This window comes from Eleutherodactylus coqui, chromosome 2, assembly GCF_035609145.1.
Source record: "Eleutherodactylus coqui strain aEleCoq1 chromosome 2, aEleCoq1.hap1, whole genome shotgun sequence".
Taxonomy (NCBI): Eukaryota; Metazoa; Chordata; class Amphibia; order Anura; family Eleutherodactylidae; genus Eleutherodactylus; species Eleutherodactylus coqui.
The window spans coordinates 36,288,247-36,345,902 of record NC_089838.1 but is presented as its reverse complement, the minus strand read 5'-3'; the positions used below and the strand labels follow the sequence as shown (position 1 = coordinate 36,345,902).

The 57,656-nt window shown below is 46.1% G+C and overlaps 1 protein-coding gene across 1 annotated transcript; it reads right to left on the bottom strand.

Moving 5' to 3' along the window:
* Positions 1–364: 364 nt before the first annotated feature.
* Positions 365–31,649, bottom strand: DELE1 (DAP3 binding cell death enhancer 1). Its single transcript, XM_066590569.1, has 12 exons — positions 31,542–31,649; positions 24,305–24,413; positions 18,274–18,397; positions 13,976–14,117; positions 11,169–11,324; positions 10,998–11,086; positions 10,277–10,379; positions 8,080–8,225; positions 6,635–6,781; positions 5,447–5,539; positions 5,085–5,244; positions 365–2,729 (listed from the first exon to the last, which is right to left on the bottom strand). Exons 1-12 carry the CDS (start codon positions 31,570–31,572, stop codon positions 2,470–2,472), a joined length of 1,560 nt encoding a protein of 519 aa, XP_066446666.1. The 5' UTR covers positions 31,573–31,649; the 3' UTR covers positions 365–2,469.
* Positions 31,650–57,656: the final 26,007 nt, after the last annotated feature.

Here is a 57,656-nt window from a genome sequence, read left to right as displayed (position 1 = left end):
CTGATTATTCAACCAGCACGAGCGGCTCTAACTGTTTGTTATCCGCCATCCAAAGACAGGTGGCACTATTGTTACAGGCCCTCTGAACCATTTTCAGGCGTCGGGTTAAGGACTGCCTTTGACACACACACAGTTGCCTACAGAGTGGAACAGAGTTGTCTTCGGTGACCATTCCAGGTGTAGTTTGGGTGCAGAAGACGACAGTGTTCGTGTCTGGAGACCTCGTGGTGAGCGCCTCAACCCTGTCTCTGCTGCGGAGCGGCACACTGCCCCCTGCTTGTATGATGGTCTGGGAGGCCATCGTATACAACAGTTGTCACCCCTAGTAGTGGTACGAGGGATACAGAAATCCTATAAACCAAAATTCATTTATTCAGAAATTTATTTTAGTAAGACATTACATTATAAAGGTTCAAAAATTAACAATTCAATAAAATAAATTTTTATTATATTATATTTTTCCCACACTGTTACGCAGTTCTTTGAACACTGGACATAAGGGTGCCGAGAGCAATCCATCCCAAGATTGCCAAGAGCAATCCATCCCAAGCCATTCAGTATATGGAAGCAGTGGTACAATAACGGTTCCTGCTTCTCTTCTCTGCTGGTAAGTAAAGAGATACTTTCCAAGGATGAGTTTCATCAGCTTCATTTACCGACATTGGTTCCAATGGATTACTGCAGTAAGTGCTATTAAAGCTTCATATCATAGGTATGAATAGTAGCGTAATTACATTTGTGCGTTTTATTTTTGCCGTTTTGCATGAACAACATTTCAGCAGTCTATGGTAACATTTTAGCTCTGTTCACATTTGTGCTGGGTTCGGTTTCATCAGTGATTTGGCATCAGATAACAAGACTACGGTACTCAGCAGCTTCAAAAACTATTGGCACCTCAGGGGAAACTTGACAGACTCTAATAAAAGTCTGTGGGACCCCTCAGGAAGCCATAAGGGTAGTATGACCTTTCTTTTGACATGCCGGTCAGAACAGCTGACAAGCACTATGTAAGGCAGGAGTTAAAACGTTTGTCCGTACCCATACACATTACATAGCCATTGGCCAACCCCAGCCCCTCACATACACTCGGCCGACCATGATTTTGTATGTAGTGGGGTAAGTAAACTATTGCCAAACAATTCTGGCAGCAGCTTATGTCACAAAAGGATTGGGTAGTTGAAATCCATCTGCTGTTGAGGGAAAGCCGGTAGGCCGCCACATACAGATGATTGGCATGTCTGGCCAATCTATAGCTAATGTGCATGGCCAGCCTAAGGATTTCTGATGAAGTTGTAGAATAAAATAAACTACCATTCCCTCCGACTCGGCTTAGCCCAATGGCTACTGCAGTACAGAGGCCCAGTGGTTAGCATTGCTGCCTTGTACCCCAAGTGAGTGTTGTGCGCCCGGTCATCTGCAGCAGCAAGAATGGCACCAAATGGTGAGGATCTGCTGCAGATTTTACCCTTTGCATTGCAAAGGCCAAGATCTGCAGTGAAAGTCTGCAGCATAAATGGAGGTGCAGCAGGTATAAAATCAGCACTGCATGTCAATTTCCATGTGAATTCCTTGAAAATTGTATAAGCAGCATGGGGAAGAGACAACTGCAAATGCTGCGGATTTACCCCACAGAAAATCCACAGCAGACCCGTCCTGTGTGGACATAGGCCATACAAATTATATAAAAACGGGCCTAAATAACTGATTAAATCTGTCATAGTTTCATAATTACACAGAACGATGGTTCACCAGGGCCGATGACCAACTAATGTCTGCCAAAAAGGTCAGTTACAGTTTTTTCTGCCAGTCGAACTTTGGTATATAGGGTGGTGGACTGATGGCTTTGTGCAAGAGCCTTTTGTTCTTCTAATCTATGCCCCTTGCGGTATCTGCCAGGATAGTCTGGCATTGATGAGTGATCAGCCGCAAGGAAGTCAGATGGAAGTTATAGTCTGTGGGGCGGTTTTCAGACTATCTTAATAAATACTAGGCACAAGTGCAGTCTTCTAGTAGAAGCAAGTGATGCCATTCCCCATCAGATGTCTGCCCGCAATGTTTAGAAGCACGTAAAGCCATGCTCTACTTGCCAAATAAAAGCAGGTGAACAGGGTTCTGCTTAAACCCTTTCACTGTCAAGGATGTATGCTATGCATTATTTTACACAATTGCCCCATCAGTAATGAAGGCAGGAGCGGTCAGCGTTCTTATTAGACACTTTCGATAAATGAAGCCCATCACTCAAATTTATTGCTGGTCATCGACAACCTGAATTAAGGCACATGAATCATACGGTGTGGTACAGGACCAGCAACCACATATCCCAATACCAGTATACCATTTCAGGTATATGCTGTAAGGGTCAGACATGTGGCACCACCTGATGTCACTAGGAGAATTCATATGGATAAATATATTTAATAGATCCTGGCAAACAGTAATGTAGCTTATCCATCCGGTAAAAAAAAACACTTATCCAACTCCAATAGCTCTTAGAGAGGCCATCGGAGGTGCCAAGCCGGTCACATGAACAGGAGCCAAGAGGTAGCTGCCGCTGTTTGCCGAAGACCTGATTAAGTCCCCGGTGCTCAGTGAATGAAGGAGGCCCAGGTTGCTTGTGCTGTTTGCAGAAAAGTTGCTTTTGGCCTCCAACCGGATGTTCATTCGCTCCAAAACAGGAAGACAGGGGCTGGAAGTTGTTGTTCGAAGACTGGCTAGAGGAGAAGCGATTCCTGCGGAGGAAACACAATAACTTCAATCTACAGCAGACAACAATGTCTCTGAAAGGAAAGCAAACATTGTGGAATGCAGGAGCAACAGGAAAAGCCTGGAAAGCAAGAGAGGCCAAGACCCAAATATCACTTCTTCAAAGTGCAAGTTCACTTTTGGGGAAGCTTCATACACATACACCAAAGAATCGCATAAAGAGCAATTGCTCCATAAGACGACTGGATTGCAGCCTACATGAAACAGTCTTACAGACTTTAAAGGCGGTTTCCAGGTCACTGCTATTGATTACCTATTCTTAGGATAGGTCAACCAGTGTTGATCGGTTGAGGTCCACCTCAGGGGCCGCAGCGGATCATTGCCCCAACATACAGAGGTACAGCGGAGAGGCAGTTAGCTTCGACCCCTGTGTAGCCATTGTCGCAGGTAATCGCAGGCACAGCTCTCACTAATACCAATGACAGCTATAACTGCAATTACCAGCGTCGGCTACTATACAGGGGTCGATGCTAAATGCTACCAACTTCCTACCCGTGTGTTGTGGCAGTGATCGGCTGAGGCCTGATCATCCAGGGTCCTGAATGGCAGATCCCTATTGATGAACTATACTGAGGATAGGTCATCAGCAGTAATTGCCTGGAAAACTGCTTTTAAAATAATAGAGGACATTCTAGTTGTCTGCAGCCACGCATAGAGGGAGCTTACTGGGTATTGTTTTCATACAGAGTGTAGTGTATAACAATATGGTCCTGAGCCCCCCTTAGTGACAGCTGCAAATAGCCACCATGTTATCTTGTTAATGCAATGGATTTGCAGATGTGATCATAAAAAAACAAAGCGTTGCATATTTGACTTGATTGTGTACAGCCAGGGTAAAGACAAAGACTACTGATCTCCCCAGAATAACAGCTGCAGCAATATTACTGAAACTGGCAACGTAGGTGGGCACTGCTGACACTATATCTAAAGAGCAAGCCTCACTGAACTTCAAAACTGGGCATTACATTTTGATCACTCTCCCGACCATATGGATAAGACAATATATGGTGGAATTCAGTCCTAGAGCTCTTCCTAAAATCGCTGATGAACATGAATATTTGAAATTAGTTTAGATGTGGAAATGCCATTGAACAGAATTGCAAACTTATGGACTACACAAGGGGCACTCATCTAGTTCTAGTAAAGATGCATCTAGGTCAGAGGATGTTCGGGCTGAACACCAGCACTAAAGAGGTGGTCTTGTTAACATTTTGAAAACTTTGTAGAACCATTAATATCACGATTTATTGTTTTATTACTAGGAAATTCCAGACCCCAAAATTAATTCAGACCCAAGACCAGAACCCTAAACTCATACAGGCTGCAAATGACACCTCTAAAAACTTAATTCAAACTCCAAATGGGACCCCCAAAACTAATTCAGACCCTAGAATAGTAGCCCTAAGAGGAATCAGACTCCAGACTAAGCCCTTAAAATTAATTCAAACCTCAAAGCAGACCGTGAAATTTAATTTAGACGCTAGTTGAGAAACGCTGCAGTAATTTAATATTTAGCGACAACTGAGCAGTTCCAATACAATTATGGTTGCATTAGTTGTAACCACAGCAAGGTCCCCAAGACTGGGGGACCGAAAGACTGTTCCTGCCGAGCCAATACTGGGTCATGCTGAAGCAAGATTATGCTTATTACATAACGACAGGGAGCGATGGCTTTACATATGAATGCCTTATTATTGTAATGTATGTAGATAATGTTACCAATTATATCATATCCCAAAGGGAATGTTTCTGCACCCGTTTTATAGAATAGTAAGGCCTCATGTCCATGGGTGAGTCAGATTCTATGGGTGGGAGTTGGCAGTGGAATCACACCCTGCCCACGGTAAGAGGACATTACTTACCCATCTGGATCCTCTGCGTGGCTGTGTGGGGTCTTCCATCTTCTCCACTGAGCCATCAGCCAAACAGGCGTTCAGCTCACAACTACTGAAGACGTATGGACACCTTAAGTGACCCACCTCCGGATCAGGGTCTCTATCATTACTCTATGCTGCCCTCCTATAGCACAGCATACAACTGGTGACAATTTGCCTTATAGCATACATTTGGCAAGGGTAATGGGATAGGAAAGTGGGGGTCTTAATTATAATCCAATATTTCCATTTCTGCTAATCCAGCATAAAGCAATATAGTCACAGTGGAAGGAAATTACCCAATAGTCCAGACACTTTAGTTTGCAAGCCTGGGATATAATCCAGAAGCGTTGAATTTGAGTCACAGTTATGCGACTAGTTATGTAGTGAGGTGGGTCTACTGTGGACAGAGAGAAGGCAGCTCTTCTACTTACTGTATACACTTACCTTCAGTTACATGAAGCTGCAACTCTCGGAGTTTCTGCCGAGATCCCACATGTCCTGATTTTGCAGCTCTTTCAAAATGTCTCAGAGCTTCCTGTCTGCTGGTTGGAACCCCAAATCCTTGTTCATAACACACCCCGAGATGGTAGCGACTCTGTACATCCTGATAAGTGGAGACAACGATGATGAATTAAAGGGAAAACGTGCTAAATAATATAACTGTACAGCTATGGGATGTCATAATGGGGTTATGAAGTTCAAAAAGCCCATTTATAATTATGTTGTAACTGATATTGCTTTAGATATCTCCTTTTGTTGCATTATGAACAATATATAAATATTATTTTGCACGGACCGATACGTACCCCATTTTCAGCTGCCATCCAAAAATACCTTGCTGCTTTCTGAGAATCAAGGTGTGACGCTTTACTATAGAAGACCCCCAGATAGGCTTGTGCCTGCAAAGCAAGAGTGTACAGCATGAGGATATTCTTCCAGCTCCGTTTGCCGAACACTCTCACTCAAAGCTTACAAATGGCCAGACATTGGTAGAGTGGAGATTAGTTATGGATTAGTTTGTCATTGCTTCAATATCTTTTTTTCTTATTCACAACACCAAATTATCACTTATTGAGAACTTCTTGAAATCATCGGTAGGCACTAAGAAACCAATCAAGAGATGACAACCAATATGGCGTCAGAGAAAGTAAAAAAATCCAATCGTGATCAGTTAGATTTACTAATAAATGTAATTGTTTCTGTTTCGATACTCTTTCTGAGTAAAGCAACTGCATTAGCACCCCACAACATGATCGAAGGGTGCCAATGGGTTGCCATGGCAGTCAGGCCTAAAACAACATCCTCAAGTTTTGTCATGTGAGTCTATTAGTCCTTGCCAATATAATAAAATGTAAATCAACAAGTTGTATCCAAAGTGGTACGAATGAAAACTACAAGTCAACCAGCAAAGAACAAACTCAGCTACATCTACAATAGGAAAATAAAAGTTATGGCCCTCAGAATCCAGTGAGACAAAAGCAGAGTGAAGTTAAGAGGGTGGCCCCATTTTGGCGAAATATGGCCAAAATGGAGATACTGCAGATTACGCAATAGCCAGGACGATAGAAATAGACAAACTTGGCTATGGGAGTTAAGTGAACAGCATAGCGCAGGGAGCTATACGGTTTATGTTGCTCCGAGTTCTGAAGAAAGCATAGCTCACCGTGCTTTAACATCTACGGGAGTTACGGAAACTGCGCAGCACATGGTGTTCAGCTAAAAACAAAACCCAAAACAGAATGGTGTAATAGCTGTCCCCCCCCCCATCCTTTGCAAAAAAAAAAAGTTTTTCAAGACTTTATATGTAGCTTAATATTGTGCCATTAGAAAATCTTATTCTGAAAACAAACCCAAGCGGCCATACAGCAACGCTGAGGGAAAAATCAAGAAGTTATGGCTCTCAGAATGTGGCTATGAGAGATACACAAAACTAAAATACGTTTTGCCTGAACCTTTAGGCCCTTAGTGTGAGATCATGCTCCTGGATCGCCCACCTCTTTCACTCCAGCCTCAGCAGCTTCTTGCAGCATTTCTACTGCTGACTTGGTGTCCTCAGGTTTGGCAGTCAGGAGATACCGGGCATAGCGAAATTTGGCTTGCTGATGCCCTCCTCTGGCAGCCAAGAGATATAACTCTGCAGCCTGTAGGAGTAACAATAGGAGAATAAGCACAACGCAAAGAATGTAATACTGGCCGCAGCTTCCCAGAGAACGGCTACATTATACAACTGCAACATTTACATGATACTGATATATTTATCTGGCTTATATAGCCATAACGATTTCCACCACATTGTATACATTTTTCATCACTCACGTCGGTCCATGCCCCTTGGAGACTCACAACCTAAATTCTCTATCTCAAATGTAAAGGGAACCGGAGCACCAATAAGAAACCCAAGCAAATACAGGGAGAACATACAAACTCCGTGCAGATGTTTCCCCTGGTTAAATATGAACCCAGGACTCAAGCGCTGCAAGGAAAGGAATTCATTTCGTGAACAGTGGTGTGCATATCCCTGTGTACATACCCTACTGACAGCCACTAGGAGTAGTGAAACAGTAGCAAAGGTAATACCTGCCATTAACCCTTTCCAATCCACTGACAGACGTCTGAAGACATTCTGATTGAAGCCTGTACAACTCTGATGTCGGAAGACGTCCGGCAGGGTATTCTTACTGTATATTACCGGCCGCTCTGTTGTTGGGGCCTCTCCAGCATGTCCCATATGCAGTACTGGCTCTAGCCAGCAGACGGTGTCATTATATAATGGCAGAAAGAGAAAGCCCCCTAGGAAACCCTGAATCCAAAATTGGATTGCAAAGGGTTAGGTCAAGAAGCAGAGACAGTGTGCATGAAGCGGTAATGTCCGAGGGGTCCTGGCACTGAAAGCTGCCCCATTAGATAATGTCTAACGCTCCATAGAAAGCATCAGAGCAGTATAACACAATGTAAAACCCTTTAATAAACTAGAATGTCTACTTTTGGGCAACCTTGCAGCACTGGAACTCTAGATTCAACATCTGCGACTGATTTCCAAGTGTTTGTGGAAATTTCCTCTGGCTGCTCAGGTTTCCTCCACATTCCAAAATTATACTGATAGGTCAACTTCAAAGAGACCTTTTACCCTGAATGGAAAGGAGGTTGAATGCGACCTCCGCAGGAAGAGATGTCCGTACAGTCGCTGTACAGCGCTGCAGCATATGCTAGCACTATATAAAGGAACTACAGCTATGCTAGTACTCTTTAGAGGGCAGTATGAAGTTTGCAGGTGTAAGGTAAGTCCCAGCGGCCGTGGTATAGTTTTAGAGGAGAGAAGTGTGCTACCATGAGCTCAGATTAACTAAATGCACTAAAAACGACTCCCCGGGAATATCAACAACCCATAATAGTTTATTAGCGCCATAAGCTGTGATCGCAGGTACATAATAGCACGTACTTTTGCCATGTCTTTGCCGACACCTCTCCCTTTCTCATAGCATACAGCTGTGTTGTACTGAGCCTTGCTGTATCCGGCCTCTGCCGACTCCTGGAAGAAGTGGAAGGCAGTCCTGTAGTCTCCGCTGTCCCTTGCACTGATGATGCCTGCAGGAAAAGGTTTCAAAATAGAGATTTTCAGAAATAAGTGACTGCAAAACATAAGGATGATTTACAGATGAGAAGCAGAACAACTATCAGGAAAAGAACAGTTCTGGATTTAGAACCGGGTCCCTAGAGGTCCAGTTTCATTGTTCACAACACTACAAACGGAGGAGACGGTGGGTGCCAGAGGCCGTACATGTAATGAGGGCCAGGAGGCCAAATGTCCTTCAGCAAAGTGCCCAGAAATGGTTCCAACAGACACAGGAGTCTGTAAGGATGACGCCAAGCGTGTCTGGATGGAAGACAATGAAACAATTGCAGCTGCTGCTGCTTGTTGGGCGATGAGCACTCCTCTCTACTGGTGGTCTGTAGGGGGCGTCTTGAGCCCAGTCACCTTGTGTGTCCTCAGACATCTACCATTCCCAACACCCCCTAGCAGTCTGGTAAGACGGTCCTCTTTACTGGTGGTCTGTAGTGGGTCCTGAGCCCAGTCACCTTGTGTGCCCTCCCACATCCACTGGTCCCAACAACTCCTAACAATCTGGTCAGACGCTCCTCTCTACTCGTGGTCTGTAGGGGGTCCTGAGCCCAGTCACCTTGTGTGCCCTCATTCACTGGTCCCAACACCCCCTAAAAGTCTGGTCAGACGCTCCTCTCTACTGGTGGTCTGTCGGGGAATGTCCTGAGCCCAGTCACCTTGTGTGCCCCATCCACTGGTCCCAACAACTCCTAACAGTCTGGTTAGATGCTCATTTCTACTGGTGGTCTGTAGGGGGAATATCCTGAGCCCGATCAACTTGTGTGCCCTCACACATTCACTGGTCCCAACACCTCCTAACAGTCTGGTCAGATGCTCCTCTCTACTGGTGATCAGTAGGGGGTCCTGAGCCCAGTCACCTTGTGTGCCCTCACACATTCACTGGTCCCAACACCTCCTAACAGTCTGGTCAGGGGCTCCTCTCTACTGATGATCTGTCGGGGGTTCTGAGCCCAGTCACCTTGTGTGCCTTCACACATTTACTGGTCCCAACACCTCCTAACAGTCTGGTCAGACACTCGTCTCTACTGGTGGTCTGTCAGGGGAATGTCCTGAGCCCAGTCACCTTGTGTTCCCCCCCATTCACTGGTCCCAACACCCCCTAAAAGTCTGGTCAGACGCTCCTCTCTACTGGTGGTCAGTCGGGGGTCCTGAGCCCAGTCACCTTGTGTGCCCTCACACATTCACTGGTCCCAACACCTCCTAACAGTTTGGTCAGATGCTCCTCTCTACTGGTGGTCTGTAGGGGGAATGTCCTGAGCCCAGTTACCTTGTGTGCCCCCATCCACTGGTCCCAACACCTAACAGTCTGGTCAGACGCTCCTCTCTACTGGTGGTCTGTAGGGGGTCCTGAGCCCGGTCACCTTGTGTGCCCTCAAACATTCACTGGTTCCAACAACCCATAACAGTCTGGGCAGACGCTCCTCTCTACTGGTGGTCTGTAGGGGGCATCCTGAGCCCGGTCAACTTGTGTTCCCCTACACATCCATTGGTCCCAACACCTCCTAACAGTATGGTCAGACGCTCCTCTTTACTGGTGGTCTGTTGGGGGGTCCTGAGCCCAGTCACCCCTGTGTGTCCCCATCTACTGGTCCCAACACCCCCTAACACTCTAGTTAGAACACCTGGCAGGGAACAAATTCATTGATACGACCATCCAGCTTCTCACATCCCAATAATGCACTCCTCTCAGACTCTGGTAACAGGGTGTAATCTCTTCTCTGCATCATAGAGGCGTCTAGTGGTCAACAAGCTCTACACAAGCGGAATAAGAGGTCACTACACACAAGGGGCTTCCGAGAGCCTTTTATAGGCCAAGGGGGGGAACCACTTTCAGGGTCTCAGGGGACAAGACCGATCATCCAATCACCACAACTCTCATTTGTATGTCTGCATGAGATGGAACTGCAGGACGAGTTTTGCAGCAAAATGACAACTCCTTCTAGGGGCCTGGTATTTTTGTCAAAAAGTGTACATTATTATGATTCTTGCCCAAACTATAATGGCTGATATTTACCAAAGATATTCAGCACCGTAGGCACGCTGGTCTCCGTTATGTCCAACAGCCGCGATGCAGCAACTTGAAGAGATTCTCCAATTTCTTCTTTTGGTTCTAAAAGCTAAAATTCAAAGGGAGTACATTTCTTTTATTACAGCAGGTCTTGTAGCGGGCACCAACCCGCTCATCTGAGGCTTGCACACATACATATCACCCGTTTTCTCCTTTTGAAAAACACAAGGATGTAGGGAGTCCCCTGGGAAAAAAGCTATGCAAATGAGTGATGGAATAATTCTCCACAGTGCCACCTATTTGAAGGTAGCTATTCTTGTGGTGGTCTTCACAAGGACAATCCCCACCCTCCTGGACTCCCGTTGATGGTCCTTCACGTAGCCAACCAGAATCCTACTGTACACTAATGAGTAGCAAAAAACCCAAAACAGCTGACTTTACAGGGATACTTTGGTTTGGCTCACATCCCCAGTCATGTTTCAAGACCCGTTAAAAGGTCAGATATTTACTTGTAGAATAGTTATTATTCCAATAGGTGGCACTGTGAAGGATTATTCATCACTCATTTGCATAGTGTTTTCCCAGGAAGCATTGCATGGCCTATAAGATTCTACATCCTTGTGGTACGCTCTACTATGGTGTTCTCCACAATGAGAAACATTACCCCTCTCCCAAATAACCTGTTGTAATATGCATGTTACATGGCATGATAAAATTGCACACTTACCTCTTGAGCAGACTTTGATGTACTAGTCTCTCTAGTACCTGGTCCACATGAGGAGCGGACATCAAGGAAGCCTTCAGTCAGTGATTCTCCTGGAGCAGGAAATACATCATTACGAATCACAGAGAGGGGAAGATCAATTATCCCAATAGACCCATGAGGTAGTTACCTTACCATGCTCAGACACATGATGAAGTGCACCACTAGGGGGTGCTGGAGAGGAGTTCTCAGGAGAAGCATCTGCAGCTTGAAGATTAGCTTCATCTTGCAAACGTAGATCATTCCAGGTACAAGGCTGGACTACGTTTGGCACAATGTGACTTTTCACAGCTTTAAATACACACAAAAGATATCAGCAAACAGTTTATAGGGGTTGTGTGGTTCCAAATGTAAAAGTTTACCATCTGAGTGTGGGTTAAAATAAACAAAAGCATACTCACCCGTTTTTATGCCCCCCGCCTCGTCCTCTGTCACCGGAAGTCAAGTGATTGCTGTGGCCAATCAGAGGCTGCAACGTCACCTTCCTAACTCCTGGCATCAGAACTCACATCCTGGACACCATGATGCCAGGACTTTAAGAAGGTGATGCTGCGGGCTTTGATTGGCGGCAGTGGTCACCTGACTTCTGGAAGGAACATTTTCTATTTCATTTAAAAAAATAAATAAATCACTCATTTAGAATTGATGGCAGCGGCACATCTCAAAAACGTTGGGACAGTTTACAAAAGGTTGGAAAAGTAACGGTACTAATTAAAACAGCTGGAAGGTCAATTCTCCACTAAGAGTCACATGACTGTATAAAAACAGCATGATAGGCCTCCTGCACACGGCCGGGTGGGATTCAGCATAAGGGATCCTGCAGCGGAATCCAACCCTGTGCCCGGCCGGTGACCCCGCGTACCTGTCCGGATGGTTCTTTTTCTGTGCTGCGGAGGTGCTGAGCCGTCCCTAGGCGATTCCGCGGCCCGCCCGCAGTGGCAGCTATATAGAGCAGGGGTGTCAAACTAATTTTTACAGAGGGCCATATTAACCTTACTGTAGCCTTCAAAGGGCCGATTGTAATTTTATAGTAATGGCCCGTTCCCATATTCCTGTTGCGTATTACACACCACAATTGGCCACTGAAGTGAATAGGCACCATTTCAATGAGCCTAGCTGCACGCTATTTTGCATATGCAAACATGCAGTGTATTGGGGCACATAAAAACATGCCGGAGTGCTAAAAAAACACAGGAATAAATGTTTTTTTAGTTGCGTAAATACACAGCATCCCCAGTAGTAATAGTGACCCCCAATGCGGCCCCAGTCGTAACAGTGACCCCCATAGTAGTCCCAGAGAAGGTGCCAATAGCAGCCCCTGTTTTAGCCTCTTGTCAGGCAGCATCCCTATGGGCTTTACACTCACCCTGCCCACAGCTCCAGTTGGGCAGAGTCTTGTTACGGCTGACCTCTTACCTTGGCACAGACTCTGCACTGTGCAGCCGGACGGAGCTGCAGGTGGGTTGTGTAAAATTCCTTTGAAAGGGGTTATTAGTGCCCACTGGGATATACCGTTCGTAATTGCAAGCGCTGCTCCAACTGATTTCAATAAGAGCTGCGCCTGCAATTACAAGCGCCGGCCACTACACAGGGGTTGGAGCAGTGCTTCCTCTCCAACCCCGAAGTATCCCGGTGGGCGCTGACTGGATAACCCCTCATAGGTTTAATGCACAGCCGGCGGGCAACACAAAATGAGGCGGAAAGCCTTGTGTTCGACATGTGCAATATAGAGGTTTTAGAACATCTGCTCCCAACCAGACGTGTCTTTCAGGGAAGGCCTTGCATATTTCACATACACAGTATGCTAACCCACATACTGCATCCATCACAACTCCAAAACTCATCAATTGGTCTCCTCACTTCCCAGACATCTACAGGCTGTTGTAAACAGAATAGGGGATGCTACACAATGGTAGTCATGGCCCCGCCCTACTTTTGTGAGATGTGTTGCTGCCATCAATTTCTAAAAGAGTTAATTTTTTAAAAATGAAAATGGAAAAAATGTCTCCTTTCCCCTTCTGATCTTTTATTCATACCAGAACATAGACCACGTATGGTTATATGAGATTTCATAACCATTGTATTTTTCTTTTTACATTTATTTACATTATACACAGTGTCCCAACATTTTTGGAATTGGGGTTGTAGATTTGTATCTTACTCACCACTACTATAAAACACAAATCCGTTTCCTTTTAATAGGGCTTGTGGCCCTCTATAATTGGAGGGTACTAGTGGGGGGAGCCCAGCATCCAGCCAACTTATAGAGATACACTTATTAAAAAAAAAAAGCTTTATGGTAAAGCATCCTGGGAAAAAAAAGTATGCAAATGGCTCCCCTCCAAAAAGGACAAAAACATTCTCTCTAGGTCTACTATTTCCTACTGGAATCCATTGTCTGACTGTAGACTTCAATAGAGGTCAGAAGCAAAAGCTTTCAATGTAATGGTTTTCTACACTGGCTAATAGAGAAGGGACCCAATCAGGGAACCCCATTTGAACCTGAACCTGGTTACCATTTTAAACATCATCATTGAAAGCTTATAAGTCTATTCACACCACAGAAAGTAATCCCCTATGCATATGATAGAGAATAAGTTTGGGAGATTTTCCCCCCCGGAGCTTCCCGAAGGGTGGGCAACTTCGGCTGTGGATGCATGCCTCTACTGCATTAATTTCGATAGGACTGCCAAGTTCTAGCTATCCCGGGTTCTTTCATTAAAGTGAATGGAGTGGAGACATGAGCGTGTGGCATCTGCTGCCCATACTTCATTAAACGACAGGTCTGAAAGCTCGGGATTGGTTGTGGATCCCAGTGGTCGGACTCTCACCAATCAGCAAGTTATCCCCTTACCCTGTCAATAGGAAATAAGTCGCTATGATGGGAATACCCTTTAGGTAACATAAGATTACCAAGAAAAAAAAAAAATACCAGCACTTACATAGATTGTTGCACTGGGGGAGAGAAGCGAGGATCTGTTCCAGATAAGTGCGCTGTGGGGCCCTTTCTTCCCGGGAACTACTGTTGGTGCAGTGGAATGATATCTGCCGAGCCAAATGCAGGAAGAATACCGCTACAGCCCCCTAAATCAGCAAGAAAAGATAACAATGTACATGATAAATATCTTATATGAAGGAAGTGGCTTCCAACACCGGCTATGTCTTGTGTTCAGCAAAGACACGGTGGTCCCACATATGAATGCCAACCCTCCTAAAATAGAGGAAATTGACAATATGTTCCCATGTCAGTAAGGTAAATTAAGAGCAAATTATAATTTCTTCCCTATTTAGCTCTGAAATTCATAGTATCTTGGAAAAGAAAGGTCCGTGCAGGAGGCCGCCATGGCAGAGACCGCAAGTGACATGACCGGGGAAGGGAAAATGACTGCAGCGAGTGCGGCGTCCCGTCAGCGATGGGTAATACTAATGATCAGCAGCAATCCAATTATCTGCTCCTCCGTTTATCACTCCGCCAGCTGTTACACTATCCTCCATCATGTATGACACCGAGAACACGGCATTGGGAGAGAACCTACAATTACCTAAAATAGATATTCACTGCCAGAGTATCAGGGCTGTAACGGAGGCGTAACCAGTAGGCCGGTGCTGAAATCTGGTATGGTAAAGATGTTGGTTATCTCATGAACACGGCTCCTCCTGGGGGGCTCGTAGCAGACATTTATATGTGATCATGTAGTATTACATGGCACTCAGGTTGCCCATATAATGTGGGCATATGTAAAAGGGAAAATTTCTGCATTGGACTCATCACATTGCAGAAATCACAAGCTGCGGTGGATCTGCATGTGGACTGACACGGGTTTTGCGCGGAATGCAAGTCAAGCAGCAAGACGCCACTTCTTTTCCGCGTGTTGTATAAATTATGGCATTCATTTCCAATCTAATGGGGCAGGGAATCCATGCAAAAAAATGTAATCAAGTTGACTGCCAGATCTGCTATTAGTGATGCACTGCTATGGCATATACATATACCTCCATATGCCCTAAATGCACATATGGGAAGGGGCGGTGTGTGACAACAATTAGAAAGGGGGCAATTTGTAAGCACAAAACTGTAAACTGTGGGATTACAATACTGCCACATCTTGCCATCTAGCACCGACTATGTACTGCCAGTAACAGTCTGTAGTCCGCTTATAGCTACCCGACTAGAGACGGTCATACATATCCGTGGTCAGTTTGTGGATGTACAAATGAAGATTGCTAGAAGGTAAGCAGTTGCTAACTCTCCAGCTGCCCCTTCCTTCCAGTGTGTAAGGCTTATTGAATTATAAAGCATCATTTAGGTTTTCTGAGAAGCATGGAATCAGCCACAGATCTATATTAAAAAGGGGTTTTAGTAAGACATACAGATAAAGTTTTGTGTTTAATTGCCCCCCAGGAGGTAAACAGATTCTGCACAAGAATTTATTAAAAATCTGATTGATAATGCAGATTAGGCTGGGGAATCACAGGCTCTGACTACCAGGGGCTTCAACCCTTCTCTGATGCCCACATGGTGCCCATGTAGCTACACTTTTCAAAAACCTTTGACATGCCAGAGAGATGTCAAAAGTTTTGATCAGTGGAGGTCCCGCTGAGACCGCCACTGGTCGCTAGAAAAAGGGGCTCACTCATGTGCTATTTCCCCCTTGGCTGTCTTCACGATTTTTTGGCTCCTCCAGCGGCTGAAGATGGCCCGCACAGAGGTCTATCAAAATACCAACAACGACCTGACTGTGTGTGCGTGAGTAGGTTTGTGAGTGACTTACATGTTCCACCCCTGATCACATGATGGTGATGTCATCACAGGTCCTTCATCCCCAGTGAGAGTTACATACTCTGCCACTGATCACATGACAGTGACATCACAGGTCCTGTATGCACACAGCTACTATCTGGATAGATGTTCGTTAGTACTCCATAACAACTGAGGCCGCAGGGGGTCTGTAGTCCTCCCGTAATGTGCACAAGGATGAAGGACCTGTGATGACGTCACTGTCATGTGATGAGGGGTGGAGCATGTAAGTCATTTACTTGGGATGAGTGTCACCGTCATGTGATCAGAGGCAGAGCATGACGGTGACGTCATCAGAGGTCTGTCATCTCCACTGCTGTGCTGCTTCTGATTCCTGTTGTATAGGATGAACAATGTATGTAGCAGCACTGTGTGTGTGACGTGCATGTAGCAGAGCTATGTGGCGCATTGTGCCCCCAGAAACCCTGGTGCTATAATTTCCTAATAATTACTAGTAGAAGTGCTGTAGATCTCTATGCAAGCCATCTTCAGCTGCCGGGAGGAGCTGAAAAACAGTGAAGACAGCCAAGGGGGGTGGGGGGCTGCACTTGAGTGTGTACTGCAGCCCCCTCTTTCTACCAATGAACAGCAGGACCCCCACTGATCAACACTTTTGACATGTCTCTCTGACATTTCAAAAGTTTCAGCTTCTTTAAATGCATGTATTTTGGCATGAAAATCATTTTTGCAATAGGGTTTATTTACAAATTTTGCACAGTTTGCCTTCTGCAGCTTCTACATATCACTGTATATAGTAATTGTAGTCAAATAAGACATCTTACAATGAGTGACTATATCACCAAGATATTTTATTAATACCAGATAAGAACATAAACACAGATTAGAAAAGGGTGATATGTTTCTCTATTGTAGATTTTTTTTATTCTGTTGTCTATACATGAATATGGGGGGCGGCCATCTTTCGTGAGTTGCATTAACAGCATTTAGAAGATCTGCTTTACAGCACAATGGACAAGAGGGGACCCATTGACTTGTAGAGGAGACTGTTCTAGACTCGCTTGGTGACCCGTGAAGAGGTCAGTGTGCAGGTAAGGGGAGTAGATCCTCACAGCTGATCACCTATTGTGTAATCCAGCCTGTGAGGATAAAGAGAGGACTGCTGATAAGACAGTGCCAGACTAGTATTATATGGTCCGTGTGGACAATGCAGGGTTTGTTCACAGAAACGTGTTTCATAGTCATTTTCTGATGTCACACTCCCTTTTATTTCTCCTCTCCTGAATCTTACCACAAGCCAATTTATGACAACATAGTAGATCATAAACCAGCAGATAGGAAGGTTCAGGAGAGAAGAGATAAGGGCTGACAACCAAGCTGTCAGTCCAACTTTAGGCCGGTGGAACATGACCGGGTTTAGAATCTGCGATCATCACCCACACAGACGATCCTAGATGTTCCGCACCCACTGACAGAACAGAACATTTGCGTGTCTGCTCACACAAGCGGACAGCGATTGCAATTTCCGCAAGCGGATTTAAAAGAAAAAAAAAAAAAAAAAGAACGCTGCATATTTTGTTTTTCAGTGGGATTCGCACGGATGGCTCTCATTGAAGTCCATGGAAGCCGTCCGACCTGCGGCCCATCCGCAATGGACATTGTGTGGATAGGCCGCGAGTTCCCACGCCACTGCCTAGCGACAGAAGAACAAACATTAAAAAAAAACAAAACAAAAAACTTGTTCTGTGCATGACCGACAGCGAGCGTCTATGGTCATCCACAACGCAAGAGAAATCAGGGTCATCGGCCAGGGTCAGAGCTGGATTCCACTGTGGGCTCCCACATGCGAAATCTGACCCGGTCATGTGCCCCCAGCCTAAAGCCTCATGAACACAAGCGGGTCAGATTCCACTCGGGAGCCAACCAAGCCAATTACATTTTTTTACCTGTCTGGGTCTTCTCCCCCCTGTTCAGATTATCTTTCTTCTGCACTGCGGAAGTGTGCAAGCGCGCCGCACACAGGCTCAGTCCCGCACTTTTGCCTTCCCGCAGATCCAACGCACGTCTGCAGTATCAGCTTCAGGTATGGTGCAGATCGGACGGCTTCCATTGACTTCAATGCGATTTGTTTTCCAGACCAGAAGGTCCGCAAATCAGATCTGCATGCTTTAATTAATTTGCGGATGCCCATGATTCCCTATGGGCGGCTTGATTTGCGGGTTCCGCAAATCAAATCCACCCGTAGAAATGAGGCCTTACTGACACAACCTGAAGGGAAAGTCAGACTGCAGTAACAGAATACAGAGAAATGTTTCCAAAATTTTTAATGAAGCCCCTGCAAAACTGAGCCTCAGCCCAAAATACATTTAAGAAAAAAATAAATAAAAAAATTGCCCCGAAGCGCTCAACATCCTTTAAGAAGGAACGGCCTCGTAGCTGACTAACGAGAACGCACCTTCACCTACTAGTAGATGTACTACTTACCACTCCGAAAGCATCCAGCACGGAGTACTGCGGCAGCTGGCCAGTGCAGAACTGAAAGTTGCCTTTTTTCTTCTGCCCCTGTCCATTCTGACCACCGTGTTCATCTGACGACTGGGAGCTGTAACTGGGAAACGGGAATGATTACATGAGCAACTTACCACAAAATAAAAAGTAGTACAATAGGACCAGAAATGAAGAAACAGAATGGTAAACAGACGTTTATATTGAAAAGTGTGTTTTAAAGAGCCAGAATGCGGATACTGCAGATGTGCAACCAGGACTGCTGCTAAGGAAACTCAAACCTCATCGTGGCTAAAGACTCAGTGGATCCGACTGCTAGGAATACATAAATATTTGATTAATAGTATTTCATCAATTCTACAACGGCCAGGAAATACTTGCAAAAAAAAAAATACAAAAAAGTCTGGCACCACGTCACTGAGAACCATCATGATTTACTCCTCAAATACGGCAGAGAGATATTTTCGGGCACAACACACAGTTATTTAGCTGGAGATGGAGGGTGTCTGATTGAGGAACACATTATGTGATAGTCCTGTAAGATCTATAGGCAGTAAGTCATTTGGCCCACAGCTTCCCTGCTTGGACATTTGCCTTTTCCCATTCGGCTTACTCCGGGGCTTTACATGAGTTATTCTGAGTTAGACCCTAGAGAAAGGGCTTTTATACCTGGATATGAAGCCGAGAGGACCAGGCACAGGGTCGTTAAACAGCGCAGAGCTCTCATTTTACTGGCGGATGGCGCGATACCATTAGCCATTACTGCTTTCAGATTTGTTACCGCTCATTACATTCTGCGGAGGGTGGAAGACGTGACCTTTCCTTAAGAACATTGGAAAGCCATTCACCTGCTGCCCTCCCGTCAGGGTGATTGGTGAAACGGAGACAGTGTGGCTGAAATTGTGCCAAGGTGGTATATATAGGGCAAAGAGAAACAAACCTACTAATGGTTGTGGTCTTCTTGCCTTACATGGCTCGTCCCAACAATAAAGGCTATGGCCCAGCTTTGCAAAAATGTTATTTTGTGCTTCTATTAGGCCGGTTTCACACAAGCGACGAAACCACGCAATTTTCTCGCGATGCGACAGCGATACGAATTACATGTATGTGAAGCCCATGCATTCAAATGGATTCTTTCACACGAGCGAGGTTTTGTAGGCTGCTACATTGCGAGAATACAAAATTGTGGCATGTTCTACACAGCCATGATTTGCACTGTTTTGTAGCCCATATTTTCCTATGCTTTGCTACCCATGATAATGCGGTTTTCGTGTGCTGTGATGCAACTTTTACAGTAGGAGCCCTAAGATAAGCCGCAGCTGCATTAAAAAAAAACAAAAAAAACAAAACAATCCATCATTTAACAGGGGCTGTCTGCTCAGCCGCACATCTCCTCGCAGGTCTAAGACACAATTAGAACCAGTCACTGCCATTCAATGCGATGGCTGCAGTGATTGGCTGAGCCGCGGCACTTGAGAACCAATCACAGTCATCCAATTGAATAGCTGTGGTTGGTTTATCGAGTGCTGCAGTAAATTGGTTCTCGAGCGCCGTAGCTAAGCCAATCAGAGCCAGCGCTTCCTGGAGGCAGGTTTTTGAATCCCTGACCAGGAAGCGCGGGGGTAAAACTACAAGCAAGTGTGTGGGACCTGTAAAGAGAAGTGCGGCTGAGCAGACAGCGCCTGTTAGTTGATGTATTGTGTTTTTTCTTTTAATGCATCTAGGGCTTATATTTCAACACAAAATCACGAGAAAGCGCAGCGATATCACACAGAACACAGATGCGATATCACTGTCGGCCATGTGAAAGAGGCCTTAATGTTCTGCTGGGTTCAGAAGACAAGTTTTAAGATAAATTGAGGCCCAGCGGTGAGGCTTCGGCATGTGAATGTTCTGGTTGGCGAGGCTCCAGGAGAAAAGGATTGAAACGCCATGCCATTAATGTGTTATAGATTTGGGAGGGGAGAATCTGTGTTCTGGCTCGGCTGTTTCCATACCTCCCATAGAGTTGAATGGAGAGGGCTATGAACATCTGCAGCCACCTCTGTATTCTCCATCTGGATGCAAATAACTTGCAAGGCAGAAAGAGGGTTAGAGGGCTCCGTCATCCCAAGTAGGTAGAGATGTCACTGGTGGGAGCCTGAGCTGTCAGCCACTTATCAGAGGTCAGTGTATACATAGTAGAGGTCAATCATTCGCGAGTTGGGGAAGGGGGTGGGGGACATTGTGAGTATCATCACTATCCTCTGTATTCTCCTAAATAAGCTAAAGACTATAAGTATACAGTCAGAAGGCCGAACGGCCTTCATTATTTCTGACTGCAGGAGCCTTTTAATCATAATCAACAACTGTGATAAGGGTTTCTCTTCCCTCCATGTAGAGCCTGTGGGGTACGCATATATAGTATTTCAGCGGCACTTCAGTAGAGGTGAGCGATTCCAGTGACCTCATTGGTTGTTGGGTACACCCCCCCCTTTGGAGATGTGCACGAGTGCTACTTCACGAGACCCGTGGGGGGTTAGGGTTTAGGGTTAGGGGTGTAGGGATTGGGGTTAGTTGCCGATCCTCCTATGGCCCTGCTGCTGCTTATTTAACAGGCCGGCCACTGGTGCACATCTCCAAAGGGGGGGTGTACCCAACAACCAATCAGGTCGCTGGAATCGCTCACCACTACTGAAGTGCGGCTGAAATACCAAATATGCGTGGGGTACAGTCCATACAGTTTCATCCAATAGGAAGTTCTGGTGACTGAAATATTAACTCTTGGAGAAAACACAAAAAAACAAGTAATTCTTAGGAGGGTTACTGTGAGATCCCATGACCCAAATGAGGAGTATTTTCAAATAGAAAGGATTGGCTAAGCAAGGTAATCTAGCTGACATATATACTGGGGGCTAGTTACAGAATGAAAAAATAAAAGTTACCAGAGCGTTCCTTTAAAAGACCCTTTATTTCAGTTTATGCCTTATTTCTATCCTATAAGGTTTACTCAGCTCTGTTGCAATATATTTAATTAGTATTGTGTAATCATCCTCCCTATAGGCAGGTGACACTGGACTCAACTGGCTGCTTTGTTTAACTGACAAACAACTTTATTACAAAATGGTTTAGATTTTTTGTGCTGCGTTTTGGTGTTATTTTTCGGTTTCTAGAGACAAGACTGTACGGTGGCACTTTAGTACTGCAGCTTCATGGCATAAACCCTAAGGGGAGGGGGTGGGGAGGGCTTGCTCCAAAGATCTAATGGGTACAATTCATGCTTCTGCCACAGCCCTCATGGTAGGCCGGCTCTCCTACAGGGTCGGTGTTGCAGCCTGTGATACATTATTGTTACAATGTTGCAGATGGGATCTTTTATTACTATTGTAAGTCGGCTCTAATATTGGCTCTTTAGTGAGGACGCAGTGGTTGACGCTGTAATGGAGGCACGGTTATAGGGGGCAAGGTGCTTGGCTCTGTGGCACCTGAAACATTTGTCAAGACTTCCACTTATGTCCCTCTTTCTGCCTCCTAGTATTCGACACATGGAGTCTTACCCCTTTAAAAGGCTATATTCACCTCGGCAAACAATTGTTTTTAAATTCTCTCAATACACATAAAATGAAACAAATTTGCATTCGGTTTTAATTTTAAAAAATGACATCTTTTGTCTGCAGCTCCTATGCAGACTATGTATTTCCATGGTAACAGACAGCAAACACATTATGTTTAGTGTAATCCCGCAGTCTCTCCCTTTTTTCACCCTACTTTGTGCTAATGTACGTTGGGTAGGTTAGCCATAAGTAGAGGATAGATAAGAGAATATGATTGCAGGATCAGACTACAAAGGTTGTTTGTTGTCTGTTACCATGGAGACACAATCTGCATTAGGCTGTCTGCACACGGCAGAGCGGATTCCGCGCATACTTGCCTTTCTTTCTCTTCATCTGTACCGCGGATGTTCCGCACAGCTTGCTGTCAGACATGCGCATTTGCCCATCGTTACAATAATGAATATAAACAGTTAAAACCTCCCCATATTTGGTATTGCTGTGTACATAAAAGTCTAAGGGCTCATGTCCACGGGCAAAATATGAATTAAGATCCGCAGCGGATCTCCCGCATGCGGATCCGCATCCCATAGGGATGCATTGACCACCCGCGGGTAGATAAATACCCGCGGATCGTCAATAAAAGGGATTTTAAAAAAAATGGAGCATGGAAAAATCCGGACCATGCTCCATTTTCGTGCGGGTCTCCCGCGGGGACGGCTCCCGCGGGCTTCTATTGAAGCCTATGGAAGCCGTCCGGATCCGCGGGAGACCTAAAATAGGAATTTAAAAGTATTTACCATCCGGCGCGGGCGGGGAAGGTCAGCTGTTCCTCACGGCCGCATCTTCCTTGCTTCGGCTCGGCGGATGTGCCCGGCGCATGCGCGCGGCACGTCGGCGACGTGCCGGCGACGTGCCGCCGGCGTCAGGAATTCATCCGCCGGCCGAAAATGAAGATCCGGCCGTGAGGAACAGCTGATCTTCTCCGCCCGCGCCGGATGGTAAATACTTTTAAATTCTTATTTTCGGCGCTCATGTCCGCGGGGCAGGAGGGACCCGCTGCAGATTCTACATGGAGAATCTGCAGCGGATCTGATTTTCCCCGTGGACATGAGGCCTAAACCATTAGGCCTCCCTCACACACACATTTTTTTACAGCTGCCTTTTCAGTGCTGCACTAAACGCTGTACAACGCTCCCATTCATTTTAATTGGGCTGCTCATACAAGCATCAAAATGCAGTGTCTTTAAAAGCGAAGCATGTTCTATCTTTTCAGCCCTGTGTCGCCCATTGAAATGAAAGTGGAACGGTTTCAGCGCTGCTGAAAACGGGGCGCAACTTGCTGCTACGTTTTTTTTGGCAGATCTGAATGCAAGCGCTAGCTGCACGACCTAAAAAAGACCTTGAAATCCCTGCCTCCCAGTGAGAGATTGCTCTGATTAGCTCAGGAGCGCCGGCTTTGCCACTCAGAGCCGGCCCTCAATGCACCAATCACAGCCATTCATTGAATGGCTGTGATTGGTGCATGCACCGAAGGCTCCGATTAGCTTAGCCTGCTGACACTCAGCAGGGTTAGCCAATCAGAGCAATCTCTTGCTGGAGGCGGGGTCTGCAAACCCCGTCACTAGCAAAAGTTCCTCTATGGGTGCTGATAAGTGCTGGGAGCTTCGGTGAACAGCGTCAGGGACCCGGACAGCGCCAGCTAGGTGAGTATTCATTTTTATCCCTCGGTATCCTTTAGCTGTGCTGAAAACGCAGCCAAAACGTTGTCAAAAATGACAACGCTGATGAGACCGCAGTAAACACAGCGTTGAAAAATCCCTGTAAACGCCTGTGTGAGGGACGCCTGAACGTATCACAATATGTATCCCCTACGGTGGAATTGGTAAAGAAAAAAACAGCCTGAAGGGGTTAATAAAGGTTATATTGTAGTCTAGGGATGTGATGCACAAACATTTTTTGTCTTTAGGCAATTTTTTTTTATCGATTTATCCCTGTAATGCCTGAGATGATTATCAGCCGACTGCTGAAAAGTTCTCTCTACTTCTCAGGAAACGTCAGACTATGATCAGGTTTACCGGTCGCTGTGAACACTGGAGGATTAAGATATATTTGTAGTTTGCGAGGTCATAAATTAAAAACAAAAAATATGTTTGACAGAAAAACCAGTTTTCTACAACAGGTGATTTTCTGATGACACATTACCTTGAAGAGCGAGCTCTGCCAGACTGACATTGTGACAACACTGCCTGTCACCCGATACAAGTCTGGTGTATTACAACCCCCATGCCGGATGACACTGCACCTTACTAACGCAGATGCTACACAGGAGGATCAATACATCATGGTAGACGTGGAAGCATGGTGAAGGAGCAAAGTGGCATGGGCATCCTACAAGACCCCCTGTAGTCGGCAGGCAGTAAACTCCGGGGTCTACATGAGTAGCTCTTATCTTTACTTATCAGGCATTTTCCACGTACCTTTTGCTACCGGCATTCTGTCCCAAGGGAATCAAGGACGAAGGACTCAGTGGTTCGGCTTGCCCGTGTACACAACCCTGGACGTTGGCCACATGGAAGCGGTTCAGGGCTGAAAGAAGAAGAGAATGTTGCTGCAAAGTCTGTGTCTCATTCTGCTTAGGTTACATGCATTTCAAGTTGGAAGAAAATGCACCAAATGAATAAAGAGCCGCACCCCTCAACACAATGGCGCCTTTGGGCTATCAGAGCGCCACTAACTGGTGTAAATTATAGTAAAACTAACAGGTCATGTGCGGCCCTGCCTTTTCCCTGGCTAGAGTTGTCATATAAGACTTCTGGGGGACAGTCAGTTTTTTCACAATTTTGCACTGTAGGGGTGCCTTCACACTGGCGATAAAATTGCGCACTTTTCGCGTGATGCGAGTGTAAGTAAAAGCGCAAAACTATGAAACCAGTTATTTTCAATGGTTTCCTTTACATTTGCGATGATGGAGAAAAAAAAAAAAACGCGCCATGTCCTATCTTTTCACGTTTCTTTATCTGTTTCCATATGGAGCCTCATTTTTAACACTAGAAAGGCCTATTGACTTTCGCGTAAAAAAAAAAAAATTGCTGCAAAATCGTGTGAAAGCACGGCGTGAGAAAATTGCAAGTGGCAACCATGTTTTTGCAAGAAAAAGCATCGCTGATGCTCAAACATCTCATGAATAAAATTGTGATTTTGCTGCGATTTTCTTGCGGCGATATCGCGATCGCCAGTGTGAAGGAGCCTTAACTGCAGCATTCATAGCCGCCCCAATTACAGGGGAAAAACACCCCCCTGCAGTAACAGCAGTCACTGTCAGAGCTAATAAGGGGTCTGCTAAAACCCTGCAGCTCTGGCATGCCAAGGGTTGCCGGGTCCCATGTAGGAAATGGCACTGCCACTTCCTGCATGCTCTACATAACCTGCATAAGAGAAGGCAGAAGCGCTTAAAAACTGCTTCTGCCTTCTCCTTTGGGGCTTCGGTGCGTCTGTGTCCTGCTGGATCGCAGAAGCATTAAATTACTCGCCTTATTTTTACTATACGCAGGGAGTAAAGCCCACGATCAGGTGACGTATATTTACAGCGCTGGGTTCTTAACAGGTTAATAGGGTACATGAAAACTAGTTCTCATAGCAAAACCTCTTTAATGAGCCATGGACCCATGTCAGCCGATACGATCAGGACAAGGTTTCCATTCACTGACAGGAAACATAGAATCTTGAAAATAGTGAGGAATTAAAACACATGGATGGATTTCTGCTGTGGAATTAGCGACGGGCGTCCGCAGCAAATACCGCCCACGGCACGCTATGGAAAGACGCCTTTTCCTGCACACTTGCAGAAAACAATTGCGGTTTCCGCGAACAGAGGATAAATTGCAGCATGCTCCATTTTTGTGCGGACTCTGTATGGAGGCTTCCATTGAAGTCAATGGAAGCAGTCCAACCCATGGCCTATCCACAATCAACATTGCTGAAAGGTCGTGGATTCTGCGTCAGCGCCTAGCGGCAGCATGGGTACAGGGCGAGTCGCTTGGTATTTAGCAGAAACAAGAAAACAAGTGACTGTCGGGCCGTGCCAACAGGTGGTCGTTCAACCAGATGCCCTTCGCCTCCATTCACACGACTACTGCCCTTGTGCGGAGCACAGGAGCTACAGGTGGCAGTCCAGAGGACAGCTGTGGGCGTTCGTGCGCCCGACAGTCATCCCTTGTACTATAAAGCGCACAACTCATGAGCGGACATTTCTGAAAGCTTTTACGCCACTTTGTGGCATTAAAAAAAAGAAGGCCCAAATTTTTACATAGATATTTACACAAAAATTTGCAACTTTTTAGCTTTTTGCGCCAGCCCCAACACTTTTTTAAAAAGCGAGCGGGGCTTGTTGGAAGGGTATGTGGTCACCCGGGGTGACAGATTTCTATATAATTTATACCACGCCAGGTCGGACACATTGTACATCTGAGATCTGCTGGGATGCGCTGAATACAGGAAGCAGCGTGCGGCTCTTCATATATTCACTGCACCGTTTGCTCCGAGAGCAAACCCGGCTTCGGAAATACCAGCTTTAGTACATTTCCATCCTAGTTCCTTAGCACAGATGGGCCATGAGGGCAGACACCCAGTTCCACAGTCAGTTCCCAAACGGCGAGACTCCAGTGGTCCAATTTTTGCGCTACTTTGTCCGCTGAAAAGTAGAAAACATGGCCTGGTCAGATGAATCCAGATGTCCGTCGCACCAGAAGGCCAGAATTTGGCACGAGCAGTCCCCTTCCTGTCAGCACCTCCATCTAATGAGCAGCAGCTACGAGAAGCTTCCTGTCCGCAGGGGCCGGTATTCCTGCAGAACGGTTCCATCACCCATGGGATCTACGTCACAAGTGCTGCTGGTCTGAAGGCCAAAGGTGTCCACGGCGCAATTCAACCACAGCTTGTGAAGAGGTTGTAATGGTAGCCCAGGGCTTAATGATGGCCTCCAGGCCTTAACCCCTTTATGCTGAAGAGCATACATGTCCACCCCCCCCTCATAGTGTCCCCGTTAACTCATAAAATGCTGCTGTCAACTCTGACAGCAGCATTTAAATGGCCTAATTGGATAACAAGAGGTGTCCTTCGATTGTCATTGAAGCTGAGGGTTTACTGAAGGCCCCAGGGCTGCCATCTACCCATCATACACTCAAACCAGCCATCCAGGTTTGTTGTAATGGTAGAGTGGGCAAGTCCCAAACGGGAGTAGCGAGGAGATGGTCAGCAGATCGCCCTACTGTTATGTAATGTGTTCACCCCCCACGGGATGAAGAGAACTCTCAGCTTAGTTTATGCTGCTCCGCGGTGATGAGTTACGACACAACGGGACCTTCTCCACTTCTCTTGGATTAGTTCCCAGTTCCGTGAAGACAACAAGTTGTGTAAGTGAACAGGTGAACATACTTGTCGGCCGGCCCACATACTACGCGTGCAGGGAGGCCGCACCTCTTCCTGTGTGGGTTACCAACTAATTTGTTTCATGGGATTTTGACGATATATACATAGTCGATTTCATATGGAGCCGTAACAGGACTGCCACAGAAGTGCACGGGGCTCTAGCTGAATCGCCATGGGGCTCCCATTTCGTATGGAGGAATACTTAAACTCCACATGAATCTGCCAGAAAGAAAAAACCTTAATGTTCCACAGGACTCCTTATGTACAGAGCTATTCTGTGATGGAGTGTGTAGAGAACATAGGGGGCCGGGATGACAGGGAGGACAGTATATGGAGGTGGTGATGGGGTGTGTAGAGAACATGGGGGGCCGGGATGACTAGGGGGAGGACAGTATATGGAGGCTGTGATGGGGTGTGTAGAGAACATGGGGGGGGCGGGGGGACGACAGTATATGGAGGCTGTGATGGGGTGTGTAGAGAACATGGGGGGGGCGGGGGGACAGTATATGGAGGCTGTGATGGGGTGTGTAGAGAACATGGGGGGGGCGGGGGAGGACAGTATATGGAGGCTGTGATGGGGTGTGTAGAGAACATGGGGGGCCGGGATGACTGGGAGGACAGTATATGGGGGATGTGATGGGGTGTGTAGAGAACATGGAGGTCCGGGATGACTGGGAGGACAGTATTTGGGGGATGCGATGGGGTGTGTAGAGAACATGGGGGGCTGGGATAACTGGGAGGACAGTATATGCAGGCTGTGATGGGGTGTGTAGAGAACATGGGGGGCTGGGATAACTGGGAGGACAGTATATGCAGGCTGTGATGGGGTGTGTAGAGAACATGGGGGGCCGGGATGATTGGGGGGAGGACAGTATATGGGGGATGCGATGAGGTGTGTAGAGAACATGGGGGGCTGGGATGACTGGGAGGACAGTATATGGGGGATGCGATGGGGTGTGTAGAGAACATGGGGGGCTGGGATAACTGGGAGGACAGTATATGCAGGCTGTGATGGGGTGTGTAGAGAACATGGGGGGCCGGGATGATTGGGGGGAGGACAGTATATGGGGGATGTGATGGGGTGTGTAGAGAACATGGGGGGCCGGGATGACTGGGAGGACAGTATATGGGGGATGCGATGGGGTGTGTAGAGAACATGGGGGGCCGGGATGACTGGGAGGACAGTATATGGGGGATGCGATGGGGTGTGTAGAGAACATGGGGGGCTGGGATAACTGGGAGGACAGTATATGCAGGCTGTGATGGGGTGTGTAGAGAACATGGGGGGCCGGGATGATTGGGGGGAGGACAGTATATGGGGGATGTGATGGGGTGTGTAGAGAACATGGGGGGCCGGGATGACTGGGAGGACAGTATATGGGGGATGCGATGGGGTGTGTAGAGAACATGGGGGGCCGGGATGACTGGGAGGACAGTATTTGGGGGATGCGATGGGGTGTGTAGAGAACATGGAGGTCCGGGATAACTGGGAGGACAGTATTTGGGGGATGCGATGGGGTGTGTAGAGAACATGGAGGTCCGGGATAACTGGGAGGACAGTATATGCAGGCTGTGATGGGGTGTGTAGAGAACATGGGGGGCTGGGATAACTGGGAGGACAGTATATGCAGGCTGTGATGGGGTGTGTAGAGAACATGGGGGGCCGGGATGATTGGGGGGAGGACAGTATATGGGGGATGCGATGAGGTGTGTAGAGAACATGGGGGGCTGGGATGACTGGGAGGACAGTATATGGGGGATGCGATGGGGTGTGTAGAGAACATGGGGGGCTGGGATAACTGGGAGGACAGTATATGCAGGCTGTGATGGGGTGTGTAGAGAACATGGGGGGCCGGGATGATTGGGGGGAGGACAGTATATGGGGGATGTGATGGGGTGTGTAGAGAACATGGGGGGCCGGGATGACTGGGAGGACAGTATATGGGGGATGCGATGGGGTGTGTAGAGAACATGGGGGGCCGGGATGATTGGGGGGAGGACAGTATATGGGGGATGTGATGGGGTGTGTAGAGAACATGGGGGGCCGGGATGACTGGGAGGACAGTATATGGGGGATGCGATGGGGTGTGTAGAGAACATGGGGGGCCGGGATGACTGGGAGGACAGTATATGGGGGATGCGATGGGGTGTGTAGAGAACATGGGGGGCCGGGATGACTGGGAGGACAGTATATGGGGGATGTGATGGGGTGTGTAGAGAACATGGGGGGGGGGGAGGGGGGACAGTATATAGACGATGAACTGGATGTTTACAATAACTTTTAGGTTATAAGTAATTTAAAAACATGCAGAAATAATCAGCATTCATATAGTTTAGTAATGCTACATAATAAAGAGCGGGGAGGTACGCGATTCTCGGAAATCTGGAATTGGGAGGGGTCTGAGAGGGTTAAACTAGAGCATGCTGCGATTTTTTTTCCCACCTGTGGAATCTGACATTTTTACTCGTGAGCGTGAAGGAAAATTCAAAAACACATGTATTTCAATGCCCGAGTTTTACGATGGATCTTCCGTGCGAAGGCGATCACGGCATCTGCAATTAAAATCCGGTCTACAAGAGGGTTGGATTCTGCATGCGGGAGACCCGCAGCGGATGGCGGCAGTGAGCCTGGACGGTGACACTGTGTACAGCAAGCACTGGAATTGTGTATGACCGCAGAAGCACGCAGGCGGCCATGAGCAGTACAGGTGTTTCTGTTCTTTTCCTGCACCTGCGCTCAGTGGTGACATGCGGACCCACAGCCAGCACGCAATTTGCATTGAAATAGAGCATGCTGCGATTTTTCTCCCCCTCGCAGAATCCGCAATTCACACCCACGAGTATGAAGGAAAATTGAAAATGCACTTTTACTGCGGATCGTGAGCGTGGAATCCGCAGTCCTGAAGATGTAGATTTTGTGGCCAGCGCCCCTCCAACAAGGTCAGCTGTAATGAAGAGGAGGATCACAATGTTGATAATCTGCTAGAACCAGATGTACCGGCCGCGGCGCTCCGCCGGATGTCCGGCAGGTTCTTCTACAATCTGCAGCTAAACGTTTGACTGTCACATTCTTCCTCTTCTGCCTTCACAGGCGGCTCCGGCCGTACGGACTGTATATAGCCTGCTGTGCAGACCCCCACAATGTCCCTCACAGGCGGCTCCGACCATACAGACTGTATATAGCCTGCTGTACAGACCCCCACAATGCCCTTCACAGGCGGCTCCGGCCGTACGGACTGTATATAGCCTGCTGCACAGACCCCCACAATGCCCTTCACAGGCGGCTCCGGCCGTACGGACTGTATATAGCCTGCTGTGCAGACCCCCACAATGTCCCTCACAGGCGGCTCCGGCCGTACGGACTGTATATAGCCTGCTGTGCAGACCCCCACAATGTCCCTCACAGGCGGCTCCGACCATACAGACTGTATATAGCCTGCTGTACAGACCCCCACAATGCCCTTCACAGGCGGCTCCGGCCGTACGGACTGTATATAGCCTGCTGCACAGACCCCCACAATGCCCTTCACAGGCGGCTCCGGCTGTACGGACTGTATATAGCCTGCTGTACAGACCCCCACAATGCCCTTCACAGGCGGCTCCGGCCGTACGGACTGTATATAGCCTGCTGCACAGACCCCCACAATGCCCTTCACAGGCGGCTCCGGCCGTACGGACTGTATATAGCCTGCTGCACAGACCCCCACAATGCCCTTCACAGGCGGCTCCGGACATACGGACTGTATATAGCCTGCTGCACAGACCCCCACAATGCCCTTCGCAGTAGTCGTGCACTTTAATTGTATCAGTCATGAACTATTCCAGCGCTCGTTTTCTTGGAGCTCTGCCTTGCGCCATTCCTCATAGGAATGGGGTGTTGCCAGTAGGGGGCGCATCCCTACACACTGTGATACTGGCCAATCAGTGCTGATAGTGTAGGAACACACCCCTCTGTCAACAAATGTTTGAATACACTGACAGCAGGAACAACAGAGGAACAGCACAAAGGAGGTAGAAAAAAACTGGCTAAACTTCACTTGGCGCGGATTCTGATATTGTAATTACTTATTTATAACAATGTTGCAATCACACAGAGAAAGTGTCATTCCAGCCCACAACCTCTAGAGGGAATCGGTGCTGACAGCGAGTGCCCCCCCACTGGACCCCAGTGACAGGTGGTGACAGAGAGATGCATCTCCATATGTGCCCGGCCTCTGACCCAGTACAACACTACAAGAGCAGCACATAACCGAGACTATCCTCCGCTCCCCCGGCTGTCGCACTCACCCCTGCACACGAGCCCCGGAATCCTCCACATTGCGGCCGAGGTCCCGATCACAGGACTTCAGTCGCCAATGCGCATGCGTTGCAAAGTGCCGCGTTCATAGAGTTCAGAAAATCATAGTAGAGTGTCTGCAAGGATCATGAAAATGGGCGGGACCGGAGGACTGAAGGACTGATAGAGTCTAGATGCGCTGGAGGCCATATTTGAGACTGGCAATGTAAATTTATGTTTGAAAAATCAGCTTTTCTTCTGTGGACATAGAATCTGAGCAATATTGTAGCATCACATTGTTGTTTTTTTTATGCATAAAATATATTTAGAGTAATTTTAACAGCGCCAACAAAAAGTGTGTGTTATCCCTAGCAGCATATTTTATTTTTTTCAATTATTGGTTGCTAATGGCATACATGTTTAACCCCTTACTGATGCAGAAGTTTTTCGTTTTCTTGTCTTCATTTGTTTCCTACCCATTAAAAAGAATTAATCATTTATTTTTCTGACAATATAGTTATATTTGTCAATGGTATAATTTAACATTCCTTATGTATTGGAAAATTTTTAAGGTAAGTCACCACTTTTTGGTCTAACAACTGAACATACTGTAAATGTTAATGTCTGACGATATAAAGAACATATAGGTATTCTTAGGCCTCCTTCACACAGTTAAGAAAATCGTGAACGATTTGTGTGATTTTTTTCCCCCCCTGGTTCCACAGGATGAGAGGAGAAGGGAGGAGGTGAGAAAAGGGACTTATTTCTATAGCGCCAACGCTTTCAGGAATTTATTTATTACCCCCCCTGGGGGGTATGGGGCTGATATATGGGACACTATTACTACTGAGGCCACTGTAGGGGCACCAGGCAGTCAAGCAGCCTTAGCTTTGTTGACACCCATCTCTTCCGGTGTCGACAAGATACACTAGTACCCACTAATATTACTGAGGGCCACTGTGGGGGTTACTATTACTACTGAGGTTGATATAGGGGACACTAATACTACCAAAGGCCACTGTGTTTTGTTCTCTATTATTACTGAGGGCCACTGTTGGGGTCACTATTGCTACTGAGGCCACTGTGGGGGGTCACTATTACTACTGAGGCCACTGTGGGGGTTACTATTACTACTGGGGCTGGTATAGGGGACATTATTATTACTGAGGCAACTGTGGGGACACTATGGTATTACTTTTGAGGCCACTGTGGAGGACACTATTACTACTGGGGCTAATATAGAGAGTCACTATTATTATTGGAGAGGATATTGGGAACACTATTACTACTGCAACCACTATCGGGGGTCACTATTATTACTGTATCCCACTGTGAGATTCACTATTACTACTAGCACCACTGTGGGGGTCACTATTACTACTGAGGCTAAAATAGAGGGACACTATTACTACTGTGGGGGTTACTATTACTACTGGGGCTGGTATAAGGGACATTATTATTACTGAGGCTACTGTGGGAACACTACGGTATTACTACTGAGGCTACTGTGGAGGACACTATTACTCCTGAGGCTGATGTAGGGATCATTATTACTATTGGGGCCACTCTGCACGTAGCAACATACCTCAAGCTGACTTAGGATAAGTTTACACATGGCAAAAATGCTGCAGAATGTCTGTAGAAGAAATTACCACAGCAAATTACGGAACATTTCCGCATCCGAAAAAACAATGCGGATTTTGACTGGAAATCAGCCGCGTATCCACAGCTGATTTCACACTATGCGGCGCTCCCCCTCACCTCCTCCGAAGGCTTCCCGCTGTCAGCGCTCCCCGGCTTCCAGTTCCCAGCGGCCTCGTCAGGTGCGGTCACTACAGGTTGCTGGGAAGCATAAGCCGTGGAGTACTGATAGCTGGAAGCCTTTGGAGAAGGTAAGGGGGAGTGCTGCATAGTATTTGCAGTCAAAATCTACACCAGTGGTACGGATTTTGAGTGGTTTTGGATGTGTAGTGACCCAGAGTAGGGTCCCTCCATCATTTGTAAGTTCGGAAGGAGGTGGAGGACTTGTGAGAGAGTTGAAGGAGAAGTGTGTTGTTGGTGGTCGGAAAAGGAGGTGCGCGCAGGAGAGACGGGCTGATGCTCCTGCTGGGGCTAGGTGTTTTTGACAGGAAAATGCCTTGGATTCCTACAAAAAAACGTACACTGGCGAGAGCGATATTGGGCCGACTTCTTACAATCCTATCATTAGTATTGGTCATTAAACCTTAGCAGTAGTAGTGATGTTAATCTTTTAGGTAGGAAGTCCTTTCTGCCGGCTTACACCCTCCCTGCCTGCCTACTATCCCTTAGTTGCTTTAAACTTCCTATGTCTCTAAAATCCTTGATTAACATTTATGATTATTTGCAATTAGCAGTGTTTGGCAATCAGTTAAAAGCTTATGTGAAGGTTATACATTCACATGTGTTAGGGCTCCTTCACACGGGCGATGCAATTTTCGGCCGAACACGTCATGTCCAGAGATGAGCGAACGTACTCGTCCGAGCTTGATACTCGTTCGAGTATTAGCGTGTTCGGGATGCTCGTTACTAGAGGCGAGTACCACGCGATGTTCGAGTTACTTTCACTTTCATCTCTGAGACGTTAGCGCGCTTTTTTGGCCAATAGAAAGACAGGGAAGGCATTACAACTTCCCCCTGCGACGTTCAAGCCCTATACCACCCCCCTGCAGTAAGTGGCTGGCGAGATCAGGTGTCACCCGAGTATAAAAATCGGCCCCTCCCGCGGCTCGCCACAGATGCATTCTGACATAGCTCAGGGAAAGTGCTGCTGCTGGTGCTGCTGCTATAGGGAGAGCATTAGGAGTTATTTTAGGCTTCAAGAACCCCAACGGTCCTTCTTAGGGCCACATCTAACTGTGTGCAGTAGTGTGGAGGCTGCTTTTTGCAGTGTTGCACATTTTTTTTTTTTGTATATTGGCCGTGCAGAGCATTGCGTCCTGCAGTAATTTTACATTGTCCAGGGCCAGTAGTGGTGAGGCAGGGACAGAAGACATATTTAGTGTATATAGGCAGTGGGCCTTTCCAAAAACATTTGGGAAAAAAAATCTATTTGGGCTGCCTGTGACCGTCCTCTGTGTACTGGGTCTCTGCTGGGGGGGTAGTTGTCCTAATTCATACGCAGCCAGCTAAATGTTACAGCAGGCTTGCGCAAAATTATTTCCTGCCTCTGTGTTGCCTCTTACATCACTGCTGTATTCCTGTCCACAAGTGTACTGGGTCTCTGCTGGGGGTAGTTGTCCTAATTCATACGCAGCCAGCTAAGTGTTACAGCAGGCTTGCGCAAAATTCTTTCCTGCCTCTGTGTTGCCTCTTACATCACCGCTGTATTCCTGTCCACAAGTGTACTGGGTCTCTGCTGGGGGTAGTTGTCCTAATTCATACGCAGCCAGCTAAGTGTTACAGCAGGCTTGCGCAAAATTCTTTCCTGCCTCTGCTGTGCGTTCCGTAAGGGAAGTCAGCCTCCAACCACAGGCCAATAAGCGACACATTTAATTACAGCGTTCTGTTTCTGCACTACTGGTAATACAGCATGCTGAGGGGTAGGGGTAGGCCTAGAGGACGGGGACGCGGGCGAGGACGCGGAGGCCCAAGTCAGGATGTGGGCACAGGCCGAGCCAGTGCGGTGGCCAGGGGTAGAGGCAGGGCCAGACCGAATAATCCACCAACTGTTTCCCAAAGCGCCCCCTCGCGCCATGCCACCCTGCAGAGGCCAAGGTGCTCTAAGGTGTGGCAGTTTTTCACAGATACGCCTGACGACCGACGAACAGTGGTGTGCAACCTTTGTCGCGCCAAGATCAGCTGGGGAGCCACCACCACCAGCATGCGCAGACATATGATGGCCAAGCACCCCACAAGGTGGGACGAAGGCCGTTCACCGCCTCCGGTTTGCACTACTGCCTCTCCCCCTGTGCCCCAACCTGCCACTGAGATCCAACCCCCCTCTGAGGACACAGGCACGAGTGCCTACCGGCCTGCACCCACACCCTCACCTCCGCTGTCCTCGGCCCCATCCAGCAATGTCTCTCAGCACAGCGTCCAGACGTCGCTAGCGCAACTGTTTGAGCGCAAGCGCAAGTACGCCGCCACGCACCCGCACGCTCAAGCATAAAACGTGCACATAGCCAAATTGATCAGCCTGGAGATGCTGCTGTATAGGGTTGTGGAAACGGAGGCTTTCAAAAGCATGATGGCGGCGGCGGCCCCGCGCTACTCGGTTCCCAGTCGCCACTACTTTTCCCGATGTGCCGTCCCAGCCCTGCACGACCACGTCTCCCGCAACATTGTACGCGCCCTCACCAACGCGGTTACTGCCAAGGTCCACTTAACAACGGACACGTGGACAAGCACAGGCAGGCAGGGCCACTACACTACCGTTCAAAAGTTTGGGGTCACCCAAACAATTTTGTGTTTTCCATGAAAAGTCACACTTATTCACCACCATGCGTTGTGAAATGAATAGAAAATAGAGTCAAGACATTGACAAGGTTAGAAATAATGATTTGTATTTGAAATAACATTGTTTTTACATCAAAATTTGGAGGTGTGTTTAGGGTCATTGTCCTGTTGTAGGATGAAATTGGTTCCAATCAAGCGCTGTCCACTGGGTATGGCATGGCGTTGCAAAATGGAGTGATAGCCTTCCTTATTCAGAATCCCTTTTACCCTGTACAAATCTCCCACCTTACCAGCACCAAAGCAACCCCAGACCATCACATTACCTCCACCATGCTTAACAGATGGCGTCAGGCATTCTTCCAGCATCTTTTCATTTGTTCTGCGTCTCACAAACGTTCTTCTTTGTGATCCAAACACCTCAAACTTGGATTCATCCGTCCACAACACTTTTTTCCAGTCTTCCTCTGTCCAATGTCTGTGTTCTTTTGCCCATCTTAATCTTTTTCTTTTATTGGCCAGTCTCAGATATGGCTTTTTCTTTGCCACTCTGCCCTGAAGCCCAAAATCCCGCAGCCGCCTCTTCACTGTAGATGTTGACACTGGTGTTTTGCGGGTACTATTTAATGAAGATGCCAGTTGGGTACCTGTGAGGCGTCTGTTTCTCAAACTAGAGACTCTAATGTGCTTATCTTCTTGCTTAGTTGTGCAACGCGGCCTCCCACTTCTTTTTCTACTCTGGTTAGAGCCTGTTTGTGCTGTCCTCTGAAGGGAGTAGTACACACCGTTGTAGGAAATCTTCAATTTCTTAGCAATTTCTCGCATGGAATAGCCTTCATTTCTAAGAACAAGAATAGACTGTCGAGTTTCAGATGAAAGTTCTCTTTTTCTGGCCATTTTGAGCGTTTAATTGACCCCACAAATGTGATGCTCCAGAAACTCAATCTGCTCACAGGAAGGTCAGTTTTGTAGCTTCTGTAACGAGCTAGACTGTTTTCAGATGTGTGAACATGATTGCACAAGGGTTTTCTAATCATCAATTAGCCTTCTGAGCCAATGAGCAAACACATTGTACCATTAGAACACTGGAGTGATAGTTGCTGGAAATGGGCCTCTATACACGTTTGTAGATATTGCACAAAAAAACAGACATTTGCAGCTAGAATAGTCATTTACCACATTAGCAATGTATAGAGTGCATTGGTTTAAAGTTAGGACTAGTTTAAAGTTATCTTCATTGAAAAGTACAGTGCTTTTCCTTCAAAAATAAGGACATTTCAATGTGACCCCAAACTTTTGAACGGTAGTGTATATCTCCCTGACGGCACATTGGGTGAATTTAGTGGAGGCTGGGACAGAGTCAGAGCCTGGGACCGCTCACGTTCTACCCACCCCCAGAATTGCGGGCCCCAGCTCGGTGCTGGTATCTGCGGCGGTGTATGCTTCCTCCACTAAACCACCCTCCTCCTCCTCCAATGCAACCTCTGTCTCGCAATCAAGATGTGTCAGCAGCAGCAGCACGTCGCCAACAGTCGGTGTCACGTGGCGTGGCAGCACAGAGGTGGGCAAGCGTCAGCAGGCCGTGCTGAAACTACTCAGCTTAGGAGAGAAGAGGCACATGGCCCGCGAACTGCTGCAGGGTCTGACAGAGCAGACCGACCGCAGGCTTTCGCCGCTGAGCCTCCAACCGGGCATGGTCGTGTGTGACAACGGCCGTAACCTGGTGGCAGCTCTGCAGCTCGGCAGCCTCACGCACGTGCCATGCCTGGCCCATGTCTTTAATTTGGTAGTTCAGCACTTTCTGAAAAGCTACCCACACTTGTCATACCTGCTCAGAAAGGTGCGCCGGGTCAGCGCACATTTCCGCAAGTCCAAGACGGACGCTGCCACCCTGCGGACCCTGCAACATCGGTTTAATCTGCCAGTGCACCGACTGCTGTGCGACGTGCCCACGCGGTGGAACTCTACGCTCCACATGTTGGCCAGACTCTATGAGTAGCGTAGAGCTATAGTGGAATACCAACTCCAACATGGGCGGCGTAGTGGGAGTCAGCCTCCTCAATTCTTTACAGAAGAGTGGGCCTGGTTGGCAGCCATCTGCCAGGTCCTTGGAAACTTTGAGGAGTCTACCCAGATGGTGAGCGGGGATGCTGCAATCATTAGCGTCACCATTCCTCTGCTATGCCTCTTGAGAAGTTCTCTGCAAAGCATAAAGGCAGATGCTTTGCGCTTGGAAACGGAGGCGGGGGAAGACAGTATGTCGCTTGATAGTCAGAGCACCCTCATGTCTATATCTCAGCGCGTTGAGGAGGAGGGGGAGGAGCATGAGGAGGAGGGGGAAGAGACAGCTTGGCCCACTGCTGAGGGTACCCATGCTGCTTGCCTGTCATCCTTTCAGCGTGTATGGCCGGAGGAGGATCCTGAAAGTGATCTTCCTAGTGAGGACAGCCATGTGTTGCATACAGGTACCCTGGCACACATGGCTAACTTCATGTTAGGATGCCTTTCTCGAGACCCTCGCGTTACACGCATTCTGGCCACTACGGATTACTGGGTGTACACACTGCTCGACCCACGGTATAAGGAGAACCTTTCCACTCTCATACCTGAAGAGGAAAGGGGTTCGAGAGTGATGCTATACCACAGGACCCTGGCGGACAAGCTGATGGTAACATTCCCATCCGACAGCGCTAGTGGCAGAAGGTGCAGTTCCGAGGGCCAGGTAGCAGGGGAGACGCAGAGATCAGGCAGCATGTACAGCGCAGCAGGGGAACATTCTCCAAGGCCTTTGCCAGCTTTATGGCTCCCCAGCAAGACTGTGTCACCGCTCCCCAGTAAAGGCTGAGTTGGCGGGAGCACTGCAAAAGGATGGTGAGGGAGTACGTAGCCGATCGCATGACCGTCCTCGGTGACGCCTCTGCCCCCTACAACTACTGGGTGTCGAAGCTGGACACGTGGCCTGAACTCGCGCTGTATGCCCTGGAGGTGCTTGCTTGTCCTGCGGCTAGCGTCTTGTCAGAGAGGGTGTTTAGTGCGGCTGGGGGAATCATCACGGATAAGCGTACCCACCTGCCAACCGACAGTGCCGACAGGCTTACACTCATCAAGATGAACAAAGCCTGGATTTCCCCAGACTTCTCTTCTCCACCAGCGGACAGCAGCGATACCTAAACAATACGTAGGCTGCACCCGCGGATGGAAGCATTGTTCTCTATCACCATCAAAAACGGGGACCTTTTTGCTTCTTCAGTCTGTGTATTCTATTCATCCTCCTCCTCCTGCTCCTCCTCCTGAAACCTCACGTAATCACGCAATTTTTCTTAGGCCCACAAGGCTCAGTCATATAATTTTTGTAAACAATTTTTATACGTTTCAATGCTCATTAAAGCGTTGAAACTTTCACCTGAACCAATTTTTATTTTAACTGGGCTGCCTCCAGGCCTAGTTACCAATTAAACCACATTAACCAAAGCGATTAATGGGTTTCACCTGCCCTCTTGGTTGGGCATGGGCAATTTTTCTGAGGTACATTAGTACTGTTGGTACACCAATTTTTTGGGGCCCTCGCCTACAGTGTAATCCAATTAATTTTTTGCCCACCTGCATTAAAGCTGACGTTACATCAGCTGTGATGGGCAATGCAATGGGATATATTTATGTACCGCCGGTGGCTTCCTGGCACCCACCCATGCTGTGGGTCCACAGGGAGTTGTAACTGCATGTGTCCACTTCTAAAGAACCCCAGTCTGACTGGGGCATGCAGTGTGGGCCGAAGCCCACCTGCATTTAATCGGACGTTACCTCAGCTGTGATGGGCACTGCAATGGGATACATTTATGTACAGCCGGTGGGTTCCAGGGAGCCACCCATGCTGTGGGTGCACACGGAATTCTCATTGCGGAGTTGTACCTGCCTGTGACTATTTATAAAAAACCACGGTCTGACTGGGGCATGCAGACACCTTGACAGAATGAATAGTGTGTGGCACATAGGTTCCCCATTGCTATGCCCACGTGTGCAGCTCCTGATGGCGGTGGCACAGGATTATATTTCTCATTGCTTCTGTACAGCATTGTGGGCTATCGCCCCGCCCCTTTTAAAGAGGGTCGCTGCCTAGCCGTGCCAACCCTCTGCAGTGCGTGCCTGCGGTTCCTCCTCATGGCAGACGCACTTATAAATAGACATGAGGGTGGTGTGGCATGAGTGCAGCTGAAGGCTGCACAGGGACAGTTTGGTGTGCGCTGTGGGGAAGGGGGGGGGGGGGGGGGCAGCATGTAACCCAGGAGAAGTGGCAGCGGAGTGTCATGCAGGCAGTGATTGTGCTTTGTTGGAGGTAGTGCGGTGCTTAGCTAAGGTATGCATTGCTAATGAGGGCCTTTCAGAAGTAAAAGTTGTTGGGGGGGGGGCACTCTTGCCGCTATTGTGGCTTAATAGTGTGACCTGGGAACTTGAGGTGCAGCCCAACATGTAGCCCCTCGCCTGCCCTATCCGTTGCTGTGTCGTTCCCATCACTTTCTTGAATTGCCCAGATTTTCACAAATGAAAACCTTAGCGAGCATCGGCGATATACAAAAATGCTCAGGTCGCCCATTGTCTTCAATGGGGTTCGTTACTCGAAACGAACCCTCGAGCATCGCGATAATTTCGTCCCGAGTAACGAGCAGCCGAGCATTTTGGTGCTCGCTCATCTCTAGTCACGTCTAAAAATCACATGAAGGGGAAACATCTCTTGTTTTTTAGCCCGTGCAGACGGCCTGTGTACACGCCGCAGGCCGGAATACCATTGGATTTCTTCCTGCCCCCTTGCCAGCTGCCAACAAAGAGAGGGGGCGGAAAGAGCAGGAGTGAGCGTGTTAAACTCCTGTCCCGTCTCATATATATGTGTATATATATATATATATATATATATATATATATGTGTGTGTGTGTGTGTATATATATATTTATGTGTGTGTGTATGTGTATATATATATATATATATATGTGTGCGTGTGTGTGTGTATATATATATTTATGTGTGTGTGTGTATGTGTGTGTGTGTGTGTATATATATATATATATATATATATATATATACTTATATATACACACATTAATATTAATCTGCAGGGTATATAAAGATATACATATATATAGAAGTATACATACCAATATAAAGTATTATCATCGGTTTACCAAACAGACTAATATATGGAACTCTCTATATATTCTATATACTAAAAACATGTATTTTTTTGTGAAAATTCCAGTCCACTCGCTCATCTTTCACGATGATTACTCAAAATGTGTTCAAACGAGCGAAAGTGAGCGATAATTGTTACGTGTAAATACGAAGTCATCGTGCACTATTCGTTCTCTTGTCGTTTATCGCTGACTTTCAGCCTTCATAAAAATAGTCGTTAGTTTGTTCGTGTAAGTGGTTTGGATCTGGTTCGGAGTCTTAGTGTTATAACCCGAGCAGACAGATAAGATAGTCAGGATTAGCCAAGGGTTGATAACAGGTTGTATCGGTTTGAAGTATACAGGGAGCAGGCAGGTAGCATGGTCAGAGGAAAGCCAGAGGTTGGTAACAGCTTATAGATATGGTAGATCACGAGGGGAGAGGAGCTAGACTATCATAAGGAGCACAATAGTCAAGCTCTGGTGCAGTGCAAGGCTTTTATAGTTTTTAACCAATCAGGAGCAGGAAGGGGCCAGGACAAGGAACCAGACCAGGAGTACAGGAACATGGCTACGTTCAGCAGGGGAGCTGTCCAGGTGGCTGGATAACTCAGCAGGGAGAGCTACCGCTTGGAGGTCCTGGGTTCGAGCCCTGACAGTTGGCTTCTCGTTAGGTTAAAACAACATTTGTTCGGTCTTTGAAATGACTTGAGGGGGAGGGCTGATTGTTTGCCCACCTAAACAGAATGACTCATGTCGCACTAATTAAAAACCTCCTGCCTAGAGATTCTTTACATATACACACGCCCACCTGAGCAAACAACATATTCAGTGTTTACCTGTATATGTTGTGTAAACACTTAACATATGAAAGCAAAAAAGCTGTTGAGTCATTCATTCCTTTGTTCTTTCAAACGACAATCGTTGAATGTGAATAGGCCGTTAAAGAGAAGAGAGAGTTAATTGTTTCTTCTCATCTGGGGCTGGTAGGAAATCTCACATTCTTAACTTTGTAACGTCCAGACAAAGTTAAACTTGTAAAAGTCACAGGAAGACACAGAATAGCACAAGATGGAGTAAAATATTAATATGGCTTCACTCACATGTACTTTAGACAACTTCTTAAAGGGCACACTTCTGGTTGGTCTCATGTTTTCCACTTTTTTTTTTCATGTCCTCGGATGTTGTAGCATACGTGATTGACATGACAAGTCATTGGAAAAATGTGCAGAAGTTGTGCCAGGATACACAACCCCTTTGAGAATGTGGGGCTCAGAGCGATCAGCCTGATTTCCCTGAATCCTACTTTCAGTGCCACTGGCAAATGGGTGACTTTGCCAGGGAAGCCACAGCCAGCCTGACAGCATGTAGTTTATGTACAAAGGTCCATTCATACCTCTCTTTAGTGTGCAATATGTACAACTGGATTCATATCTGCGCTGGAACCTCAATTCAGAGGCTTTGTCTCAGATTCAATTATAGTCAGTGGGGTCTGTTCAGTGCTGTCATAAGATGGAACCTCTGCCACAGATGTGAAAGAGAATTAGCAGACTCGCGCTCCAATCTACAGGATTCCTTCAAGGAGTTGGCTAAAGAATAATATTTAGGTGGGTAGAGATGTAAAGGATGAAACTTACCGGGTGTGGAGCACCCGTCTGATGGCAGGCGTCCACACCGTCAGCCCGGAGAGGCTAAAGGTGCATTTCGACACAAAGATGATCGCTCAAATGATGGCTTTTGAGCGATCATATTGCATAATCTACTAATTGGTACTAATGCCTATTAGTGCCAATTAGTAGCAAGGGAGCTGCTGGGAGCTGAATTTGTTCAGAGGACCACCCGCTGTTCTCTGAATAAATTCTCTTTGTTCTGCCGCACTGATTACAGCTGAGACAATGTAACCAGCTGTTATCATCGGTCCCCAGGCAGAACACAGCGTGTGGTCCCTCTTATCAGCTGTTCTGCTGAACAATGGATTTCAAGCCGAAGTGAAATCCATCCTCCGGCAGAAAACTGAAAGATGGACACATTTACACGCAATGATTATCTCTCAAAAGATGGCTTTTGAGCGAATTTTGAGCTATAATCGTTGTGTCTAAATGGGCCTTTAGTAAAGTATCCATAAGAGCAGGATCCCTATTCCTTAGGGAGAGCCCTCAGGTAGAAGGCCCTCGGTCAAGAACACAGTAGACAAAGTAGAAAAGAACTCCCTGCTAAATCGAGGAAAGGCAATACCAGCAACCTAGACCACCAGATATGTGCTTGAAAAAGGAACATGTCTTACTCTGAAATACATTGCACTCCATTGGTTTTTCCCTCTACTGTTGCCTGTGTCTGCATATGTTTGTTTTCCTACCAATAAACCAGTTGACATTGAAATCTCCAAGGACTTCCTAGGGATTACTAAGGACGTTCCTGGATTGAGAGGACCCCTATATGGGCACAGGGCTCCTCAACGAAGTAAGTTATACCCATCACTAGAACTGTCTTGCTCATATTATCCTGAGTGCATAGGAGCGTAGGGTTCTTTTCTACTTTGTCTACAGATGTGAAAGAGCCTAACATAAACAGCAGACGGCATAACTGGGAGCTGCTGAGCCCCAATACAAAATCTGTATCCGGGTCATCCATCTAAAATGCATCATTTACTATACTGGTCTCTTCATACCGGAATAGAGACCTTATGGGTCCGCTAAGTCTTCTGGGCCAGGGTGTAACTGCATCCACTCTACTTATGCCCGTTTTACACAAGCCATTTCTCATTTGAAAGAGCGCGCAGGGAAGTGACGTCACCACTATCTTGTTCGCAATCATTCAGATCATCGTTCAGAAGCGTTCACTTCTTGTTTGGGGCTCCATATATATATATATAAAATTGAATGTCTGCGTGTCTGCGTGTCTGTCTGTCTGTCCTTTATGCGCTACTACACCATTCATCCGATCGCCATGAAACTTTGGGAAGTTGCTGAGTACACTCCTGGGAAGATTATAGGCATAGTAAAACTATCCTACGATAAATGGCGCGCGTGCGAGCATCGCCGACAGTTATGCCCCCCCACATGGATCGTTCGATTTCCATCATTGCCACTAATTCTCTCACTTCGCGATGTCATAGAAACTTGAAATTTGGCACGAGCATTGCTTATATCACAAATAGGAAAAGCTAATCGGTCCCAACCTGATTATTCAATTCTAAGCGCCAAAGAATTAGCGTCCAAATTTTACGTACGGAATCTAATTTTCTCACATAGAAACATGAAATTTGGCACGGGCATTGAATATGTCATAAATAGGAAAAGCTAATGAGTCCCAACTCGATTATTCAATTCTATGCGCCAAAGAATTAGCGTCCAAATTTTACGTACGGAATCTAATTCTCTCACTTCCTGATATATATAAATGAATGTATGTCTGTCTGTCTGTCCTTTATGCAATACTACACCATTCATCCAATCACCATGAAACTTTGGGAAGTTGTTGAGTACACTCCTGGGAAGATTACTGGCATAGTACATCTATCTTACGATAGGTGGCACGCGTGCGAGCGTCGTCGACAGTTATGCCCCCCCAGACAAAGATCGTTTGATTTCCATCTCAAGCACAAAAGCAAAAGGCATTACGAGCAACGAGATGCGTGTTCAACTACAAAATGATGCATCCGCCGGATGTTTCGCAAGACAATTGATGGATATTGAGAATGCTGAGGTAAAATGAAAGCTGTGCTGTGATTGGTTGTTATATATTATACCGCTGAGGTAACATGAAAGCTGTGCTGCGATTCGTTGTTATATATTATACCACTGAAGTAACATGAAAGCTGCGCTGTGATTGGTTGTTATATATTATACTGCTGAGGTAACATGAAAGCTGTGCTGTGATTGGTGGTATATTATACTGCTGAGGTAACATGAAAGCTGCGCTGTGATTGGTTGCTATATATAATACCACAGAGGTAACATGAAAGCTGCGCTGTGATTGGTTGTTATATATTATACCGCAGAGGTAACATGAAAGCTGCGCTGTGATTTGTTGCTATTTTTTATATTGCTGAGGCAGAATAAAAGTTGCGCTGTGATTGGTTGTTATTTCTCTTACTGCTGAGGTAACAAGAAAGCTGCACTGTGATTGGTTGTTATATTTTATACTGCTAAGGTAACATGAAAGCTGCGCTGTGATTGGTTGTTATCTAGATATATAAAAAAGAATGAATGTATGTCTGTCTGTCTTCGCAGCAACGCGCGACGGGTACGCTAGTTCTACATGAAACACTGCGCGGGGAGTGTTTAAACTTAACGAGAATTGAACAAGCTGCTGATGCTTTACATGCTGGCTGAAACTGAACGACAAACGAAAAGCACACAAGAAGTGTACGATGGCTCACATTTAGACGTAACGATTATCGCGCACTTTCAGTCAATATAACGATTTTTCCAACGATAATCACTATGTCTTAACAGGCCTTTACACCCCTGATAAACGGTATTATCTCTTACCAGCTACTTTCCCGCTTGTATTCCGATGCCTTTCTCAGAAAACTGATTGTTTTAATTTTACTTTTTAATAGTAATATTTTTATGTTTATGGTCGGTTTATGAAACAACATTGGAAACCAGGGTTTTATTCTTACAATTAGAGACTTATTCCAAATACTGCAAGTCTCTACTTTTGTATATACTGGAAAGATTAAAGGGATTTTGGGGAATTATATATTGATGATTTTTGCATAGGATTGCCCATTAATACTTGATCAGGAAGGGTCCTAATTAGAGATGAGCGAGCGTACTCGCTAAGGCAAACTACTTGAGCAAGTATTGCCTTATTCCAGTACCTGCCCGCTCGTCTCAAAAGATTCGGCTGCCGGTGGTGGTGAGCAGTGAGTTACGGGAGTGAGCAGGGAGGAGCGGGGGGGAGAGAGAGATCTCCCCTCCGTTCCTCCCTGCTCTCCCCCGCCGCTCCCCCCCCCTCCGCGGCAGCCAAATCTTTAGAGACGAGCGGGCAGGTACTCGAATAAGGCAATACTCGCTCTATTAGTTTGCCTTAGCGAGTATGCTCCCTCATCTCTAGTCCTGATGTTAGATCCCCACCGATGTAAAGAATGATCTTTTTTACTGTATATAAAGGTTATAACTTCTCTATTGAATTATTTATATTGACGTTTATATTTAATATAAATAACTCAGTAAAGAATGGTGCTTTTATATTTGTTAATACATGCATGTAAAAGACCCCATCCTATAAACCTTGCCAGTATATAGATGTTGGAAAACATCTCCTTTCACTGGATTACCACAGTTTGAACAATTCAAGAAAGGAAAATTTCCATTCCTCAGAGGCAAAAGTTGTAATTTGGACAGATTCTGTAAGGGGCTAACATCTCCCCTCACCAATTAATCAAGCACATTAAATCGTCTTTTGTACACCATTATACGGCGTAATGAAGTTCTGCAACCTGTAGGCAACCTTTAGCTAACAACTCCCAATTCTGCCCCAAGATTCTACGGATGTCCTTAGTGTACACGGAAAATGTAGAAACGTCTTATAAGGAGTATTGGTTCGTCACCAACCAGTATCATGACACCGGTCTTTAATCCTACTTCTTTGCCTCTCAAGTAAATTTAGCTAAGGGGTTATCCCATGCGTAGAGTGCAGTAGGTGACTGGTTAGAATGGGAGTGGCGGGGTATTGGGTGAGGTGAGTAAAACCCCATTTACATGCAAGGATTATTGCTCAAAATTTTCTCAAAAGCCATAGTTTGAGCTATAATTGTTGTGTGTAACTTTCACTCTTCACAGGGAGAGCTGATTACATTGTATTCAGCTTGCAGCCCTGCAGCAGAACAAAGGAACTGTATGCAGAGAATAGACCACCTGCTGTTCTTTGCATATAGCAACAGAGGATAATTTACATGCAAATTAAGGTAATAAGCTGCTAATAGCTGCCTATGCTAACAACTGACCAACAATGAGCATCTAGATCAGTGCTTGTTACCTCTGTGTACACAAGCAGATTATCTGCTCTACAAGGACAAACGATCTTTAACAAGATAATTAGTCCTGATAGAGCTGTCATTGGCTGGACATGGCTCTGTTTACATGAGGAGAGGTGATGCTGAGCAGTGAGCATTATTATGCTCGCATAAACAATCTGATCATTCATCGACTGATCGTTGGTCCCTTTACATGACCCAATTGTTGGGCAAACATGATCTACAGGAACACTCAAGCTCCATAATCAGCCTGTGTGAAACCACAATGAGCTGCTTTGATTTTATTTTCTTCATGAATAACTGCTTTAATTTACTTACTATGAAATAGGAAAACTACTGTGCGTGTCCGAGAAATTAGATAATGAGTCCCATTGTGGGTAAAGACTGATTAGCATAGTGACAATCTTTGTACAGCTCTACGGAATATGTCACTATATTTTAGCAAATAAATAGCAAAGATGTTATTGAAGGATAAAGCAAATACATTGTCAAGTAGAGAAGCCTTCAGTAACCCTAGGGGGGTCACATAAATACATATTGTTCATATAGAACAAAGACATTCCAATGTGAACAGACTGATCACACCTAAAGGCCCATTTACATGCAAAGACAATCTTTCAAATGATTGTTAAAGATTGACAATTCTGCATAAAGTGTTAATGGACACTAGTGTCCATTAACACTTTATCAGCTTCATTTGTGTGTAAAAGGGCCTCCGGAAGCTGTTTGCAGAGCACAGCGTGTGGTCTGAGCTCTGCACGCAGCTCCATTGTTCTGGCACAGGCTGTCAGCAGAATACAATGTAATCTCTGCAGAACAGAGCATGCGGTCCCTGTTATATCTCTTCGGCTGAATGATGGATTTTAAGCTCACCTTAAAATCATCGTTTAGCTGAAGAGTGAACAATGACAGCATTTACTCGCAACAATGAATTTTGAGGGATAATCGTTGCATGTAAATGGAACCTTACTTATTTGCAACAATTACTGGGTACCTTTCACCTTCTGATACATGCACTATAAGAATGAATAAATCACTATTTTCTAACATTCACAAGTTGTTTGATAACTTTTACTGTCTTGTGCTCCCTTTGAATTCACTGATAATTAGATCACAATTTAGAATATCCTTTGCTGTCTGACTTGCATTTAATTCTAATTAATTCTATAGACCAGTGATAGATAATGACATGAATTCTCTCTCCTACACTTTTCTTTCCCGGTGTTATTTCCCCCATCCAGTTTTCTTAGACATCTCTAGCTCGCTGTCTGTCTCCACTAATGACCTTAGATTGAGATGTCACTGAGTTTAGGAAAGGAAAGGAGAGGTTGATTGATACCCACTCTGACAGCAATTATCCTGATTATGGGAATGGTACATGGTGCTGCCACCAGCAGGGGTCTACATGTGTGTTAAGGAGGTGTAGGGGGGCTCTAGTAATTCAGGCAATTTTGCCTTGAGTAAGTCGAGAATGTACCAAGCAAAATGCCGTCTGGGCTCTGTAATAAATAAGCAGATATAATATCACTATTGTGTAATAATGGGAATAAGCACTGACTACAAATGTTTAACAATTGCATCCAAGTGGTTTTAGTAGGGAACCTCCTGGCACTGAACATACTAGTAGATCCTTACATACATGTAATTACACACATATACAAATAAATGATAGAGTGACGGTCAGTATTGTCATTTTTTGCAAAAAGGGAAAAGGGAAAGGGACTTGTTATTAGTATTGTGCAAACTTATTCTGCAACGATTTCAGGTAATTTATTTATTGCAAGCTGGGTGCTCATTATATCAACCTCGGAAGGATGGAAGGCTGAGTCAACCTTGAGCCGGCTACCTGAACCACCCGGGGGTTGAACCTGCAACCTTCAGGACGTGCTGCCTTAACACTCTGTGCCACACAAGGTCCCTATAGCATTAGGATCTGTCACCAAATTAGGTACCACTTTTACTGTAGTTTTTCAGGAAATACTCTTCAAGAGATTTTTCGAGATTTTACAGAAATGTGGCTAAGGGCTTCTTCACACGGGTGCTGCGATTCTCGGTCGGCCGCGTCACGGCCACAGCGTGGTCGAAAATTGCATGAACGAGAGGCAGCTGTGACCAAGTCACAGCTGCATCTCCCATTTATACACCCATTTAGATGGCCTGGGAGTGGTAATACCGTTGGGCGGGGGGAAAGAGTTTAGCTCTGCTAAAGTACATCCCCTTTCCTGCACCCTCTCCTCCCCTTGCCAGCTGTCGGCAAAGGCAAGGACGTGGCTGCAGCTAGTGTGCTAATCTCCCGCATTGTGCTACCTCCTCCCTTTGCCAACAGCCAGCAAGTGGCGGAATGGGAAAAGAAGTTTAGCATTGGCCTTGAAGTTAGTTTTAAAGAGACAACTAATGTGGCAACGAATGCGACTGGCACATTTTCAAATATGGAAGCTGCAATTCGACAAATACATGCTAATATATCTCTAATTTCTGACCTAATAGTGTATGGCCACACAGACAGATACGTAGTATTAGATAAGTCAGTTTGAATGGATGGGACACCTATCTATTGATAAAAAAGGGGACCCTAGGGTCTGCTTACCCAGAAACATCAACTTGGCAGAGCCTTTCACTAGGTGATGGGTGTAGCTCTTGAGGGTGTGGCTTATATATAGGGCATGGCTAACCTCAAGCAAGAGAGATGGGGTGACAACAAAAGAAGGGGAGAGGATGAATGGACACAAAGTGGAAGAGCAAGAGAACAAAAAGATGGAGAACAAAAATGAGAAAGAATGTAAAACGGTAGGTAATAAAGCATTATAATTAGAGATGAGCGAACGTGCTCGGCCACGCCCCTTTTTCGCCCGAATACCGCGATTTCCGAGTACTTCCGTACTCGGGCGAAAAAATTCGGGGGGCGCCGTGGCGGCACGGGGGGTAGCAGTGGGGAGTGGGGGGGAGAGGGAGAGAGAGAGGGCTCCCCCCTGTTCCCCGCTGCTACCCCCCGCACCGCCACGCCTCTCCCCACCCCCCGGCGCCCCCCGAATCTTTTCACCCGAGTACTGAAGTACTCGAAAATGGCGGTACTCGGGTGCGTAAGTACTCGAAACGAGTACGTTTGCTCAGCTCTAATTATAATGCTTTGATATACTTAATACTCCAAAGCACTATTGGCAACCCATCGTGTGTATTTTTACCATGTGAAAATACAACTCCCAGCATGACCGTAGCATGGTAAGGAGATGCTGAGAGGTGTATTATAGCAAACTAGAATGCTGCAGATCCTTCATGTGACTCAGTCAGAGTGACTCACAACTGACATCCTCTGGACTCCCTTATTTTCTTCTCTATGAGCTCCAGACCTTCATGACGTCTTCCAGCTAATTCTTGCCTGTGTGAAGTTTGTGGCCCAGATGTCTTTCGCTCCTATGAAAATAATAGCATCACACAGTATTACTTGAAAAAAGCGCTGCCCACTGTGCCCCAGAGATAACTTATAATACACTGTGCCCCCAGAAATAAATAGCAATCTGCACAGTGCCCCCAGAAATATAATACACTATGCCCCCAGAAATAAATAGCAATCTATACTGTGCCCCCCAAAATATAATACACTGTGCCCCCAGAAATGTAATACACTGTGCCCCCAGAAATGTAATACACTGTGCCCCCAGAAATAAATAGCAATCTATACTGTGCCCCCAGGAATATAATACACTGTGCCCCAGAGATAACTTATAATACACTGTGCCCCCAGAAATAAATAGCAATCTACACTGTGCCCCCAGAAATAATTAGCAATTTACACAGTGCCCCCAGAAATATAATACACTGTGCCCCTAAAAATATAATACACCGTGCCGCCAGAAAATAAATCATAATACACTACTCCCTCAGTAGTAAATTATGTTACACTGTATCCCCAGAAATATAATACACAGTTCCCCAGACATAAATGATCTTCTCTTCTTCTGTTTGGGCCCAGACCATCATAAAGATTTCTTCCAGCCACAACCCATTTTTACACACTTTCCCCATCCTATCCTGCTGCTACCTCCAATGCCCCCACACAGTAACAGTTCCCACACTATGCCCCTCACAAAATAACAATGACCTCTTTGTGGCCCCAAAACAGATAGTCTCCTCTTTTTGACTCCCCTTTTTTCTGCCCCCATGGTAGTTAGGCTCCCCCCCCATGGTAGTTAGGTTCCCCTTTTTTGCCCGCAGTAGCTAGGCTTTCCTGCAACTACCCCTGGAGCTACAGATAGTCAGCCCTTTGTCTTATAGTGAAGGCCATCAGCATGAAAATCAAATCAGATGAGAAGATGGACCGTAGCAAATATCCATGTCCTATAACCCCCGCTGTTTAATTCTTCTCTACTGGCGAAGTACAATCTTTAAATGCAGATTTGATTGTTTTCTTAATAATATTACGCTTTTGTACAATTACATGAATATCTAAGGTATTATATATTGGTGTTTCTGTACTTTAATCCTATAACAGCTCAGCAGCATGCATCTTAATCCAATTTAGTTGTGAAAATGAAGGCAGAATTATTTCTTTACTGCTGGATTAGTGGAAAGTTGTAAAATGATATTTTATGTCTATGGGCGACATATATTGTGGAGCTGGAATAGAAGACAGTGAGGTGTGTACATCACAATGCGGTGAGGATGTGTTGGTATTACAGGAGCTTCACACCATGGCACAATCATTTACTCCACTGCAAGGTATTAAAGTGGATCTGTTATCACATATGCTACCGGATTTAGGGATGTTACAGGTCCGCTGGCTCAATATCTCAGATAGTCCAAAAAAATAGTGTGCCGTTTGGTTAAAGGGGTTTTCCTATAAATTATAGCAGCAGGTGGTTTGGTCTGACGAATCATATTTTCTTTGACATCATCTGGATGACTTAGTGTATGCGCATCACTTACCTGCATCAGGATGCACTATGGGAAGGAGGTCAGCTCGTGGGGGTCAGTATGATGCTTTGGGCAAAGGCATACTGGGAAACCTTGAGTTCTGCAATTTGTGTGGATGCTATTTTGTCACAAACCACTTACTTAAACATTGCTGTAGGCCAAGTATACCCCAACATACCCTATTTCCCTGAAAATAAGACATACCCTAAAAATAAAACAGCATGATTTTCCAGAATTTTTGAGGATGCAAAATGACTTTTCAGGCTTTTTGAGGATGCTCGAAATATAAGCCCTACTCCAAAATTAAGCCCTGCTAACAGTTAATTAAAAAAGTCAATTTAAATAGTGTCCAGGCAGCTATACATGTAAAAAAAGTTAAAGGGGTTGTCCCGCGCCGAAACTGTTTTTTTTTTTTTTCCAATAGCCCCCCCGTTCGGCGCGAGCCAAACCCGATGCAGGGGTTGAAAAAAAAAATGGATAGTACTTACCCGAATCCCCGCGCTCCGGTGACTTCTTACTTACCTTGTGAAGATGGCCGCCGGGATCTTCACCCTCGGTGGACCGCAGGTCTTCTGTGCGGTCCATTGCCGATTCCAGCCTCCTGATTGCTGGAATCGGCACACGTGACGGGGCGGAGCTACACGGAGCAGCTCTCCTGCACGAGCAGCCCCATTCAACACGGAGAAGACCGGACTGCGCAAGCGCATCTAATCGGGCGATTAGACGCTGAAAATTACACGGCACCATGGAGACGGGGACGCTAGCAACGGAACAGGTAAGTGAATAACTTCTGTATGGCTCATAATTAATGCACAATGTACATTACAAAGTGCATTAATATGGCCATACAGAAGTGTATACCCCAACTTGCTTTCGCGGGACAACCCCTTTAAACCTTTTTGAACAAAAATTTATATAAGACACTGTCTTATTTTCGGGGAAACATGGTAGCGACGGTATTCTCTAATCACAGCGAGCTCTTTCAACAGGATATTATGCCCTGCTATGAAGTAGGTTGTATCCCCATTGGAAATGTCATAGACACTGGCCAGTATAAAGAATGTAGTCTTTATTTCAAATCTTCTTTCACAGAGTGAACACAAGCTTAATAGTTGCTGTCTTAAAGGGAGACCGTCTGTTAAATAGCAGCTGAACACTTACATTATCCAGTGTGATCTAATGTCAGGCTGTGCCCCAAGATGGCTCCAGACTATTGCCCGCACCTACTCTTTGTGACGCTATGGTTTTGAGGGAAGCAGCTCCCTACCACAGCATACCGTGACTAGGTGTTATTTGTGGGGCTGCACCAGCCACTTGTATAGGATGCTCTTGTACCTTCAGGGATGTCTACTATGGTAAGGGCAGTCCCTTGTCAACACTGTACAAATACACAGTTCTCAATGGGACACTACCTGTTGAACAGTAAATATCCCTTTACATAGTCCCAGTGACTATGGCTCTTCACGTAAATAGAATAACTGGCAGCAATCCAAGATGTAGAAAAATGCAAAATTTGTTTATTTACCCCATAGCAAAGAGAAGCGACGTTTCGGTCAAGTAGACCTTCCTCAAGCTCATACAAAGACATGCAAGTGCACACTATATAAAGACAAATGTGACATACACAAACCAATAAAATCAAACTATACACAGGTGTACCTCATCCATTGCTGATTGCGCCGTTATCCACGTCCTGGCTGTTGTCCGGCGCATAATGAATGACATCATATCCCAATCGACTGTATTCCTCCGGGCCCGGTCACGTGGGTCTCACAGAGCGATCTCTATTGCGCATGCGCGGGATGTCCATCATCGCGAGAGCTAGTACCGGGCTAGTACCGGGCTGTCTGACAGCCTCCACGCCCTTGTTGTGACTGATGGAGGTATATAGAGCAGTGACATCAAAAGTGACCAGGAAAGTATCCTCGGTCACCTCGAGCACTGCAATTTTTCTCAAAAAGTCAGATGTATCCCTGATATGCGAGTCTGCCTCTTCTGCAAATCGTCTCAAGATCTTATCTAGGAAACGTGCGATATTGCAGAAGAGTGAGTTTCTACCAGACACAATTGGCCTGCCAGGCGGGTTCTGTGAATCCTTGTGGATCTTTGGCAAAGTGTATAGGGTAGGGACAATAGGGTGTTGGATATCAAGGAATTTCAATAATTTCTTGTCAGCTGCTGTTATAATTTGGAAAATCTGTTTGTGTATAATTTGCATGTAATAGCAATAAATCTGTATTTTGGCACATTAAATACTATCTCTGTCTAAAATAACCCTCTATCTTTAAACTGCCCTAGGTGGAATTGTTTAATTAATATTAGACATAATTTTAGGTAATTATATGGAAAATATAAGGACAGGACCGGTTGGTCATCCAATTCCTTACTCCTTGTCCATTATAATTCCATCCAACCCCTATTTTTTAGATGTGGTTGTGGCTATTATGTATATGACAACATATTATATCCACCTTTATTGGATTCTGCTCATATTTGTGATATATAATTATCATCCCCTATATATATATATATATGGGATGGGATAGAGGTTTACAAAATGCATATAATTTGATTACAAGAGAGATGGTTTTCTTTAATTTTGCCCAAATCAAATGGGTGATTATCGATGATGCAAATATAGTGACCGCTGTCCCATGTGAATGCAGCGGGATGTCTTGTTGTTAATACCGGCTGAGCTGTGCATATGCTCTTTGCATATTGCGCTTGTGCTGGTAGTATGCTGGGTGTCTGTGCATAGTAATGGAGCCCGGTACTAGCTCTCGCGATGACGGACATCCCGCGCATAGAGATCAATAGAGATCGCTCTGTGAGACCCACGTGACCGGGCCCGGAGGAATACAGTCGATTGGGATATGATGTCATTCATTATGCGCCAGACAACAGCCAGGACGTGGATAACGGGGCAATCAGCGATGGATGAGGTACACCTGTGTATAGTTTGATTTTATTGGTTTGCGTATGTCACATTTGTCTTTATATAGTGTGCACTTGCATGTCTTTGTATGAGCTTGAGGAAGGTCTACTTGACCGAAACGTCGCTTCTCTTTGCTATGGGGTAAATAAACAAATTTTGCATTTTTCTACATCTTGGATTGCTGCCAGTTATTCTATTTACGTGGACTGCATCTTTGGAGCCTATCTGGTTTGGGCTCCGTTACTGGCGTTTTGCACGTCTATTTGCCTGACTCTGTTGGAGGACTGCTGTAGTGCTGCTGGGAACCTTACTGCTTTTTCAGTGACTATGGCTCTTGTGCTTTTACAAAGGAGTGATAATCACTCTATGAATGGAGGCGGAGCGGTTGGCGATCTCTTCCGGCCGCCCTCCTCCATTCACAGTAAACATGCAGTCGCTCAAATATTGAGCGCCTCCTGTTTATATGAGCCGGCAGGTGAGCTAAAAACCAAGTGATTATGACTAATGAGCAATTTGTCACTCAATGCCCTGTCGGCGGACGCTTGTACATGGAATGACTAGTGCCTGAACTTGCTGTTTCCATTGATTATTCGGGTAATAATAACCCCATGAAAAGGTACTTTAACACTATAATTTGTTAAAATAGTTCACAGCACACAGTATAACTAGTCAGTAACTTGGTATTCATACTACTTATCTCTGTGTGACTTCTGCACCCCACTCTCTGTACATTCAGGGCTTGGGCCTGGCATTGGCCCCGAAGGTCTTTAACCACCACACAGCAAATATCTTGTGATTCTTCCATTCGAAAGCCCACAAAGTTCTCAGGCTTTCTTACTCGAAAACCCTTATTGGTGACTACCTGGTCCTGGACCGAATCTGACTCTAATCTCGTTCCTCTCTTTCATATGGCAACTAAATAGATCATCCCAATTCATAGGTTCAGTTGCCCTTGCGTCTCACTGCAATTCACAGACACTTTCCCTTGGCAACTGCCTAGAGCTTCAGCTTTTTCTTCTGAGTCTCTAATTTGCGTGGACTCGAATGAGAATGCTTACCTCTGGATGCCACACTCCTGCTCTAGCAAAGACAAAAAAGGAGGGTGGAGCAAGACCCAGTGAGAGCGGTGAAATGATTCTGGAGTAAAAAGTGTTGAATGAAGGAGGTGCTTCCAACCAGACGACGCTCCATCAAGGTGTGAGTGAGTTTAGCGAAAGAGAATGTCATAAAATAGTGGTGGTGAAGGCACAACACTCTAAGCTAGTTGTAAGCTGAAGGTACAAGATGTAATAGTGAAAGCACTTCTTTTTATTTAACAACATTGAGAAACAGCAAGTGAATACGCGTTTCAGGGTCGAGCCCATTCGTCAGTTTGGCTGGATTAAACACGACAGGATAACTGGAGGTGCTGAAGCACCTCTTTCCTCCCTGTTTCCCTGTCACATAAAGGACTTCTGGCACATCCAAAAATCTTTGGAATTGTGTCACCCCCAGGTATGTCGTCGTGTTTAATTGAGCCAAACTGACAAAGGGGCTCAACCCCGAAACGCGTATTCACTTGCACAAATAACAATTTGCAGATTTTTGCCACGCGGATCATGTGTGCGGAAAAAATACGCAACCCCACCTCCCAGCCTTCTCCCCACCTCCCTAATTGCTTTTAACCTTCAAATTCGCAGCGGATCCGCAAAATCATTTAAATGTATTTGCGGATCCTAAGCTTCCATAGAGATGAATGGAGTCACATCCGCGCCTGATCTGCAGTAAAATGGAGCATGCTGTGATTTAAAATGGGCACGTGCCATCCGCAAATCATTGAAAATAAAATCCGTAGGACTTAAATGAAGTGTGGATGCCCCATGCTTCTCTATGGGCAGCTAGAGCTGCGGATCACCCGCATGGATCCTATAAATAAAATCCGCCCGTGGACACTGGAGTGCGTGCCCTATAATTGTGTATAGACTTCTTACATGAACACTAGTCTATGCTGTGCGCAGCTGAACCCTGGCCTGCGTGACTCCGGAAGGTGTGAGGTTTAAGACAGAACCGCAGAAAGAAGAATACTTACATTTAAGGTAACTTTATTAGATCCAGCCGCGCGGCTGCTCTGCCTGCCATCGTTTGTTTTTCATGATAAATATTTAAACTAGACCTTCGAAAAGTTAATATTAAGTTGGGATTTTGGGAGCCATGAAAAATATGGATTATTTCCAAAGCATTCTGCAGGAAATATAATATTCGTGTTCTGCTCACACAATAGGAGACTCCAGCCACATCCTGACTGCCTATTGTCTTTTACTGTGAAGAGCAAGCACAATGCAGACCATTATACCCCAGAGTTCTCTATTCTGTTGGTACAGCAGGAGTTTCGAAACCATCAGATAATCACCACCTCAGGTGCCATTCAACCATCTTTAAATAAGCCACTTTTTTCCTCCAAACTGAGAGCAGAAAACCTGTAGGAAAGAAATAATCTGTTGCGTTAAATGGGCTTTTCTGATGTGAAAGGTATTAAAAGAAATTGCTGGAGTTTAGCCGGTAAAAATGAGAAATGAAAATCGATTTTAGACCAAATTTACAGGCATGTTATTAAACGTGCACTTCCAATTGCCCAAAATATTGTGTTTTTTTTACATAAGTTTTACTTCTGTGTTATTCCCGGGATTGTTTTATATGGCGGGTTATTTTAAAGGATCCCAGTTCCATTCTTCAGGTTTCAGC

Excerpts from the sequence above, each read along its gene's own strand:
- DELE1 (XM_066590569.1), bottom strand. The coding sequence starts at position 31,572 with ATGTGGAGGATTCCGGGGCTCGTGTGCAGGG. Across the intron at positions 11,087-11,168 it reads TCATCATGTGTCTGAGCATG|GAGAATCACTGACTGAAGGC; the intron begins GTAAGGTAACTA and ends TTCCTGCTCCAG. Across the intron at positions 5,540-6,634 it reads CTGAGGCTGGAGTGAAAGAG|GCACAAGCCTATCTGGGGGT; the intron begins GTGGGCGATCCA and ends CTTGCTTTGCAG.